This window comes from Salvelinus namaycush, chromosome 29 (genome assembly GCF_016432855.1).
Source record: "Salvelinus namaycush isolate Seneca chromosome 29, SaNama_1.0, whole genome shotgun sequence".
NCBI lineage: Eukaryota > Metazoa > Chordata > Actinopteri > Salmoniformes > Salmonidae > Salvelinus > Salvelinus namaycush.
The window spans coordinates 7,736,864-7,797,811 of record NC_052335.1 but is presented as its reverse complement, the minus strand read 5'-3'; the positions used below and the strand labels follow the sequence as shown (position 1 = coordinate 7,797,811).

Below are 60,948 nucleotides of genomic sequence, written 5' to 3'. Positions count from 1 at the left end.
ATATCTATATATTTGTGCGTGGTGTGAATATGTAGTGAGTGTGTGGTTTGTTTGTATCTTGTGGGGTGTGTGTAGCTCGTTATGTGTGTGTGTATATGTACGTATAAATTGTTCCTAGCAAATAACATTCTCATGCACACAAGTGTTTCAAACATCAAGAAGCGGATCCATTGAAAGGTAGTCCAAGCATATTTTTTTCAGTGGAAATAGCTGCAAACTGAATGGAACATGAATCTTCTGTGCAGTCTGTGGCGGTTCTCAAGCTCCCCTCTCCTCTATTTCTGCAGGTCACACTGCAGGAGTAATACAATGGAAGGGTCGCTCTTTGCTGCCTCTTTGAACTCGTCCAGTGATATCTGGTCGTCGTTGTTCTTGTCCATCTTGCTGAAGATCTTGTCCACTCGCTGCTCGGGCGTCAGGCCGTCCTCATTCATCTTCATCATGATCACAGTCCCCACCATCTTGTAGATGGCCTTCACAGAGGGGGAGAAATTATAGTTCAATCATTGTTTACTAAAGTAGAGACATTTATAGGTCAAACACGTTCTCTGAACAACCCAATCTGACTTGTATTCAAGGCACCTACTGTACGAGGGCATAAAGGGCAAGAGGAGGAAATGTAAAAATTCAGAAGGTAAAGAGTCAAATCTAAAGTGCAGAACAAAAGGCATTTTTTGAGAAAGACCCCGTAACCAAGACTAATATTTCAACACCTTAAACTCATATGACACGAATAGCTGAACCATAGAGATTTGGATGCATCTTAAACGGTACCATATTCCCTATATAGTGAACTACTTTTGACCAGAGCCCTATGGGCCCTGATTTAAAAGTAGTGTACTACGTAGTGAATAAGATGCCATTTGGGACAGGATATGATTCAAGCTTAATCTGTGCGGGCTGAACTCTACCTCAATGATCTCCAGCATCTCCACTCGTGTGATCTTGCCATCTCCATCCAGGTCGTACATGTTGAAGGCCCAATTGAGTTTCTGTTCGAAGCTGCCTCGAGATGTGATAGACAGGGCACAGATGAACTCTCTGAAATCGATGGTGCCGTCCCCGTTCTTATCAAAGGTCCTGAATGCATGCTGGGCAAACTTTGAAGCATCTCCGTAGGGGAAAAACTGAAAGAGAGAAAAAGAACAGAAGAGATCCCATTTGTATTAGTTAGAAGGGGAACCCCAGCCTCACAAGCAGGTTCATCAATCATTCAAGACGATACCACATGTAGCTGTCTATACCTTTTGATATTAGTTCATGGCACATACAGTACTGTACAGTACATGATGTGCCTGATCGCCATCCTACTAAGCTGTGTGTGTGTGTGTGTGTGCATGCATGCATGGGACTCTGGGTAAGTGTATGTCTGACACTCAGCGTGTATGACACCAGCCCCACAGCATATTGTTGAGATCCCGCAGTGGGATGCAATGCGGACCTAAGCTTTATAGTCAGTCTGGGAGAGGAAGTTGGAGAGGAGAGATGCATAGAAAAAAAGGAGGAAAGGAGCGAGAGAAGTGGAGAGGAGCGGGCAGAACGCTCCCTCTGTTCATCAGATGGAAACATCGTGGTGCTTCGACATGATTAAGCTCTCAGAGTGCAGACTTGTCCAGCCATTGACTTTAACAGTGTCTGCCTGCCTACTTTAGAAGCTATGTTGTCTGCAGCTCAAATGGCTCCCCACTAGGTCTGGTCAAAAGTAGTGCACTTTTCGTTGCACCCTGTTCCCCATTAGGGTGCACCCTTGAGTGTTCCTCCCCCCAAACTCACAGCTGCAACAAATGCACCCAGTGATTAACTGCACTGTTTAGTGCAAACCCGAAAGGCTTAATAATATTATTTAGAATTCTGCCTAAATCTTCCACTGCTACTTCCACTATATTCCAAAGACATTTATAATCACATCACAAGGACAGCATTAACAAATCATACATATTTGTTATATTTTTAAGGAGGATGATGTCCTTAGAAGCTCTAAAAAAAAATCATCGTTCTACACAGCTCCTTTTCACCGAAGCTGTTTTTATTGAGTGTTAAATAAACACATATTAGGATTTCTTTCCCAGAAATCCTGGTTGAAGGACTCTGGATTTCCTGCTTATCCCACACTGATTCTGGGAATATTCAAACTGGGATTTCTGTAAAACATTAACATTTTTGTGGAGAATTTTTTTGACACATCCATTTTCCTATTCCTTGACCTACTGTGGTTCAGACAATGCCTCCGTGGACAATACACAGAAGGACAGGGTAGAGGCTAATGGGCTGTGACGAAACACCATGTGAGATATGATGACTTTCTTTTGCTGTATTCTAGTTGGGAGGCTGTGGTTCAGTTGGGTTCTCCAGGGGAAAAGGCAAATTCATTAGAGCAGACCTTCCACTTGCCCTCTCTGATAGCAGGAGTAGAGGTGGTGGAGAATATGAGCTCTGTTCCGCTCTCAAAACACATGCCTTACAATGGGGTGTGCCACTGCCAAAGAAATCCCTACAGATCTAATTGTTTTCAAAGTGTTGCTCTGGTTTGTCCTGTAACCGTTTCTCACACTAAAAACAACAAAAACACTCACTCCTTTGAATATAATGAATGTATGAAATGCATTACGTATGGGTTATGAATGTGTTATGAAGGTACCCTTAAAATAAAAGTTACCTAACACTCACTGCCTGTCTTTGCATAATGACACTTCCAGAACCCACACCCTGTTTGAAATCTGGACAGCACATAGCCCAGAGCACATGGCAAGGCTATAAACTCTAATGGCAGCTAGCAGAAGGCAATAGTCCTGGGGAGTGAATTCTGCAAACTGTCCATCTGCAGAAATGTCCTCCCATAAAAATCTGCTGCAGTGGCAAACTGATCAGACTGCAGTTAAAAGTTAAAGGAAAGAGAGAGGGAGGCGGAAGATGGAGGCAGACGGAGAGACAGAGGAAGATAGAGGGAGATGGCGAGAAGGGGGAGGAAGAGAAAGAGAGACAGATCGAGGGAGAAAGAGAGATGGAGAAAAAATGACACAGGGAGTGAGTACAGTTACATGCACACAATAATACTATTATTGTAAATAGTCAGATTTGTTTGATTGAACTTTTACATGCTTTGCAAGAATAACTATTTCCCTTATAATCCTGTTTAAATGGATACATCTGAAATCAGGCTACCTTATGGGACTTTAGTAAATGCAGAAAATCGTCATTCAAAATAAACGTTCTATATCACAGCGACCATGTTATTTTTGGGAAGCCTATTTGATTCTGGGTTTAGACATACAGTATAGAGTCTGTATGTGAAAACTATTTCTAAGATACATACTTATGCGTACTTCAGTTATGACCTTATGCTGATGAAGATAACCAGAATAAAATGTTAAGATGACTAATGCCATACTCGGCCTACACCCATAATCAGTTTAATATCGAATTATTAGTGTGAATGCAGTCATACTCAGTGAGAAACAGAGAGATAGCGAGAGAATGAAAGTGAGAGAAGAGGGAGAGACAGAGATAGGCGAACCGTGAGCAGTTGTGGGGTCAGCCTTTCTGTTCCCAGAGAGCCTGGGTGTTCTCTGGGTGTTGTGGGTGTACCAGAGCCTTGGGCCAGGCCTGTGTAACCCTGCCAGGATGTAAGGCACACTGTGATACAGCATGCACAAATGCAAATTGACTCCCTCACAGGGCTGGCCCTGCTGCTCCATATGGCCTGGCACTGTCTTGCTGTTCCTGCTCAGTCAGGAGGGACAGGAGAGACGGGAAGAAAAAAACAAACCAAAGGAAAAGTCCTGCAGAAGTGGAGAGGGGTGGGGAGAGTGAGAGACGAGAGGGGGGGTGGAGCGAGAGAGAGAGCGGTGAGAAGAGAGAGAGAGAGTAGTGAGAAGAGAGAGAGAGAGAGAGAAGGGGGTGGGGGGAGAGAGAGAGAGAAAGGTGGGGGAGAGAGAGAACGGTGGGAGAAAGAGCGGGGTGGGGAGAGAGAGGGGGGGGATAGAGAAAGAGTCTGCTGCTGTTCTTCCTCAGCTTGTTCCTCTGTGCGAATCTGTCAGGTTATGAAACACTTAGTTATGTAAAAGCACTAAAGAGAAGAGGGCCAGGATGAAAGGACTGACTGTGAAACTCTTTGATCTTGATGTATCAGTTCCTTGATAAATCAGAGTGATATTATACAGTTGAAGTCGGAAGTTTACATACACCTTAGCCAAATACATTTAAACTCAGTTTTTCACAATTCCTGACATTTAATCCTAGTAAAAATTCCCTGTTTTAGGTCACTTAGGATCACCACTTTATTTTAAGATTGTGAAAATGTCACAATAATAGTAGAGAGAATGATTTATTTCGGATTTTATTTCTTTCATCACATTCCCAGTGGGTCAGAAGTTCACATACACTCAATTAGTATTTGGTAGCATTGCCTTTAAATTGTTTAACTTGGGTCAAACGTGTCGGGTAGACTTCCACAAGCTTCTCACAATAAGTAGGGTGAATTTAGGCCCATTCCGCCTGACAGAACTGGTGTAACTGAGTCATTGTTTGTAGACCTCCTTGCTCGCACACGCTTTTTCAGTCTTGCCCACACATTTTCTATGGGATTGCGGTCAGGGCTTTGTGATGGCCACTCCAATACCTTGACTTTGTTGTCCTTAAGTCATTTTGCCACAACTTTGGAAGTATGCTTGGGGTCATTGTCCATTTGGAAGACCCATTTGCGACCAAGCTTTAACTTCCTGACTGATGTCTTGAGATGTTGCTTCAATATATCCACAATTTTCCATCCTCATGATATCTATTTTATGAAGTGCACCAGTCCCTACTGCAGCAACGCACCCCACCAACATGATGCTGCCACCCCCATGCTTCACGGTTGGGATGGTGTTCTTCAGCTTGCAAGCGTCCCCTATTTTTCTCCAAACATAACGATGGTCATTATGGCCAAACAGTTCTATTTTTGTTCATCAGACAAGAGGATATTTCTCCAAAAAGTACGATCTTTGTTCCCATGTGCCGTTGCAAACCGTAATCTGTTTTTTTTATGGCGGTTTTTGAGCGGTGGCTTCTTCCTTGCTGAGCGACCTTTATGCTTCCTCTTCATCTTCACAAGGTCATTTGCTGTTGTTCTGGCATTGATTTGCACTTTTCGCACCAAAGTACGTTCATGTCTAGGAGACAGAACGTGTCTCCTTCCTGAGCGGTAGGACGGCTGTGTGGTCCCATGGTGTTTATACTTGCGTACTATTGTTAGTACAGATGAACGTGGTACCTTCAGGCGTTTGGAAATTGCTCCCAAGGATGAACCAGACCTGTGGAGGTCTCCAATATTTTTCTGAGGTCTTGGCTGATTTCTTTTGATTTTCCCATGATGTCAAGCAAAGAAGCACTGAGTTTGAAGGTAGGCCTTGAAATACATCCACAGGTACACCTCCAATTGACTCAAATGTTGTCAATTAGCCTATCAGAAGCTTCTAAAGCCATGACATCATTTTCTGGAATTTTCCAAGCTGTTTAAAGGCACAGTCAACTTAGTGCATGTAAACTTCTGACCCACTGAAATTGTGATACAGTGAAATAATCTGTCTGTAAACAATTGTTGGAAAAATGTATTGTGTCATGCACAAAGTAGATGTCCTAACCGACTTGCCAAAACTATAGTTTGTTAACAAGAAATGTGTGGAGTGGTTGAAAAACGAGTTTTAATGACTCCAACCTAAGTGTATGTAAACTTCCGACTTCAACTGTATTTTTGTGCTCATGAACGAGTGCTACAGCAACACGCCCTCCACTCACCTTTTATGGTAACAAAAATGCCCTCATTTGGTGTATGATTTGGAAATGTTGGAACTAGACCATGTCCATTTCTAAAAGAATGTGTAACAGCAAATTTGATCACATTTCTGTAGAGGTGTGGGCAGAATTTTTTAAATCTTTTGTAATGACTTTTTCAAACACAAAATGCTGACTGCCTTAGGGCTGACCCCAATGAGTTGGTCGATTGTTTGGTCGTTAGGGTGTTGTTCGACCGAGATTGTTTTAGTCGAGCAGTAACAAATATATATTTGCACCCATCTCTGTGAAGTAATCCATTCTGGAGGCCTAGACTAAAAGTATATTTATGCTTGATCCGAAATTGTGGTCGGAGGCGTGTAGAGGCCAAAACGAGCTCCACACCGCATCGCCATGTGCCTCCCATTTTTTTAACAATGCGGAGGGCTCTGTATAGCTCCGCATTGACATGATTGATTGACGGTAGGTGGAGACGGTACATCCTGTAGACAACATAAACTCACTACCTTGAAAACAGCTCGGCACTGCTCCAAAATGCGCAAGAATTATGAAAAACCAGACGTCTGCTAAAACTGTATTGATGATTGATGATGCACCCAGATTAGGGTGACCAGACGACCCCGTTTTCCGGGGACAGTCCCCGTTTTTGGTGGCCTGTCCCCGGCTGGAGCTGTCCCCGGAAATGTCCCCGTTTTTAACTGTGCGTTAAAAACAGGCCGCAAAGTGAAATATTTTACTTGGCAAGAAAGACCGGGCAGCAGAGCCTACCGGTTGAGTTTCAATCGCGTTGTGCTTGTTTAGGCCAGCAGAGGGGGCTGCTCGCTATAGCAGCTTCATTCACTCTTCTTCTACTAACTACTTGCTCGCGATAGTTTTAGAGAAAACTGCTGTGGAAAACTCGGCCAGAAGCTAGCAAGTGTCATGTGAATCCAACATCACCACAAATGTATTTTCAAGACAGGTAAGTTACAATCGTTTGAGATACCAGCTAGTGATGTTATAATGTCACAATTTATTATATAGATAGATTATCTGCTCTATAAGGTTTTAAACAGGTTATGCTAGCTAACGTTAGCTATGTAGACTAAATTAGCTAGCTAGGTTAGCTAGCTACTGTAGCTAGGTTAAAAAACGTTCACATGTAAACATGCAGTGGATGGGTTATTTTGAAAATATGATTATATTAAATGAATGCACAATTAATTACGATAATATTTTTTCGAGATTACAATTTTAATGGTTTGACATTATAATAAGTAGTGTGAAAATGTATTTAGAAATGTTCATGGATAACATAGCAGTGGAGAGGAAGGAGAGGAGGAAGACTGGATAGGAAGAAGAGTGAAGGAGACAGAGGTGGAAAGGTAAAGATATGGTTAAAGAGCCTGCCAATTTATTATTCCAAACAATGTTTTTGAGATAAAATACAAAAATGAGGCAAGTAATGGGAATCTGTTAACCAAAATATTTTGGTTATCTAACAGTATGCTATTTATTAATACAGATTGGAGAGGAAGGAGAAGGAAAAATTAAGGGAGTAAGAAGAGTGAAGCAAGGAGAGTGTAGAAGAGTGAGGTGGAAAGGTAAAGAGAAGCAAGACGAGTGAAGAAAAGAGGAGGAGAAAGATTGGAGGGGAAGAGAAAGTTGAGAGTAAGAAGAGTGACACAAGGGGAGTGAAGAAGAGCAGACAGAGGAGATACAATGACTCTTTCCAAGAAACGGAAATGCACTTATGAAAAACATGATGAGAGAATTTCCATTTATACGCTCAGGTCAAGACGATAGAACGGTTCACTGCACCCTTTGTAATTCCTCTCTTTCAATTGGCAGCCGGAGAAGAACGGCAGTTGTAGAACATCAGCAGACGAAAAAGCATAAAGCCTCTCTGATTGCCCGTGTTGGTATGCCCTCTGTCACCACATTCTTCAAGAAGGTAGAAGGTGTCTTTGCATACCACACTATGCGACACAATCATAGTCACAGATCTATGGACTGCACAGCATAACTGACACGAAAGCTTTATGAGCCAATGAGCTTTATGAGTTTACATGTGCTAGGACAAAATGTGACGCCATAGTGAGTAACGTGTTAGCACCATGGGCAACTACTTTGTTAACACAGGACCTAGACCAGGTTGAATGTGTGTCCCTGTCCATTGATGTGTCCAATCATGGACATGTAAAGCTGCTGCCAATAGTAGTCAGATATTGTAAGATATATAATGGCAGCACATCTGTGGAAACAAAACTGCTTGATTTTGTTTAATTGAACGGAGAAACAGCAGAGGAAATTGCAGCTGAGGTCCTGGTGGTCATCCAAAAATGTAACCTGGAAAACATTCTCTGCCAACAAATAAATACCAACTTTGGAGAGGACTGAATAGGCTGGGGAGGGTCAATGTCCATACCAAAGTTAAAAATGCTCTGAAGCGGTAGGTGATTGGCTTAGGTTGTCCTGCCCACATCATTCATAACACGGCCAGAACAGCTTTGGATATGATGTTGAGTACCTGCTCACAAAGATATTTGGATATGTTCATATTTTCACCGTCAGAGTAGAAAGACTGAATGGCTTTTGTGAGTTTGTTGGCCAGGAGTACCATAACATTTTAGGACACAGCCATGCTCGCTGGCTGTCCATGCTCCCTGCTCTAGAAAGAGTGCTGAAAAGGTATGTGCCATTGAAATCCTTTTTTCTTTCTGAAGACAAATGCCCTGTTGTCCTACGAACAATGTTCGAAGATCCACTGACTGAACTTTGGCTGGCCTTTGTCCATGGAAACTTGACCGTATTCAGTGACACGATCAAGATGCTTGGAGGCCAGGACCACTGTGCTGTGGAGTCCGCTGCAATTCTGAGGAACGTTGAGGCAAAATTGACTGCAAGACGTGATGACAACTTCATTCCAGTTTTGGTCAGAGGACTTCTGAGAGAGCTAGAGGAAAATGGAGCCATGTCTAAAGGGAGCTTTCTCAAAACATCCCAATCATTCTTCACTACGGCTGTGAACTACTTGCAAGCATGGGGAAAGCACACAGATAATCTAAAAGATTTACATTGTCTCCTTTTAAAAAGGCAATCTCAGCGTGAAGAGATCCAGAAGGCAGTGGCCACACTGCAGGAAAAATGCCCCAATGTGACCATCAATGAGGAGGCATTATGTGACGAGGTTACTGGCCTGCAAGAGTTCCTAAAGGGGGGATCGCTTGAAGAATGGAAAATGTCTGAGACACCGCTTAGTCAGAGATGGAGCACGGTGGTTACCCACTTCAAAGAGAACGACATCCCACACACTAACCTGGCTAGATTAGCGTCTGTTGTCATGTGCTTACCTGGAAGTAATGCACCAGTCGAGAGAGTGTTCTCCCAAATGAATGATATATGGACAGCAGCAGGAAATAGTTTCACTGTTCCTACCATCAAGGTTATGCTTATTGTGAAGACAAACTTCAACCTCCCCTGCCAGGAGTTCATGGAGAAGCTGGCCAAAGACAGAGCAATCCTGAAGAAAATACATTCTTCTGAGAAATATACAGATTAGGTTGGTATAAGTATATTATGTAGTTACCAATCTCACCATCGTCTTATTTCTTTATTATGTTAAGTATTTCACATTGACTATTGTCTGTTTTTTTTTCAATTTTTCTCATGTTCTCTTCTGCTCGTATTCTACCCAGACTACCAGGACCACTGAATGGCTGTTCAGATCGGACAGTTCTGTCTTGTCTGTAGTGTTTCTGTAATATAGTTGTTTTCTCTGTCTATCACAGTGTGCCTGTTAGACTAAATAGATGAAACCGGAATTGTCCCCCCTTTTTTTTATTTCATATATAATAACATTGGATATTTTAATTATATATTGACCGCCGAACTGGAAATGTCCCCGGTTTTCATTTCAGAAATCTGGTCACCTTAACCCAGATGCCCAATGCACTACTCTCTACAGAATGCACTCTCTCCCGCCAATTTGAGCACATTCATTGTTTCATAACTTCATTGTGTGAATTGTTTGCGTTTGATTGTTAGTGTACATCAATTCCCCGTTACATAAATCACCAGCACTACATTTACATTAATTCCTATCATTTCTAATCTACAATGTTCGTTATTTTGGATATTATAATTTCTGCTAATGCATTCAATATTATTATTCCAGTCTTGTCATTATCATTGTCGGAGTGGACACATTGTTTGCAGAGTGCACAACCTATGCTACACTTGTGAGAAACAAGTTTTGGTTTATTTATTTCCATTTACGAGTTTTGTCAATTTAGTCATTGTCTTCAGAGTTCCTGTCAATGTTGAGTAAGGACACGCACGCATAGAAGTAGGCCTATAGGCTACCTTGCCTGCGCGCAAATGTAGGCATATAAATGTGCCCATCTGGGGATCTGATAGTATTTTTGATTGGCACCAACGTACCACCACTATGATCTGTGGAGCTTCTCAAAGTAATGTTTTCTTCACCTCAAACAGCAAGCAAACAATGTCTGTTTTTACATTCATTGAGAATAACAATAGTTCCTCAATGTATTTAAAAAATCTTCACAGCTCTCTCCCTTTCGATAACCACTCGGCATGAAAGGGAAAAATGTCATGCTCTGATCCAGTGGAAACGTAATAAAATAGGCCTACCTGATTACCTCTTATCAGTGCTTGACTTGCAGTGGAATAGGTTCCGGTACTCATTTTGGGTGCTGGTGCTGTTTATATTTAGGTGCATGAGCTCCATAATACTTTTGAGCTAATATTCTATAAGAAGAACAGGAGCTCAAGCACTGTGAAATGTTGATGTGCCGGTACTCACCTCTTTGTTGCAGACAGGCCATGTGTAGCCCAGTGGTGTAAAGTACTGAAGTAAAAATACTTTTAAGTATTACTTAAGTCGTTTTTTGGGGTATCTGTACTTTACTATAAATATTTTTGACTACTTTCACTTTTACTCCACTACTTTCCTAAAGACAATTATGTACTTTTTACTCCATTCATTTTCCCTGACACCCAAAAGTACTTGTTACATTTTGAATGCTTAGCAGGACAGGAAAATGGTCTAATTTACACACTTGGTCATCCCTGGTTATCCCTATTGCCTCTGATCTGGGGGACTCACAAACACATGCTTCGTTTGCAAATTATGTCTGAGTTGGAGCTTGCCCCTGGCTATCTGTAAATAAATAAATAAAAAAACAGGAAAATGTGACCATCTGCTTTGCTTAACATAAGGACTTTGAAATTATTTATACTTGAAATGTGATGTTTCCTTCCATGAAGACCTGCAAAATTAACTGCTTTAAGTATGCATCAAAGCTCATTGCCAACAGCTGTTTTTCAATCTTTTTTATTTTTATACTCTTGGTACATTTTAGCATTTGCATTTACTTTTGATACTTAAGTACATTTAAAACCAAATACTTTTAGACTTTTACTCAAGTAGTATTTTACTGGGTGACTTTCACTTTTACTTGAGTAACTTTCTATTAAGATATCTTTACCTTATCAAGTTTGACAATTGGGTACTTTTTCCACCGCTGGTGTAGCCAATGTGATTTATAGGATTTTTTTTTTTATCAGGATATTTTCTACCTGTAGGCTGCAATATTTTTACGTAGTTGGCAATGACAATAGAAGTTAGGAAACTTTTTAGGTTAGTATCATTTTCATTTAGATTCGGATGGAATTTTGATTAACCACATGACAACGATTTTGAGATATGAAGACAGATATGAAGTTATTATAAATGAAATGAAAGTGTTTCACGAGAATGTGCATATGAAAACCATAACTGGCACGCAGATCAGTAGAGATGGTAAGATAAATTGTCATTCCACATGAGAAAGGTTGCCGACTCCTTCACTCATGTGGCATATTACCGGCAACTTCAGGAGAATAATGGCAGAATCTGCGAAAGCCAGCAGGAGCGGGAGGAGAATAGTTGGGTCAGGTAAAAAAATATATATTTCTGGTTATTTAGATCTCTGTCGCCATCTTCAGGCATTTGTCTTATTTCATCAAACAGAAAACTTTAAGCATCAGACAAGCTCAATGCACATAGTTGCTTTTATTAAAACATTGGGTGTGACTATAAATGGAAAAATGCAGGTTAAAAAAATTGAACAATCAATTAGCTGAAAGAACAGACAACTTTCGGGTGACCAAGTTTTTTTTTTTAGTTGGGGACAGCCCTATGCTGCCATAGCGTGTGCCAAACACTGGTCGCGCATTGTGCATAATTAATTGTCTATTAAAACCATTTAAAAGTTAATCCTACAGCCAGCCCACATTATGCAAAAGACAAGCTTTTGTCAATAGATGATTGTGTTTCTATCTCCTGTCTTGGAAGAGGCTCAGAGATTATATAGGCTATGATGTTGCGCTCCTATCTAACAGCAATACTGCAGCCTACCCATAATGTCTAGGCAACCGGTCTATTACTTTTGAGTATGCCTGGCTGTTGACTGAGCAATGGACATGCTAACCTCTCACCATTACAATAACAGGGGAGGTTAGCATTTTTGGGGTATTTGTGCGTCTGTAACTTTCTCACTCATCATTATCCGTAATAATGGTAGCATCCAACTTATTGTAGAAGTGTTTATAAACATTTTCTATTCTTATTTACAATAAAAGTGACTCCAAAATGACACAATACATTATTTACCAGCCATTTCTGGATGAAAATACCCTCAAATAATTCAAGCTGTCAGTCTGCACTTCCACCTCAAAGTCATTGTATCATTTCAAATCCAAATTGCTGAAGTACAGAGCCAAAACAACAAAAACACGTTCAGTGTCCCAATACTTTTGGAGCTCACTGTAAGTCCGTTTATGAGGTACAGAAGCTGCCCCACCAGGCAGCAGCCACATCCTAGCAGGGAGGCTGTAATATGTGTGTGTGTATGTGTGCGTCTGTGTATGTGTGTGTGCATGCATGCATGTGTGTGTGTGTGTGTGTGTAGGCCCAGGCAGCCACAGCTGGCCTAATAAACGTTGATGTCTGTCGGGTAGAGAGAGGAACAGAGCAGCGATGACCGATGCTCCAAGCTTAGCCAAGAGCCCTCCAGACACAACCCAAATCACACAGCACTAAGTGGAACATAAAAGCCTCCATAATCAGAGTACAAGCTGTCACCTCCACTCTTTTCTGCTCTGTCCTCGCCCTATCTGAAAGAGAGTGGGAGAGAGAGAGGGATGGGGAGGGAGGGAGAGGAGTTGGATATAAGAGAGGGAGGGTGTTAGATAGATAGAGGAAGCGGTAAAAAGAGAGAGAGAGATGCAGGGACCTTGCTCGCCGTGGCCACATTAGCTATGCAGTCACACTCCTAACGGAGGCCATTTCACATGATCATAACAGCAGTGGCCATGATCAGGCTCTGGATGCAACAAGGCTTATGCAAGCAGAATGACAACAGCCCTACCTGAGGCATATCACCCTACTCTGAGACACACTGTCTCATAACCACGATAAGAAGAGAACGTTCTCAGAGTAAAAGCTTTTGCTGTTGCCTACATAATATGAAACAGTTATGATCTTTTCCAAATGCTATTTTAGTGACATATTAAGTATAAGAGGATCATACTGCCACAACCATTACTAGATATATACTGTAACAACAACAATAACAACAAAACAACAACTAACATTTATGGAGACTTCCTACTTGCTTCTGTACAGACTCCTATGATGACCCAACCCTGGCTGGCACCCTGTCCCACAATCGTCAGTGTCTTTTGACAACCGACAGGACAGGGCTGGACTGCGTATAGGCCCTGATCAAAAGTAATGCACTATATAGGGAATAGGGTACAATTTGGGACGCACACCTATGTTGGGCTGCCCAATGGATGACCTGCCCTCTTTCCAGTCTCTGCCCTAATGGCCAATAATGCCTGGGCTGGACGGGTACCATGGCGACTCTCTCTGTCTCTGTCATACACAACATTTTCCATTGACAGTGTGTCACATGGAGAAATGGAGAGGCAGAGCCTTCTAAAGCTGCATGAATGGGTCAGTGATATACAGTGCATTCGGAAAGTATTCAGATCCCTTGACTTTTTCCACATTTTGTTACATTACAGCCTTATTCTCAAATAGATTTAAATTATATTTTTTCCCTCATCAATCTACACACAATACCTCATAACGACAAAGTGAAAACAGGTTTTTAGAAAATGTTGCGAATTTGTTAAAAAATAAAAAACAGAAATACCTTATTGACATAAGTATTCAGACCCTTTGCTAAGAGACTCTAAGTTGAGCTCAGGTGCATCCCGTTTCCATTGATCATCCTTGAGATGTTTCCAAGACTTGATTGGAGTCCACCTGTGGTACATTTAATTAATTGTACATGATTTGGAAAGGCACACCTGTCTATGGAAGGTCCCACAGTTGACAGTGCATGTCAGAGCAAAAACCAAGCCATGAGGTCAAAGGAATTGTCCGTGGAGCTCCGAGACAGGATTGTGTCGACGCACAAATATGGGGAAGGGTACCAAAACATTTCCGCAGCATTGAAGGTCCTCAAGAACACAGTGGCCTCCAACATTCTTAAATGGAAGAAATTTGGAACCACCAAGACTCTTCCTAGAGCTGGCCGTCAGGCCAAACTGAGCAATCGTAGAAGAAGGGCCCTGGTCCGGGAGCTAACCAAGAACCCGATGGTCACTCTGACAGAGCTAAAGAGTTCCACTGTGGAGATGGGAGAACCTTCCAGAAGGACAACCATCTTTGCAGCACTCCACCAATCAGGCCTTTATGGTCGATTGGCCAGATGGAAGCCACTCCTCAGCAAAAGGCACATGACAGCCCGCTTGGAGTTTGCCAAAAGGCACCTAAAGGACTCAAATCATGAGAAACAAGATCCTCTGGTCTGCATGCCAAGCGTCACGTCTGGAGGAAACCTGGCACCATCCCTATGGTGAAGCATGGTGGTGGCAGCATCATGCTTTGGGGATGTTTTTCAGAAACGGACTGGGAGACTAGTCAGGATCGAGGGAAAGATGAACGGAGCAAAACACAGAGATCCTTGATGAAAACCTGCTCCAGAGTACTCAGGACCTCAGACTGGGGTGAAGGTTCACCTTCCAACAGTACAACGACCCTAAGCTTCACAGCCAAGACAACGCAGGAGTCGCTTTGGGACAATTCTCTGAATATCCTTGAGTGGCGCCAGAGCCTGGACTTGAACCCGATCGAACATCTCAGGAAAGACCTGAAAATAGCTGTGCAGCGACGCTCTCCATCCAACCTAACAGAGCTTAAGAGGATCTGCAGAGAAGAATGGGAGAAACTCCCCAAATACAGGTGTGCCAAGCTTGTAGCGTCATACCCAATAAGACTCGAGGCTGTAATCGCTGCCAAAGGTGCTTCAACAAAGTACTGAGTAAAGGGTCTGAATACTTATGTACATGTAATATTTCAATGTCTAAAAACCTGTTTTTGCTTTGTCATTATGGGGTATTGTGTGTAGATTGAGGAAAAACTATTTAATCTATTTTCGAATGAGTCTGTAACGTAACAAAATGTGGGAAAAGTCAAGGGTTCTGAATACTTTCCGAATGCATTGTATGGGCTAGGCTAAATGAATGTAGCTGTCACCTGCATTTCAACATCACTTATTAGTATTAGTAGGAAGTTATTGGTTTCTCGCAGTCATAGACTGAATTGTACACCTATTTACAATCATATCAATCAAACAGTATATAATTATCAAATAGTAAAATCGTAAACTAGCAAAACACTTAATATAATACATGTTAAAATATGCAATATATACAAACCAACAATACCACAACAAGGTTTGGGTATCCGGTTTAGAAACTCCATCTTTAGAGTTCTTAGGAAGGCCTTTCTAAGTCCCCTGGGCTATATGGTGTGTGCATTGATCAGTTTAGTGAAGTATGTAATAGGATAGTTCTGATTAGCTGCCTGTGCGTGTCATGGGAGTTTTCAGTTTGTGGCTGTTCCGGGTTGCCCGTCCAGTAATCTGCTGTCTGTTCAGGGGTAGCCAGTCTGCAAACTGGGAATTCTGCAGGGATTTATTGATAATTTCTTGATCAGTAACTGTCAAATAAAATCCTCACATTGAGACTACAGGGAAGAGTATGCAAGTCGAGATTGTCATAAAACAAAGCCTTCTGTTTAGAATAAATGAATACACAATGTGTAAAAACCAGCTCCTCCCTCGCCAGGGACTGATCATCTTGAAAACTAAAGCAGATACAGTGCTTCGGCCTATCACCTATCACCTTTCAAATCACATTTTATTTGTCACAATACAACAGATGTAGCCCTTACAATGAAATGCTTACGTACAAGCCCTTAACCAACAATGCAATTATAAGAAAAATAGCCCCCAAAATAAAAATAACATAGTTAAAGAGCAGCAGTAAAATAGCAGTAGCGAGGCTATATACAGGGGGGTACCGGTACAGAGTCAATGTGCGGGGCACCAGTTAGTCGAGGTAATTGAGGTAATATGTACATGTAGGTAGAGTAAAAAAATAAAAATAGGCAAGCCAGTTAAGAACAAATTCTTATTTTCAATGCAAATAGTCTGGGTAGCCATTTGATTAGCTCATTTGATTAGTTCAGGAGTCTTATGGCTTGGGGGTAGAAGCTGTTAAGAAGCCTTTAGGACCTAGACTTGGTGCTACGGTACCACTTGCCGTGCGGTAGAAGAGAGAGCAGTCTATAACTAGGGTGGCTGGAGTCTTTGACAATTTTTTAGGCCTTCCTCTGACACCGCCTGGTATAGAGGTCCTGGATGGCAGGAAGTTTGGCCCCAGTGATGTACTGGGGCGTACGCATTACACTCTGTAGTGCCTTGCGGTCGGAGGCCGAACAGTTGCCATACCAGGCAGTGATGCAACCAATCAGGATGCTCTCCAATGGTGCAGCTGTAGACCATTTTGAGGATATGAGGACCCATGCCAAATCAGCATTTTCACGTAGGTATTCCTTTTGTCCAGGCGGGAAAGGGTAGTGTGGAGTGCAATAGAGATTGCATCATATGTGGATCTGTTGGGGTGGTACGCAAATTGGAGTGGGTCTAGGGTTTCTGCGATACAGGTGTTGATGTGAGCCATGACCAGCCTTTCAAAGCATTTCATGGCTACAGACGTGAGTGCTACTGTTCAATAGTCATTTAGGCAGGTTGCCTTGGTGTTCTTGGGCACAGGGACTATGGTGGTCTGCTTGAAACATGTTGGTATTACAGACTCCGTCAAGGACAGGTCTGCTTGAAACATGTTGGTATTACAGACTCAGTCAGGGACAGGTTGAAAATGTCAGTGAAGACACTTTCCAGTTGGTCAGCGCATGCTCAGAGTACACGTCCTGGTAATCCATCTGGCCCCGTGGCCTTGTGAATGTTGACCTGTTTAAAAGTCTTACATTGGCTACGGAGAGCGTGATCACACAGTCGTCCGGAACAGCTGATGCTCTCATGCGTGCTTCAGTGTTGCTTGCCTCGAAGCGAACATATAAGTCATTTAGCTTGTCTGGTAGGATCGTGTCACTGGGCAGCTCACAGCTGTGCTTCCCATTGTAGTCTGTTATAGTTTGCAAGCCCTACCACATCCGAATAGCGTCGGAGCCGGTGTAGTACAATTTAATCTTAGCCCTGTACTAATGCTTTTCCTGTTTGATGGTTCGTCTGAGTGCATAGCGGGATTTCTTATAAGCGTTCGGGTTAGTGTCCTGCTCCTTGAAAATGGCAGCTCTATCCTTTAGCTCAGTGCGGATGTTGCCTGTAATCCATGGCTTCTGGTTGGGGTATGTACGTACGGTCACTGTGGGGACGATGTCATCGATGCACTTATTGATGAAGCCAGTGACCTGATGTGGTGTACTCCTCAATGCCATCGGAAGAATCCCGGAACATATTCCAGTCTGTGCTAACAAAACAGTCCAGTGGCTTAGCATCTGCATCCTCTGACCACTTCTTTATTGACCGAGTCACTGGTGCTTCCTGCTTTAGTTTTTGCTTGTAAGCAGGAATCTGGAGGATAGAATTATGGTCAGATTTGCCAGGTAGAGGTAGCGCGAGGGAGAGCTTTGTACACATCTCTGTGTGTGGAGTAAAGGTGGTCTAGAGTTTTTATCCCTCTGGTTGCACATTTAACATGCTGTAGAAATGAGGTAAAATGGATTTAAGTTTCCCTGCATTAAAGTCCCCGGCCACTTGGAGCGCTGCCTCTGGATGAGCGGTTTCCTGTTTGCTTATGGCCGTATACAGCTCATTGAGTGCGGACTTAGTGCCAGCATCGGTTTTTGGTGGTAAATAAGACAGTTACGAAAAATATAGATGAAAACTCTTGGTAAATAGTGTGGTCTACAGCTTATCATGAGATACTCTACCTCAGCCGTTCAAAACCTAGAGACTTCCTTAATATTAGATTTTGTGCACCAGCTGTTGTTTACAAATATACACAGACCGCACCCACTTGTCTTACCGGAGGCAGCTGTTCTGTCTTGCCCCGCAAGCTGTATTTTATCCATGTTGTCATTTCGCCACGAATTGGTGAAACATAAGATATTACAGTTTTTAATGTCTTGTTGGTAGGATATTCGTTATAGTAGCTTGTCTATTTTGTTATCCAATGATTGTACGTTGGCTAATAGGACTGATGGTAGAGGCAGGTTACCCACTCGCCTTCGGATCCGTGCAAGGCGCCCCGACCTTCATCCCCGATATCTCCGTCTCTTTCTCCTGCGAATGACGGGGATGAGGGCCTTGTCGGGTGGCTGAAGTAAATCCTTCATGTCCGACTCGTTAAAGAAAAAATCGTCGTCCAGTACAACGTGAGTAATTGCTGTCCTGATATCCAGAAGCTCTTTTCGATCATAAGAGACAGTGGCCGAAATATTATGTACAAAATAACGCAAAAAAACACACACAATAGCACAATTGGTTAAGAGCCTGTAAAACAGCAGCCATCTCCTCCGGCGCTAGGTCATCTGATGCAGCACTCCATCACTCTTCTTCTTGGTCAAATAGCCCTTACATAGCCTGGAGGTGTGTTGGGTCATTGTCCTGTTGAAAAACAAATGATAGTCCCATTAAGCGTAAACCAGATGGGATCGCTGCAGAATGCTGTAGTAGCCATGCTGGTTAAGTACGCCTTGAATTCTAAATAAATCACTGACAATGTCACCACCAAAGCACCCCCACACCATCACACCTCCTCCATGCTTCACGGTGGGAAACACACATGTGGAGATCCACACGTGGAGATCATCCGTTCACCTACTCTGCGTCTCACAAAGAAACGGCAGTTGAAACTAAAATCTCAAATTTGGACTCATCAGACCAAAGGACAGATTTCCACCGGTCTAATGTCCATTGCTCGTGTTTCTTGGCCCAAGCAAGTCTCTTCTTATTATTGATGTCCTTTAGTAGTGGTTTCTTTGTAGCAATTCGACCATGAAGGCCTGATTCACGCAGTCTCCTCTGAACAGTTAATATTTAGATGTGTCTGTTACTTGAACTCTGTGAAGCTTTTATTTGAGCTGCAATTTCCGAGGCTGGTAACTCTAACGAATGTATCCTCTGCAACAGATGTAACTCTGGGTCTTCCTTTCCTGTGAAGGTCCTTATGAGAGCCGGTTTCATCATAGCGCTTGATGGTTTTTGCGACTGACCTTCATGTCTTAAAGTAATGATGGACTGTTGTTTCTCTTTGCTTATTTGAGCTGTTCTTGCCATAATATGGACTTGGTCTTTCACCAAATAGGGCTACCTTTTGTATACCACTCCTACCTTGTCACAACACAACCGATTGGCTCAAACACATTAAGAAATAAAGAAATTCCTCAAATTAACTTAACAAGGCACACCTGTTAATTGAAATGCATTCCAGGTGACTACCTCATGAAGCTGGTTGAGAGAATGCCTATGTAGATATTCCATAAAAATAGTCATTTGCAACATTAACGATGTCTGCACTGTATTTCTGATCAATTTGATGTTATTTTAATGGACAAAAGATGTGCTTTTCTTTCAAAAACAAGGACATTTCTAAATGACCCCAAACTTTTGAACGTTAGTGTATATATATATACATATATGTGTGTGTGATGGGATGTATAGACGTTATGGACAGTATGTGAACAGAATTTGTAGTATATCTGAAGAATATGTAGGATATAATAGTATATGTACAGAAATAGTTAAATAGGATGGCCTCGTCGAGAATACAGTATATACATATGAAATTGATAAAACTATGTGTAAACATTATTAAAGTGACCAGTGTTCCATGTTTATGTACATAGGGCAGCAGCCGCTAAGGTGCAGGGTTGATTAGTTAACCAGGTGGCTAGTGACAGAGACTAAGTTCATGGATGAATAAGGCTTTCTGTTTTATGCAACCTCTCCAACAACAAATGTAGTTGGCCTATTTTAAGAGCCTTACAGTACAGAGATGGCAGGGAAAGGGAGCTGTTACCATATCTCTGTCCCAAATGGCACCCTATTCTCTATACAGTGCATTACATTTGACTAGAGCCCTACAGGCCCTAGAGAAGGAATAGGGTGCCCTTTCAGATGCAACCTCTTGTCCCGAGAGAGCATCACTCACACACAGATGCTGGCTTGTTCAGCGAGCAGAAAGAGAGAGAGAGAGAGCTGCTGAGTGCATGTATAATCCAGCATTTGGATGTTTCAAGTTTTGTGCAACCGCCCGACCAACAGGGTCTCTAAGACGCTTTCTGCACTCTTACGTAACACCTCAGTGACATGCAAGGCAGAGAGGGGAGAGAGCCAAACTCAGGCACCCTCCGGGGCCACTGTCCCAGCTATAAAACTCACACACAAACACACTGAGCGGCCGCAACGTGTCTCTCCCCAACCATTCAGCTTTGCAAATAGCTTTTTTTTATCATTTACTAATTACCCTGGGAAGGGATAAACAGCATATGCTTACCATGCCAAATGTCAAATTAAAACGTCTTTACTGGTCCCCGCAGGACTAGGGAGCGAGAGAGGCTGAAGGGAAAGAGAGGGATAGCGAGAAAGAGAGAGGGAGAGAGAGAGAGAGAGAGAGAAGGGTACAGGGAAAGATTGCACAGCAGCATGCCCACTCCCAAGTAGCCACCATGACTGTATCATGAGAAAAAAACAAGTTAATTATGACAGATTATACAAAAGGCTGTACACTGCAGGTATCCTCCAAAACAGCAGGGAGGATGGCAATGAGAGGTTGGATTTAAACCACATTATGGGGTCAACAAATTGACTAAGGCTGCATCCCAAATGGCACGCTATTCCCTATACAGTTCACTACTTTTCTTCAGTGCTCTGGCTAGGATTGGGGAACGAGATAACTGATCATAGATCTCTACCTAGGGGAAACTTCACCCCGGAGCATCATCTTGCCACAATACTGTCAGTCTGTTTATCAACCAGCAGAGGGAGTCAGTGAGAGAGGACGCAGAGGGAGCAGGGCCATTGAAAATGCCAGCCTCCCTCCCTCTGACTCAGCTTTTAGTGGCTGCCAGGTAAGCCCGGGGACAGCCCTAGTCTCCCTTATCTGTTCAGGAGAGCTGATCTAGAATCAGGTCACCCCTGTCCATGTAATCTTATTCAATATGATCTAAAAGGATAAACTGATCCTAGATCAGCACTCCTATTCTGAAATTATTTATTCATGCGGGCCCTGGGGTTGCCCCTAGTCTACTAGCCTAGACTTAATGTGCTCAGATCACCAATGCTCCTCCATATTCTGTGACCCTGTTCGCGCTGCACTACTCACCACAGTCCAGTCCTCCTCCTACAGTATACCAGATCATGGACTCAAAATAACAGCGATGGGGATGTCTGTGCGTGTGTAAAGGCTACACTGCTCGATTAGTGAGTACCGCTTCCCCCTGACTGAGCTTATACTGAGGCCCAGACTCAGGACCCTTGCCTCGCAAACACACCTGCCCGACCTCCTGAAGAGCCTTCTTCAATTGCACAAGGGGCGACACTTCAGGCTGAGTGAGTTTCACAGTTCCCCATCTGGTAGATGTATCTTTCAGCCAAAATATAGACTTTACTTATAAGCCACAAATTATTCCGCTTCCCCCTCAGCATGGTGGTGTGGTGGTTGAAGATATCCCTCTGGTGGTGTGGGGGCTGTGCTTTGGCAAAGTGGTTGGGGTTATATCCTGCCTGTCCGGGGGTATCATCGGACGGGGCCACAGTGTCTCCTGACCCCTCCTGTCTCAGCCTCCAGTATTTATGCTGCAGTAGTTTGTGTCGGGGGGCTAGGGTCAGTGTTATATCTGGTATTTCTCCTGTCTTATCCGGTGTCCTGTTTTGAATTTAAGTATGCTCTCTCTAATTCTCTCTTTCTTTCTCTCTCTCGGAGGACCTGAGCCCTAGGACCATGCCTACCTGGCATGATGACTCCTTGTTGTCCCCAGTCCACCTGGCCGTGCTGCTGCTCCAGTTTAAACTGTTCTGCCTGCGGCTATGGAACCCCGACCTGTTCACTGTGATTACTATTATTTGACCATGCTGGTCATTTATGAACATTTGAACATCTTGGCCATGTTCTGTTATCTCCACCCGGCACAGCCAGAAGAGGACTGGCCACCCCTCATAGCCTGGTTCCTCTCTAGGTTTCTTCCTTGGTTTTGGCCTTTCTAGGTAGTTTTTCCTAGCCACCGTGCTTCTACACCTGCATTGCTTGCTGTTTGGGGTTTTAGGCTGGGTTTCTGTACAGCACTTTGATATATCAGCTGATGTAAGAAGGGCTATATAAATACATTTGATTTGATATACCGAAACTTCTCTACTTTTCCATACGAGAACATGAAAAACAATATTAGATTTTTTTTTACTTCCGGTACTTCTGTCAAATGTGTTTCACATCATATACGGATTGAGAGGTTTGAGTCTGTGTAATCATTTGTCTGAATCTCCTCAAAGGGGCAGTAGTAAGCTAGCCAATCTACTTGTGCTTGCGCATGCAGCTGAAACAGTGCAAGCAACTTTTGCGAAGCAAGCAAGAGAGAGAAAATGCTGACGCCTGGCTTCTTCTTACGAAAGCATAATACTTCCATGCCCGCAGCTTGTTGGCAAAACTGGCTCCAGAAGGGAAATATGGGAAAAGTTGCTTACAGAGCAGATGAGGGCCAGCCCACTGAAACAGCTATGCAAAAGGGGTTACAAAGCAGTGCAGTGCAGACATAGAAACAATTTTACACATGACATTTGCATTGTAATAATATTCTACTAGCAACTAAATTCAAATTGTTTCTGAGTGACAATGACGTGAACATATATTCAGCATGACATTCATGTAAGCATTATAATATGATTACAACGCAAAAGTAATGTGAAATTCACTGCTAACTTAACCATGACAGCAATATATTTAGATTATTTCGCATTTGTCTGGGCTTGCTAGCAGTAGCCACTAGCCAGCCAGCAGCCCTGGGCGGAGCGTTGCACCCTGGGAGTTGAAATGCACTCTGGGAATCGTATTATGCGGTGTAAAATCCATCATAAGGTGTGTAGACTATTGCAATATACACTCAGGGTCCAGTTTATTAGGTACACCATCCGTTCACAAAAATGGATCACTCCTACAGACAGTGGGTCACGTGGCCGTGGCTTGCTATAGAAAGCAGGCAGACAGGCGTCGAGGCATTCAGTTAGTGTTTGATTGAACCTTAGAATGGGCAAAACGAGTGACCTAAGCGACTTTGAGCTTGGTATGATCGTCGGTGCCAGGCACGCTGGTTCCACTATCTTAGAAACAGCCGGCCTCCTGGGCTTTTCACACACAGCAGTGTCTAAAGTTTACGGAGAATGGTGCGACAAACAAAACACATCGAGTCCGTAGGCAAAAGTAGCTCGCTGATGAGAGGTGGAAGGAGAATGGCAAGAATTGTGCAAGCTAACAAGCGGGCCAGTACAACAGTGGTGCGCAGTATGGCATCTCGAAACGCACAACTCGTCGGTCCTTGTCACGGATGGGCTATTGCTGCAGACGACCACACTGGGTTCGACACCTATCAGCTAAATACAAGAATAAGCGGCTCCAGTGGCGATGCAATCACTAACACCGGAAAATTGAGGAGTGGAAAAACATTGCCTGGTCTGACGAATCCCAGTTCCTGTTGTGTCATGCTGATGGCAGAGTCAGGATTTGGCGTAAGCAGCATGAGTCGATGGTCCCATCCTGGGGCGATCCTGGTGTCAATGGTACAGGCTGGTGGCGGTGGTGTAACGGTGTGGGGAATGTTTTCCTGGCCACGTTAGGTCCTTTGACCTTGTTTTTTTTACCAAATGAGCAACATGTCCATGCCCCGAAGAATTCAGGCTGTTCTGGAGGCAAAGGGGGTCTAGATGGGTGTACCTAATAAACTGGCCACCGAGTGTAGAAGCTTCAGAAATTAGCTTCAACGTGTTGTTTATGTCGTTTTGGAACTAAACTATTAGTTGTGATTAATAATTAATCATAGGTCTAAGGAATGTCATTTGACCCAATATTATGGGCATAGATTAACAAATTAACACTGATATGTATCAAATAAAATTTTGAAACAGTTTAGATGTAATTGTAATATGATTTTGTTTGCTGAGAGTCTCAGATAGGGTTTTGCATAAGGATCATTTAAGATATTCTTGTTATTTAATATAGTGTTTTATTTTAGAAAGAAATTTAATATAGAATACATACTATTTGTTAATTTGGTTTACCAGTTATCAACATTGTTCAATGTAAAAAAAAAAAAAAAAAAAAAAAATGTAAAAAAAGAAGGTTATTCTGTGATTTTAGCTAATACGCTTAATTATTTTGTCGTCTTATCATTTTAGTATCGAGTATCGTTTAGGTATCAAGTATTGTGATACTAAACCTGGTATCGGTATCAAAGCCAAAATTCTAGTATCTTGACAACACTAATGTAGAATAACACTGAATTTTTGTCTCCTTACATAATACTGAACCATGTCTCCTTACCATTGCTAAAAACAGACCATAGGGAGCACTAATTAAGAGAACATTCACTTTGTTATGCAGTGAATTAAAAAGAGTTCAGTTCACACCATCATCCTATTTAGTGTAGCATCTCTCTCTCACACTTTCTCGCTTTCCCATCCTCTCAACCTCCCTCCCCTCTCTCTCTCTTGTTCTCTCTCTCCCTCACCCCCTTCTCTCCCTCGCTGCAGCCAGAGTCAGAGGAGCAGTGGACGGGCATGTTGCCCTTTCTCTAGTGATTGAATTAGATGGGCAGTTGGCCTGCGGGATAACAGGGCTTGGCTGGCACAACACAACACAACCCCCCTCTACTCTGCTGCTCTGCTACAGTCCCAGTCCAGCACACACAAACTAGAGCTAGGACGATAAGATGAAAATGATCGACACAGACAATACCGATCACTTATCGCAGGCATTTGGCTGATATCATTCATTACGATGTACTAGAGAAATTAGAAGTTTGAAATGAAATGTTTGCTAATATGGGTGATTGTTAATGGGACAATTGATGGCTACAATCAAATAGTAGTTTTAAAGAATAATAAAAAAAACTAACTGTTTTTAATGTTATAAAGGAATCATTCTATTTATCGTTATCGCATCAAGTTAGGCAAATTATCGCAATATGGATTTTTGTTTATATCGCCGAGCCCTAACATGCTTGCGCGCAAACACGCACACATACACACACACACACACACACAGTCCCAGGCACGGTTAGACCTACAGTATATAAAAGCTTTTTAACACCTCTAAAGTGGCAGTAGCTGAACAAACTTTGGCAGGCAAAATAAATTAATACTTTAATGATTTTATAAATTTTTCATGGTCGGAAAAGTCATTGATGATTCCTAGATCGTTAAAGCACATCGTTCTTAGATTAATTTAATTGATTTAAACGAAGTGCCAATGTTTGATCATAAACTCTCTGGCTTGATTTTTACTTGATTGTTACTGTCTAAAACTGGGAGGGAAGTATTGTATATTGGGTCAATGAATGCAGCTAGTCACAATGCAGTCAGTCTAATAATCACACATTTCCTGCATTGGGGGATGAGTTTATAATTAACAACATGAACATAACCACAAGTTATTTGCACAATTCAACAATGAAAATGTTAATGAATTTTCTTTAACGGCTCAAATCTAATAACGAGAACTATAAAGCCAAGTGAACCATGCAGTGAAGCAGTTGTATTGCTGCTCTTCTGTGAGAAAAGGACATCACTGAGAAATCTAGGGTGGGGCTCTATCCCTAAGTAGTCTCTGGTAAATGTGACGTTTCTCACAGTCTGATGTATGACGCAGGCTCTCAGCCCCAGCTTAGCTCCAGCCCTGTCCCCAGCCCCTAGCTCCAGCCCCAGCCTTAGCTCCAGCCCTGTCCCCAGCCCCTAGCTCCAGCCCCAGCCTTAGCTCCAGCCAGTTCCCCAGCCCCTAGCTCCATCCCCAGCCTTAGCTCCAGCCAGTTCCCCATCCCCTAGCTGCAGCCCCAGCCTTAGCTCCAGCCAGTTCCCCAGCCCCTAGCTCCAGCCCCAACTCCACTCCCATCCTCCATGTCCATTCCTGAGCCCCATCCCTAGACCCAGCCTCTCTCCCAACACCATCCTCCATCCCCAGCCCCAGCAGCAATAGATCACAGCCACTAGTGTTGGGGTGGGGTGGGGAAGACTGACTGGGCTGGTGGGAGACCTTAGGGTGACAGAAAGAGTAGGCCAGGGGAGGATGTGCCAACTGTAGTTTAAGTGGTGTAAGGTAAGCCTGAACTGCACTTCATCCCAAAATTGCCAACTGTAATTTAGAGAGGGAATCTGAGATTGGTACATCTATATTTCAACTTTTAACTTAATGACATGTAGCCATTGATTCTTGAAGACTTTAAAACTCTCTTTATCCATGTCTTCATTCCACCATATGGGTTTCCTATTGATTAGGGAAGCAAGGCCAATTTATGTCCTTTAGAAAAAATTATAAAACCTTGTTTGGCTTTGACTTTCTGTCTTTACTCTGCAACGCTGCTGCAACAGCTATTCTTTAACCAATAGATAGTTCAATTCAGTTAGGGAGCTCAGCTAAGCCACAGAGGTCAGGAAGGAAGTTCCCTCTTGCCAATAGGTTTAAATTAAACATGATATACAGTATGTATCTAATCTGCTTTGCATTAGCTAATTAGGCATTAAAAGTCTAAACATGGATTCACCAATCCCATATTCCCCCTTTAAATTAAAGTTGCCAATTTTCTGTGGTCTACCCCTTCACCAAGACGCTTCCACTAGCTTCCATGGAAGCTTGTGTCACACACAGACAAGCCAATATCAAGATACATTTCAATCTCATCTAATCATAACTGGAAAAAATATGTAACATACTGATGTTACCTCTGCTGATGCTGCCTCTATATTTATGCATCACTTCACACGAACATTTCCACTGCTGTACGAAATACTGATAAATGACTCCAGTTCAGACAGAATGAAGTGAACAATATACTACTCTTTTCAATTCTCCCTCTGTTGTGACAGTGATGGAGCATGGCGTGTGAGCGCTTCAAATGACAGCTGCTATTTTTAGACCACCATCACTACAGACATACTTAGGCAGAGGGGGAGAGAGAGAGAGACTCCAGGTTTGTTGTGGGACAAGTATGAAAAATGTATGAGTGCATACATTCAGCATACATTCAGTATGTCGCTCTGGATAAGAGTGTCTGCTAAATGACAAAATATATACAGCGCTTTCGGAAAGTATTCAGACCCCTTGACTTTTTTTCACATTTTGTTACATTAGAGCCGTATTCTAAAACTGATTTAATTGTTTTTTTCCCTCATCAATACCCCATAACGACTAAGCAAAAACAGGTCTTGCAAATTTATTACAAATAAAAAACTGAAATATCACATTTACATAAGTATTCAGACCCTTTTAATCAGTACTTTGTTGAAGCACCTTTGGCAGCGATTACAGCCTTGAGTCTTCTTCGGTATGATGCTACAAGCTTGGCACACCTGTATTTGGGGAGTTTCTCCCATTCTTCTCTGCAGATCCTCTTAGGCTCTGTCAGGTTGGATGGGTAGCATCACTGCACTGCTATTTTCAGGTCTCGCCAGAGATGTTAGATTGGGTTCAAGTCCGGGCTCTGGCTGGGCCACTCAAGGACATTCAGAGACTTGTCCCGAAGTCACTCCTGCATTGTCTTGGTTAAGGTTCTTGTCCTGTCGGAAGGTGAACCTTCGCCCCAGTCTGAAGTCCTGAGCGCTCTGAAGCAGGTTTTCATCAAGGATCTCTCTGTACTTTGCTCCGTTCAAATCCCCACAGCATTATGCTGCCACCACCATGCTTCACCGTAGGGATGGTGCCAGGTTTCCTCCAGACGTGACGCTTGGCATTCAGGCCAAAGAGTTCAATCTTGGTTTCATCAGACCAAAGAATCTCTCATGGTCTGAGCGTCTTTAGGTGCCTTTCGGCAAACTACAAGCGGGCTGTCGTGTGCCCTTTACTTAATAGTGGATTCTGTCTGCCCACTCTACCATAAAGGCCTGATTGGTAGAGTGCTGAGAAATGATTGTCCTTCTGGAAGGTTCTCCCATCTCCACAAAGGAACTCTGCAGCTCTGTCAGAGTGACCATCAGGTTCTTGGTCACCTCCTGGACCAAGGCCCTTCTCCCCCGATTGCTCAGTTTGGCCGGGCGGCCAGCTCTAGGCAGAGTCTTGGTGGTTCCAAACTTCTTCCATTTAAGAATGATGGAGGCCACTTTCTTGGGGACCTTCAATGCTGCAGACATTTTTTGGTACCCTTCCCCAGATCTGTGCCTGGACACAATCCGGTCTCGGAGCTCTACGGACAATTCCTTCGGCCTCATGGCTTGGTTTTAGCTCTGACATGCACTGTCAACTGCAGGATCTTATATAGACAGGTGTGTGCCTTTCCAAATCATGCTCAATCAATTGTATTTACCATAGATGGACTCCAAGTTGTAGAAACATCTCAAGGATGATCAACGGAAACAGGATGCACCTGAGCTCAATTCCGAGTCTCATAGCAAAGGGTCTGATTACTTATGTCAATAAGGTATTTCAGGTTTTTAATTTTAGTAAATTAGCAAACATTTCTAAAAACCTGTTTTGACTTTGTCATTATGGGGTATTGTGTGTAGATTGATGAGGGAATAAAACTATTGAATCCATTTTAGAGTAAGGCTATACCATAATAAAATGTGGAAAAAGGGAAGGGGCCTGAATACTTTCCGAATGCACTGTATATTCTGGGCTATAAAGAGGTAAGACAGTTATATTATACTAAGCTCATTAGGTATTATGTTATATTATATTTGTGACTAGGGTGGGCATTCTAGTTTCTTTATTTCTATGTTTTCCATTTCTTTGTGTTTGGCCGGGTGTGGTTCTCAATCAGAGGCAGCTGTCTATCGTTGTCTCTGATTGAGAACCATACTTAGGTAGCCCTTTTTTCCACATGTCTTTGTGGGAAGTTGACTTTGTTTAGGGCACATAGCCTTTGAGCTTCACGGTTTGTTTTTTGTAGTGTTTATTGTTTTGTTCGGCGTCATTTTTATTAAATAAAAGAAAATGTACACTCACCACGCTGCACCTTGGTCCTCCTCCTTCAACAGCCGTGACAAGAATCAATGGGTATACATCATTAATTGAATATCAATAAATATTTCAGATTGCACTTCTAAGAGTCTACGCTCCATTTTTTTCCTTCATTTTCTTCATTTAGCAGACACTCGTATCCAGATCGACTTACAACTAGGTCATTCATTTGAACCCTTTGTATGTTTTTCATGTTTTGAACAGCTATTTTGATTAATTTCATCCATAGCCACTTATGAAAGTTGTCATTCATTCAAAGTGTTCTGTTTCTGTGATACTCAGAGGCTGAGAAATTGATCATTGGGCTAATCTGATATACCGGTAGGACCTACTGTAAGATGGCCACCGATATGGGTGTAATAGGCGATATGGGCTCCGGTGCCATCAGACGTTTGTTTGTCTCTAACTTTGGAACGCTACGGGCTATCAACTCAGTTCCAATTGTATCTGAAAGGTGAGACTCTCAACTTGGTATGGAGACATTGACTGGAATGTATTTACATTTTTCAGTTATTTTTGGGGTTATAGTGTCTGACACGCCCCCCAGGGGCCAAATCTGGGGTGGGTCCATATCTATATCTTTTCAGTGTACATACAACTACCTTTGTGCTTTTATCACAACATTTACTATTATGTCCACATTTTTCAACTACGTCGTAAACCACTAGTATACAAAAGAGCGATTATTTTTCATTTCTCCATATTAACACAGAACCCTTGGGGTCAAAATTGACCCCTGTTGGGGCTTTTATGGTTAAGATATCTAGGTGAGATAACCACATATCTTAGTAAGTACATTTTCCCTCAGTGCTAGTAGGAAAAGACAGGTGCAGGTCATTTTTTGGGGACCGGGGGTGCTGTGTTTTTTTTTTAAAGATACTGTACTCTTGGAAGAGGTATGGTTTCAGAAGATTTTCGGAAGATGGGAAGGGGCTCCGCTGTCCTGACGTTAGGGGGAAGCTTTTTCCGCCATTGAGTTGCCGGGACAGAGAAGAGCTTTGATTGGGCTGAGCGAGAGCTGCTTGTCATATTATTGATTGCTGCTGGCCTCGTCTCTCTCTGTCACTGATCATATGACTGTTTCCATTTGTGGAAATAAAAGCACTGACAACGTCATTCATTCTAAACTTGTGACAGTAATACTCCGAATGTCTGGGAGGAGGGGGGGTCACACACACACACACACTCATGCCCCCTCTGCATCAAACACCCTACAGCAACGGAAGTGAGAAGCACCAAACCAGAATCTATCTATCCATCCCATCAATCCAGGTCAGTTTACTGTTCTGTGTCTCCTGGTGTTGTGCAGTGTGAGGGCTGGGTTGGGTTTCCATCAGTGTGTGTGTGTGTGTGCGTGTGTGTGTGTGTGTGTGCGTGTGTGTGTGTGTGTGTGTGTGTGTGTGTGTGTGTGTGTGTGTGTGCGTGCGTGCGTGTGCGTGCCTCTGTGTGCGTGTGCGTGCATGCGTGTTAGGCTGAGTTGGATTGGGTTTCGATCAGCGTGATCCCCTGCTGTGTAGAGAGACCAAGGTCCTGCAGACTACTGCATGGTGCTCTGTGGGGTGGCGGGTGATGTCACTGCGAGTCTTTCATTAGAAACCAAGGCCGGTTACCAATGCACATTGCCATTTATCTCTTTTCAGTTACAGTATTGTGATGTACTGCACTGTGTATTGTATGCTAGTGATGTACCGAGTTTCAGATGTACTCATGTGTAAACTTTTTATACTGAAAAGATTGACAGTGTTGACCAAATCCTCCTCCTCATCTTCCTCCTCCCCAGCAGCATACCACCCTGCACCCCACTGCTGGCTTGCCTCTGAAGCTAAGCAGGGTTGGTTCTGGTTGGTCCTTGGATAGGAGACCAGATGCTGCTGGAAGTGGTGTTGGAGGCACTCTTTCCTCTGGTCTGAAAAAATTATAACATCCCAGTGCCCCAGGGCAGTGATTGGGGACATTGCCCTGTATGGGTTCTGTCTTTCGGATGGGACGTTAAACGGGTGTCCTTACTCTCTGTGGTCACTGAAGATCCCATGGTACTTATTATAAGAGTAGCGGTGCTAACCCCGGTGTCCTGGCTAACTTCCCAATCTGGCCCTCATACTATCATGGCCACCTAATCCTCCCAAGGTTCAAATTGGCTCATTCATCTCCCCTGTAACTATTCCCCAGGTTGTTGCTGTAAATGAGAATATGTTCTCAGTCAGCTTACCTCGTAAAATAAGTGTAAAAAAAAAAATCCTCATCATTAGAATACAGCACCACGTGCACATTTGCTCCCCCCTTCTCCCCCAGTGCATATGCTCCCCTTAGGCTAATTACAGTGTGAAGGCTGCATTCAGCAGGAACCATACATTAAGTCCATTACTCTGCTGTTCATCACTGATGACCCGGCAACATCTACATCGTCACAGCAAGACCAAACACACACGGGCAACCCAGTCACTTACCTGACACCACTGTCATTACCCCGGAACCTAGATAGAGTACCGCAGTATGAGTCAAAATACCCATAAAACCTAGTATTCAAACAAGGAAATGGTTCCAATCGTTTTTTAGAAACACTTAAAATAAGGGCTGTGTTTCGTGTAGGCTTACCCTGGTGTGACGTTTTGATAACCGTGTAAATCTCTCTTGGACAAGGTGACTTTTATCTATTTATTTAGCTAAAATGCTAAAATTATGCACAATATGACTTGAATATATCTAGCTACAACCAGGCCTGCCCTGAGAATAGTCTTGGTTTCCACTAATGCAATTCTTCATGCAGAGTGGGGGACAGAGAGACTAGCAATTAATGGAGGAAGTTATTTCTGATTTCTGCACGTAAAAATTAGCACGGGACGGGAGTGATTTTTATCAGGATCGGACAGGATAAATCCGGGGTTATAAAAAACTGTTGCGTGAGTCGGAAAATACGGGAAAAATTTGACAGAACAAGACGGGACAGGAATTAATTTTCACTCCTTGGTCAACCTCTGGTGAGGAGCGTCACACAATGTAGTAAGAAAATGCATTACATATTCTGCTATTCTTTCGGTTGTGCTGAAAGAATAGCATGTCAGAGGGAAAAAAACAGTGTTTGTTGTTTGCAGTAACTTTTTAGCTTTTGTAATATCGCAAACAAATGCAAGCTTCGCCATTAATAAGGATTCCATCTTTAACATGCGATGACAATACAACAGAACAGAATAACAGGAATGACATTTACTGTCTCTTGTGGCCAAAAACAAGTATCTGAAAGCCACGCTCCGACTAAACCACGCCTGCAGTTTTCTGATCTGATCCTCTGCGTCATATCTTAATAACCCAACATCAATAACCCAGCATCAACAACCCTACCCGGCTCTTTTTAAGGAAACAACCCAACTAAGTGACCCAATGCCTGCAACCCAGCAGTTGGGTCATCCAAACAACCCATAATTTTCGAGGGTGTAGGCTAGGTTGAAGATACTGTAGTTAGCTAGCGACCTAAGCCAACAACTAATAATTATCATCATAAACAAATGTCATTACATCACAAAAACTTTTCAGAATTGAAATAGGAGGCTACAGTAATATAAGATTCTGTAATTGGCTTGACAGCCAATATTGTATTATTCAACATTGCTATTAAAATACTGTGCATTCGAAAAGTATTCAGACCCCTTCTCTTTCTCCACATTTTGTTACGTTACAGCCTAATTCTAAAATGGATTAAATAAAAAAAATCCTATGATGACCCTATGATGACAAAGCAAAAAACGTTTTTTTGACATTTTTGCAAATAAAAAAATAAACAAAACAGAAATACTTTATTTACATAAGTAATCAGACCCTTCGCTATGAGACTCGGAATTGAGCTCAGGTGCATCCTGTTTCCATTGATCATTCTTGAAATGTTTCTACAACTTGATTGGAGTCCACCTGTGGTAAATTCAATTGATTGGACATGATTTGGAAAGGCACCCAACTGTCTATATAAGGTCCCACAGTTGACAGTGCATGTCAGAGCTAAAACCAAGCCATGTGGTCGAAGGAATTGTCTGTAGAGCTCCGAGACAGGATTGTGTCGACGCACAGATCTTGGGAAGGGTACCAAAACATGCAGCATTGAAGGTCCCCAAGAACACAGTGGCCTCCATCATTCTTAAATGGAAGAAGTTTGGAACCACCAAGACTTTTCCTAGAGCTGGCCAAACTGAGCAACCGGGGGACAAGGGCCTTGGTCAGGGAGGTGACCAAGAACCCGATGTTCAATCTGACAGAGCTCCAGAGTTCCTCGGGAGAATCTTCCAGAAGGACAACCATCTCTGCAGTACTCCACCAATAAGGCTTTTACTGTAGAGTGACCAGACGGAAGCCACTCCTCAGTAAAGGGCACATGACAGCCCGCTTGGAGTTTGCCAAAATGCACCTAAAACACTATCAGACCATGAGAAACAAGATTCTCGGGTCTGATGAAACTTGGCCTGAATGCCAAGCGTCACGTCTGGAGGAAACCTGGCACCATCCCTACGGTGAAGCATGGTGGTGGCAGCATCATGCTGTGGGGATGTATATCAGAGGCAGGGATTGGGAGACTAGAAGGATTGAGGGAAAGACGAACAAAGGAAAGTACAGAGAGATCCTTGATGAAAACCTGCTCCAGAGCTCTAAGGACATCAGGCTGGGGCGAAGGTTCACCTTACAACAGGACAACGACCCTAAGTACACAGCCAAGACAACACAGAAATGGCTTCGGGACAAGTCTTTTGAATGTCCTTGAGTGGGCCAGTCAGAGCCCGCACTTGAACCTCATCGAACATCTCAGGCGAGACCTGAAAATAGCTGTGCAGCGACGCTCCACATAAACCTGACAGAGCTTGAGAGGATCTGCAGAGAAGAATGGGAGAAACTCCCCAAATACAAGTGTGCCAAGCTTGTAGCATCATACCCAAGAAGATTTGAGGCTGTACTCGCTGCCAAAGGTGAGTAAAGGGTCTGAATACTTATGTAAATGTGATATTTATGTAGTTTTTTAAATACATTTGCTAAAAAATCTAAAAACCTGTTTTTGTTTTGTCATTATGGGGTATTGTGTGTAGATTGATGTGAGAAAAAACAATTAAATCAATTTTAGAATAAGGATGTAACATAAAAAAAATGTGGGAAAAATCACTAGCTTAAGTTGAAAACAAACATGCTAGCAGTTCATTGTGCTCACGATGACGCATCTCAATCTTTACAGCTGATCGATTTCTGAGTTCGGTCTGGAAAACTATTACTGGAAATCATTGGTACGCAGCTGCGCATGCAATCAGAGACAACAGAGAGGATCAAAATAGAATCTACCACCACAGAGGCAAAAAAGAAAAACACCAAAGCTATGCCTTCAGCATGCACTGATATTGCGCTCACCCCAAAAAAAAGGTTTACTCCCCTTGATTCCTACAAAAGGATTGCCACTACAAATACAGTTGAAATGAAAAAGGAGTGATTGAAAAGAAAGATTGAATGTAGTTTTAACGTAGCCTATTTGAGCACACTGGGACTCTAGAGAGTTGACAATAGAAGTCGAGAGACTTCAGTATTTAGCACGGTGACAGAAATGGCATCTGGACAGTTGTCTCAGGTGGATGGTTTGTGAACCATTCAAAAGCATTATGTCATGGCCGACTGTTCTCTCATCCCCCCCTCTCTCACGATCACTGAACATACACTCCCCTACATATTTAGTTGGACGGTGCTGCTAAAATGTGTACATCTGGCTCTATACGTCAGCATTTCATGAGGCGACAGAACAGAATGTCACCTTTTTATTTTAGGTTATTTTCATACCTACAGTGCGGTCCAAAATGATTGGATCCCTTGATGAAGATGAGCAAAAAAGACCGTATAAAATAAATAACACAAATACTGTGGTGTATTGTATGCTCAAAATGTTTATTTTTAAAATATTATTTTATACTAATACAATTGCTCAGAGAAAGAGATGTTGCTTTACAAGTTAATTCTTTATTATTGGATCCCCTGTTTTCAGTACTCCAGCACCCTCCCCTTGTGAGGATAACAACACTGAGCCTTTTACTAAAACGTTTTATGAGATCATATAACACATGGGAGGGATCTTATACTGTTCCCACTGGGCACAGACATCAATTCAACGTCTATTCCACGTTGGTTCAACGTTGATTCAACCAGTCTGTGCCCATTTCCTGATCCTTGATATCCTTTGTCTGTGCTTCTGGACTGCCCTCTTCAATTCAAACCACGGGTTTTCAATGAGGTTCACGTCCGGAGACTGAGATGGCCATTGCAATATGTTGATTTTGAGGTCAATTAACCATTTCTTTGAGGATTTTGATGTGTGATTGGGGCTATTGTCTTGCTGGAAAATTCACTTGAAGCCAAGTTTTAGCCCCCTGGCAGAGGCAAGCATATTTTTGACTAAAATGGCCTTATGCTGTTCATGAAACTGTTGACCTTAACAAGGGCTTCAGGACCAATGGAAGAAGAATAGCCAGATAACATCAAAGAACCAACACCATATCTTACAGTAGGGATGAGATGTTTTCTACATATGCATTGTTCCTTCGAAGGCCAAACCCACCGCTGTTGTGAGTGGCCAAAGACCGCTATTTTCGTATCATATGATAATACTTATGCATAATCAGTTACAGACGAACGAAGATCATACCAACCACAAAATGCCAATACCTCCCTTGTTATTGGTAATGGTGAGAGGTTAGAATGTTTTGGGGGCATGATCTTTGTGCATCTGTAACATTAATGTAGAAGTGTTCAAAAACATATTATATTATTCATTATAATAAAAGTGACTCCAAAATGACACAATACATTATTTTCCATTCATTTCTATTGGGCACAACATAATCGAAACACAACCAAAACGAAACACAAATGCATCCAACAAGTGTGTTGCGTCACAAGCTAGATGTAGTCATTGTGTGCTAGGAATATGGGACCAAATAATAAACTTTTGACAAAATCTAATGTAATTTCCTCAGCAATCCACACAGAATACCCCATCATGACAAAGCAAAAACCGATTTTTAGAAAATTTAGCAAATTTATTCAAAACAAAAAATAGAAACACATTTATATAAGTATTCAGACCCTTTGCTATGAGACTCGAAATTGAACTCAGGTGCATCCTGTTTCCATTGATCATCCTTGACACGTTTCTACAACTTGATTGGAGTCCACCTGTGGTAAATTCAATTGATTGGACATGATTGGAAAGGCACACACCTGTCTATATAAGGTCCCACAGTTGACAGTGCATGTCAGAACAAATACCAAGCCATGAGGTCAAAGCAATTGTCTGTAGAGCTCAGAGACAGGATTGTGTTGAGGCACAGATCGGGGGCAGGGCACAAAAACATTTCTGCAGCATTGAAGAACACATTGGCCTCCATCCATCTTAAATTTGGAACCACCAAGATTCTTCCTAAAGCTGGCCACCCAGCCAAACTGTGCAATCGGGGGAGAAGGGCCTTGGTCAGAGAGGTGACCAAGAACCCTGTGGTCACTCTGACAGAGCTCCAGAGTTCCTCTGTGGAGATGGGAGAACCTTCCAGAAGGACAACCATCTCTGCAGCACTCCATCAATCAGGCCTTTATGGTAGAGTGGACAGACAGAATCCACTCCTCAGTAAAAGGCACATGACAGCCTGCTATGAGTTTGCCAAAAGGCACCTAAAGACTCTCAGACCATGGGAAACAAGATTTGCTGGTCTGATGAAACCAAGATTGAACTCTTTGGCCTGAATGCCAAGCGTCACGTCTGGAGGAAACCTGGCACCATCCTTACGGTGAAGCATGGTGGTGGCAACATCATGCTGTGGGGATGTTTTTCAGAAGCAGGGACTGGGAGACTAGTCAGGATCAAGGCAAAGATGAACGGAGCAAAGCACAGAGAGATCCTTGATGCAAACCTGCTCCAGAGTGCTCAGGAGGGGCTCAGCCCGGACTTGAACCCAATCGAACATCTCTGGAGAAACCTGAAAATAGCTGTGCAGCAACGTTCCCCATCCAACCTGACAGAGCCTGAGAGAATCTGCAGAAAAGAATGGGAGAAACTCCCCAAATACAGATGTGCCAAACTTGTAGCGTCATACCCAAGAGGACTCGAAACTGTAATCGCTGCCAAAGGTGCTTCAAAAAAGTACTGAGTAAAGGGTCTGCATACTTATGTAAATGTTTTATTTCATTTTTTTATCTTTATAATTTAGCAACATTTCTAGAAAACAGTTTTTGCTTTGTCATTATGGGGTATTGTGTGTAGATTGATGAAGGAAAAAAAACGATTTAATTAATTTTAGAAAAAGGCTGTAACCTAACAAAATATGGAAAAAGTCAAGGGGTCTGAATACTTTTTGAAAGCACTGTATGTATGCAAAAGGTGACATTGTACTTTCTCCTCATATAAAACATTCAATCTAAAATCCAAAATGGAAGAGTGTAGAGCCAAATTAAATGTTTTTGCTTATCTGTCCAAATATATACGTAGGGGAGTGTATGTAAGTCACATCGAACATACCTTCAAACACACACACACGTGAGCACTCCCACGCATTTGCACAAACACACCGTTCCTTTTAACAGGAACAGTCTGTCCAGCTGATGTGACATCATCCATTTTCTCACTATCTGAGCCTTTGGATTGAAATTAAAACCTTATCACTGATATCCTGTTGCCTGGAAACCAAATAGAATGCCACAATAAAAGGTTAACATGTCAGCAGCCATCAGCCTTTAAAACCTCTGTGGAACGCCACTCTGTAGTCTGTATGGTACATAATGTTCACCCACAGTGCACTCAATGCATTGACTGTGTATTACAGTAAAATGTTCTCCAAAGTGTCGGAGTACAAAAGCCTCTCAGCCAGTCACACAGAACCCCAATTGGGGACGAGAGGGTGTACATGTAGGCCGCCTGCATTTCCAATTGAAGTCGGAAGTTTACATCCACTTAGGTTGGAGTCATTCTAACTTGTTTTTCAACCACTCCACAAATTTCTTGTTAGCAAACTATAGTTTTGGCAAGTCGGTTAGGACATCTACTTTCTGCATGACACAAGTAATTTTTCCAACAATTGTTTACAGACAGATTATTTCACGTATAATTCACTGTATCACAATTCAAGTGGGTCAGAAGTTTACATACACTAAGTTGACTGTGCCTTTAAACAGGTTGAAAAATTCCAGAAAATGATGTCATGGCTTTAGAAGCTTCTGATAGGCTAATTGACATCATTTGATAATTGGAGGTGTGCTTGTGGATGTATTTTAAGGCCTACCTTCAAACTCAGTGCCTCTTTGCTTGACTTCATGGGAAAATCAAAAGAAATCAGCCAAGAACTCAGAAAATAAATTGTAGATCTCCACAAGTCTGGTTCATACTTGGGAGCAATTTCCAAACGCCTGAAGGTATCATGTTCATCTGTACAAACAATAGCAAGTATAAACACCATGGGACCATGCGGCCGTCATACCGCTCAGGAAGGAGACGTGTTCTGTCTCCTAGAGATGAATGTACTTTGGTGCGAAAAGTGCAAATCAATCCCAGAACAACCACAAACGACCTTGTGAAGATGCTGGAGGAAACAGGTACAAAAGTATCTATATCCACAGTAATACGAGTCCTATATCGACATACCCTGAAAGGCCGCTCAGCAAGGAAGAAGCCACTGCTCCAAAACCGCCATAAAAAAGCCAGACTACAGTTTGCAACGGCACATGGGGACAAAGATTGTACTTTTTGGAGAAATATCCTCTGGTCTGATGAAACAAAAATATAACTTTTTGGCCATAATGACCATTTATGTTATGTTTGGATGAAACAGGGGGAGGCTTGCAAGCTGAAGAACACCATCCCAACCGTGAATCACGGGGGTGGCAGCATCATGTTGTGGGGGTGCTTTGCTGCAGGAGGGACTGGTGCACTTCACAAAATAGATGGCATCATGAGGGTGGAAAATTATGTGGATATATTGAAGTAACATCTCAAGATATCAGTCAGGAAGTTAAAGCTTGGTCGCAAATGGGTCTTCCAAATGGACAATGGCCACAAGCATACTTCCAAAATTGTGGAAAAATGGCTGAAGGACAACAAAGTCAAGGTATTGGAGTGGCCATCACAAAGCCCTGACTTCTATCCTATAGAACATTTGTGGGCAGAACTGAAAAAGCGTGTGGGAGCAAGGAGGCCTACAAACCCGACTCAGTTACACCAGCTTTGTCAGGAGGAATGGGCCAAAATTCACCCAACTTATTGTGGGAAGCTTGTGGAAGGCTACCCGAAACGTTAAACAATTTAAAGGCAATGCTACCAAATACTAATTGAGTGTATGTAAACTTCTGACCCACTGGGAATGTGATGAAAGAAATAAAAGCTGAAATAAATCATTCTCTCTACTATTATTCTGACATTTCACATTCTTAAAATAAAGTGGGGATCCTAACTGACCTAACTGACCTAAGACAGGGAACTGACCTAAGACAGGGAATTTGAACAAGGATTAAATGTCAGGAATTGTGAAAAACTGAGTTTAAATGTATTTGGCTAAGGTGTATGTAAACTTCCGACTTCAACTGTATATTTGAATGTGTGTTTATGTATAGTAGCGGGTTCTAAAGCCTCCACTAAAGCAAACTATGGGTGCATCCCTATTTCCTTTATAGTGCATTACTTTTGACCTGGACCCATAGGGCTCTGGTTAAAAGTAGTGCACTATCTAGGGAATTGGCTGCCATTCCGGAAACAATCTTGAGCAGCGTTGGTATTTCGAGCCGTGCCATTAGAACTCTGTAACATGGCTAATGTAATGGTCTTTCATTACGTGGCATTTCCTGAGAGGACTGACCAAGGTAATGATGTAAGTGGTTATATATCCACTAATCATAAATCTACCCTCCAGTACACATGACACTGTACATATGGTCAATATTCATACAGCATAGGATACAAAGTGGTCTAAGGGTACAAGACCTTAATGTTCTTGTTTTCGATTCATTAAATAGAAGATTATAAAGATTGAACATCGTTTTAATGAAATGTTAGCTATCTAATGTATTTAGAACTAAAACATTTATAATTCATGGGTTCTAATTGAATTAATTTCCTTTTTTGAAGACTTTTCCCTGAGTAATAATATTAAAGGAGATTTTAATCAAAGTGCTCCGTTTCCTGCCCAGATACAAGAGGGAACGAATAACATAACAGATACAGCTGAGGGAATAGGAGAGGAGTATGATATCGCGTTCTGTAATGTTCCTGTTACTCATTACAGTACTTTCATTGAGCTTGCCATAGTATCGTGTTGGTTCGATTGCTCTGCCACTGCGATGACATTTGCATTTCTGCTAGTTCTTAAAATGTCTGTAGAGTATTGAGTTGTATGGTTTTAGAAGACTTGGACTAGTGAGGAAATTGAAGCCATGTAGCACTGTGCTTCTCTTCTCCACTCTACCATATAGAGACATTGCTGATAAAAGTGTCTGTGTCTATGCAGATGTTGGCAAAGTGACAGTGTTAGGGTGCATCCCAAATGGCACCCTTATGCCCTATATAGTGCACTACCTTTGACCAGAGCCTGATGGGATCTCGTGAAAAGTTGTGCACTTTATAGGTAATAGTGTGCAGTCAGATGAGGGCAGAGTGACAGTGTTCTGTAGCTACCTTCACGTAGAGTTGTTGGAACTCGTCTAGATTGAGTCGTCCACTGGGGCAGTCTTTCAGGAAGCCTTTGTACCACTGTTTCAGCTCGTGCTCATTAAATTCCGTGCTCTTCACCAGATCCTCCATCACCTCCGGGGTCAGCTTGCTGTTTTTCGCTCCCATTTTGTCTGGAAAAAAATGTCAGAATAATTATTTTAGAATGTCAGCGGGGGGAAAAGTATGGGACGGTCACGGTGTTCTTTTCGAATGTCTGGATGGAAAGAATGACGCTGAACTATTTTGGAAAGTCTGCAAAGAATGAATTACACATATTTTTCTTTCCGTTGCGTTTCTACCAGACCAGGTTAAATACCTGGGACAGTCTGGACAAACAATGACAGAAATCAGCAGTGTTATCAATCAGGCCTGCTTTGAACGAGGGAGAATATTCTAGAGTGGCAAATTCTATTTTACACACCTACTCCACATCTCTGTGGCTAAAATGGCTGTAATGTGTCCACAACACCTGTGAAACTAAAATATCACCCCAGTCCAATACATTATGTGATATTTAGGGCAACGTAATGATGTTGAACACTGTGTGTATTTATATACCACGTCTATATTTAACTGCACCAGGGACAATAAAACACAGATGATCAATGGACCAAAGCATATTCTTGGATAGCTTCGATGATTGTCTTATTTTTAACCCAACAGGTTTGATACATTGGTAGAGTTTAGGCCTGCATACACTAGGGAGTAGCCTACCTCCCCGTAGCTGGCTACTACATTGCAAACAACAATGCAATCCATCACTTCTGCTCTGCCTAAGTACCTAAAATCACTCAACAACACACATGCACCAGGTCAGACCACTGGAGATTGGAGCAAATTAGTCTGTATCCAACAGCAATCCCTTGAGATTATCAGGCTGAGTGAACCCGAGTCGCTCGTTTTAATGTGATGCCATAATTGTGACTTGGTTCATATTTTTGCTGTGTCTAATTTCCCCATTGGCCCACGCTGCTTAGCCTTAGCCCTATCTCCACAGCCTGCAGCTGTTTGCACCTCAGTCTCTGTATCAGCCCAGCTCACACTGCCTGACACACACACACACACACACACACACACACACACACACACACACACACACACACACACACACACACACACACACACACACACACACACACTCACACAGCGCATCACACTGATCCTAATTCAGCCAGATTAGTTAATTAAGCACCATGTACTTAGCATAATTAGCAAATACATTTTAAAGTAAAACATCTGAGTCTCAGCATCAGGGTTGGGCTCAATTAGAATTGAAGGCAATCAATTCAGGAAAGTAATTTGAATTGAGAATTCTGAAATCTTTAACTTTTGAAATAAATAGCTTCTACTTTTCAGTTTATGGAAAAGTCATTGAAAATAAATGTTATTTTTTCGATTATTGTAGTGAAATTTTTGTTTACTTCCTGAATTGACTGCCTTCAATTTGAACATAAGCCCAACCCTGCTCAGCATCACTCTGTTAGCGTGGAAGTGCCCAGATGTTATTGTTGTGTAATGGTTGTGTAATTCTTAGTGCGCTAGATTAATGGAAAATGGGGAAAGTACTCAATGTCGCAATTGCATAAAACAATGAGAAATTATAGGATAAAGGCCATATCAATTAATTAATTTCCTCCTGTAGCAAACAAAGAGCAGCACTTTAAAGGATAAATTATATTATTTCTGATTGAATTATCACAGATATGACAAAGAGTATTCTCTAGAAGATAACAAATTGCAAATTATGATTTAATTACATGCAGTATTTTAACATTGCCTCTGCTAAGGGGTTAAACAACCACATAAAAAGTGATTATTCATCCAACACCAACCGAATACTAATAACACAAGGAATTCAGAACTAAAAAAAATAATTATTTCATTTCATGGCTTAGAGGTGAAACCGAATGCATGACAAGCGGGACTCACAATCAAATTGGCGTGCCAAAAAACAATTAATAGGGATTGTGAGCTAGCCACAGAACAGAACTGAATAACAATGGCAAGACATCACCAATAGAATACCTAACCTAAAGCAAGGCAAGGCCTCAGATTACCTGATAAATTAACTGGATGTAAGCCTCTCTGATCTATGGAGTGAAGTGGATAGATGCTCTCTGTCCTTAGTGATTACCACAGTTTAGAATGGCCTATTCCCCTGAGACAGAGTGTACTGTACACTCACTATCATCTGCGCCTTAGCTCGCACTTCAGGCTAGGGCAAAACAACCCTGATGTCAAGTCTCAAATCCTTTCATTGTACTGAGGTAGCAGCATGAGCCAACAAAGTCTCCTTCTTGACACAGAGTGTTTCTTGATATCTCAGAATGAGACAGCTGTTGATGTACAGTGCCTTCGGAAAGTACTCAGTCCCCTTCACTTTTTCCACATTTTGTTACGCTAAAGCTTTATTCGAAAATGTATTGGAAAAAAATTGAAAATCTCATAAATCTACACACAATACCCCATAATGACAAAGCAAAGCATGTTTGTAGAAATTTGTGCTAAATTAAAATAAAAAAAAAACAAATGAAATATCACATTTACATAAGTATTCAGACCCTTTACTCAGTACTTTGTAGAAGCACCTTTGGAAACGATTAAAGCATCTTCTTGGGTATGATGCTACTGTCACGGCCGTTGAAAGAATTTGACCAAAGCGCAGCGTGGTGAGCGTACATATTCCCTTTTATTAGGTGATGACGCCGACAAAACAATAAACAATACCAAACAACCGTGAAGCTAAAGGCTAAGTGCCACAAACAAAGTTAGCTTACCACCTAGACAGGTGGGAAAAAGGGATACCTAAGTATGGTTCTCAATCAGAGACAACGATAGACAGCTGTCCCTGATTGAGAACCCTACCTGGCCAAAACATAGAAATTCAAATAATAGAACATAGAATACCCACCCCAAATCACACCCTGATGGATGGATGGGGCTGTATTGTCGAAGCAAGCAGTACGTTCTGACACAAATTTAAGGGAGACCCCAATGAAGTAGACCCCAAAACAACAGCAGCAGCACCAGACCGATCTGTCTCATTAGAGCAATGATGAGCATACATCTTCCACTACCCATCCACTCTGAGAGGTGTGACACTTTAAAAGCTCCTCCATTCACACCCTGCGAGCACAGCAAGTTTGAGAATGGGTACATTCTTTGCAATGCTCTCAAACACAGCACCGTTGCCAAGAGCCGTAGGCGGCGAACTAGGCTATCCGCTGATGATGAAACTGTACATATTTCTGAAGTACAAGTTCAGTTCAGAGCATCAGCATCAGCTATTCACAGTGAGTGACTAGATGTGACATGCAGGGATGTAGTGCTGCCGTAGCACGGGGGAGCGGCGCTCCCTCACCCTTTTCAATTTGAGAATACATGGCAGTGGCGGGCGGTGAAGTTTAAGATGAGGGAGGGCGATTCTTTTTTTGATGAGCATTGCTAGGGTTGTGGCGGTCATGACATTTTGTCAGCCGGTGATTGTCAAGCAAATAACTGCCGGTCTCACAGTAATTGACCGTTAATTAACATAAACACATTTAGCATCTACTGGCTTCACGCATAGCCTACAAGCCACTGATGCAGACCTTTGGAACATCTACATTTTAAAAAGTCTAATAAATCCATTTAATATAGACTACACCATCACAATAAATCCATTATTTATTTTAGACACGTCTAAAGAAACATGATATAAAGAAAATGTAGTCTACTTCAGAAGAACAGAATACCATACTCTGCGTTGTCCATATTTTAGGCCCTGATCTGGCTATACCATATCATATGAATGTGGGATATACTAGTTCATTTAGCAGACAATGTTTGCTTAGAATACCGTGGCATTATTTTATAGTATGAAGAATGCAATAGCTGAATAAAATCGAAAGGATATTTTCTCCAAATGATTTGAGGGAGTGAGCAAATGCGGCTATTCTGTGTTGAACGGTTAAGAAACAAGTACTCCTATTTGCTTAATTTAGAGTTATTTATGTAACTTCAGTTGTGATACAAACGTTGGGCTTCATGTTTTGATTTTTAATACATTCTAAGGCTGAGTGATGCGACTCTAATGAGCTCTAAAGTCGCTTGAAAGGCATGAGCTCTGCTTAGTTATTTTGAGCAGGCTGTACACACTTCATTAGTCTCTCATTCACAATTTGACAAGCACTTGATAATGCCTTGAATTTCCCGGTGGCATCCCCTTTGTGTGGCCCTATAAAAAAATCTATGCCTTTTGCGGCCTGGCCGTTGTGCCCTTGGGCTGAATATATCATCATAATTCCCTTCTCTCAGCTACATGCTCCAAAGCACTTCTCACTCACATGGCACTTGGTCACCTGATCCAGTCATTCTCACAGGCTACAGGTGAAGACAGACACATCGGGACACAACTGCGCGCGTCCTTATCCAATTCCGAGGTCCATATTGAAGATATTGGAAGAACTGTCCACATTTACTTTTCGTCAGCCAACAAGATGAGTATGTCTAACGAACAGCAAAAGCACTAGCCTATGTCAATGTACTATCCCCCAGAGTACAAATGTTGACCTATTCTATTCTGTGCAAGAAATAAATATTCCAAACATAGTCTGGGACAGTTGTGGGATGCGATAGATCCCAAATTAATACAACCACTGGCATCAAAAAAAGGTTTTTAAGTAATGTGGCAGACGCAACAGATCAGAACGTTTAGCTTAAAATGTTGATAAGCTATTAGGCTATTTCTTCACATTATAAGCGCAGCAATGCCCACACGGCAGTAGGCTACAAGCGCGAATGTTCAATTAGCAGGAAAACACCATTCTCAAAAGTGACTGCAAATGTGATTATGCATGTATTGCTTTTATTAGAAAGGTGCAGTTTTATGTTGAAAATTATATTCCACAAATTTGAAACTCAAGCGCTGTACATGTATGCCAGTTAGGCTCTACACCTGCTGTAATGTGGATTAATGTGCTTAATTGTAAGTTATTAAGTTAAGTTATTTGGCCACTTTAGTTGTGATACAAACCTTATCAAAACATATAGGCCTATGGGCTAGGCTACATTAGGTGTGCGACTATAATTTGAAAAAGTCGCAAAAAAAGCTTGCTCTGTTTCTTTCCTTAAGCTGGGAATCATTCAGAAGTGATACACAAGTGATCAGACACACCCATCAGACTATTCCTGATTTAATCTTGTCTTTACATATACTAAATATTACATGTGAAATTTGTTTGGATTTAGAATGGACCATTATCATGCACCTGTCTCAAAACAGGGGCAGGGGGAAAAATACATGTCATCTATGCACTTAAATGGCGAATGGAGGACGCTATTCCCGTGGTTCCTTTTCATGCTAGCCAGGGAGGCTATACACCTGTTGTAAAGAGAAGCAATGTGCTTAAACTTAGGAAAGTTGAGAAATAAATATAGTTGGCCTAGCCTATAGAAAGCTGATGAGAACCTCCTCTTTTTAATAGAGGCCATCACTCTGTTTTCTCACACAATTGCATAGCCTATAGCAATGCTGTGCAACATGAGCTCATGGGCTCTCGTGAAGTGTTTGATTTGATTTTTGATTGTATTTATATTGATGTCAGAGTGATTAGAGGGACAATAGAGCCCTGAGTACCAGGCAGTTATCAAGTTTGGTAGGCTACTAATGACCATCAGCAGCATCAGAACTTGGACAAACCTAATTACCGTGACTAAACGGTCATGTGGAATTTGACTGCCGTTTCTATTACAACATATTGAATGACTGTCATTCATATTTCATTCACGCAGCTCAATGTAACATTGATAGGCTTAGGCTACTACATGATACTCACATTTTCCCTGTACCCATCATGTGGTTGCTACAACCTAGCCTATGAATGAAAGTTTACAATGTAGATGCACAGGTCGAGAGAAATTTGAGTATTCAAGGTGACAGACAGTGACACATTCAATACCGCCTTTTACACGCTTGCCTGCATCTAGCTGATCTAGGGTGTAACATAGATCCCTCTCTGTTTGAGCTTGGTGTTTGAGTAGGCTAAACTAGTTAGCGGCATTGGCTAGCTAAGTAAGTGAAAATATATATTTTTTTTATATAGCTAGCTCTCTCTCTCTCTCGCTTCTCCTTCTCCTTGTTCAAAACTGTTCAACTATTGTCTTTCTCTCTTTTTGAGTCAACTACTCACCACATTTTATGCACTGCAGTGCTAGCTAGCTGTACCTTATGCTTTCAGTACTCGATTAATTAGTTGTTCCTTTGAACAACATGTCAGTTCATGTTGCAAGCGCTTTGATAGGTTGGAGGACGTCCTCCGGAAGTTGTCATAATTACAGTGTAAGTCTATGGAAGGGGGTGAGAACCACGAGCCTCCTAGGTTTGTATTGAAGTCAATGTATCCAGTGGAGGACAGAAACTAGCTGACCTCCAGCTTTACCATGGTGTCACCCTACAGAGTGCTGTTAAGGCTACCTTAGACCTTCATTGCATAACAGTGTGTTTTAATCAATTATTTGGTGAAATGTGAATATATTTAGTATAGTTTTATCTAAATAGTTTTCACTATTTATTTGTATGAAATTCTCTGAGGAGGATGGTCCTCCCCTTCCTCCTCTGAGGAGCCTCTGCTGATACACCCAGTCACTACAAAGATACAGATATCCTTCCTAACTCAGTTGCCGGAGAGGAAAGAAACTGCTCAGGGATTTCACCATGAGGCCAAAGTAATACTGCAAAAAATATGGCAAAAAAATGTACCTTAAGTTCTGAATAAAAATCCTTATCTTTGTGGAAAATCCAACACAACACATCACTGAGTACCATTCTACATATTTTTAAGCATGTTATGGGTATGCTTGTCATTGGCAAGGACTAGGAAGTTTTTTAGGATAAGAAAAAACAGAATAGAGCTAAGCACAGGCAAAATCCTAGAAGAAAACCTGGTTCAGTCTGCTTTCCAAAAGACACTGGGAGAGAAATTCACCTTTCAGCAGAACAATAACCTAAAACACAAGGCCATATACACACTTGAGTTGCTAACCAAGACGACATTGAATGTTCATGAGAGGCCTAGTTACAGTTTTGACTTAAATCGGCTTGAAGATCTATGGCAAGACTTGAAAAATGGCTGTCTAGCAATGATCAGCAACAAACTTGACAGAGCATGACAAATTTAAAAAAGAAAAATTTGCAAATATTGTACAATCCATGTGTGCAGCCAAAGACAGAAAACTCTACCAGAGGTTGCTAAAACGTCTTTCCTCAAAACATTTTGTGATGGACTTGGGGCTCATGTACACACACTTGAACTCGCTCTCCTGCCCCGGTGCTTATTGCGTATGCAGACAAACTGATCCACCGCATGAACCTCATCATCACTCCAACGAGATCTAGGATCCAAATTCACAGTGTGTCTGCCTTGATGTTCATAAATCACTTGGTTAGGGTGCTGTCCTTTCAGCAACACGATTCGAAGTGCGCTCAAATTGCTTAAAATAACCCTCATCAAGATCTGCTGCCTACACCTAATAGTCATACTCATCACTTATTATTATCATTATTACAAATACAAGATTATCACTTCTCACAATGGTGCTTGTTTAGTAAAGTTAGGTCAAAGCTGAATCAATGTCTTGCAAGATCACATAATTATTAATTTGTATTTTACATAACAGAACCAAATAATAGCATATACATAGCATAGTAGGCCTATAATATGTTACACCAAAAACACCTCCTCAGCAGGGCCGATCCATGCTGTTCTGCCGTCCTAGTTGGTTCTGAATGAAAGTTGAAAATAAGTCATTTATAAACCTCTATGTTTGGACCAAATCAAGGCTGGTCCAGACCGGACAAAATCTGAACCAAACATAGAAGTCTATGATTGGTTCAAATTTGGTCCGGATCGGACCAAAAATCAATGTCCGTGGACGTTGAAATCAAGGCCTGTCTGGACCGCACCAAATCTGAACCAAACATGACATACAGTTACAGTCAAAGGTTTGGACACACCTACTCATTGAAGGGTTTTTTATTTATTTGTACTGTTTTCTACATTGTAGAATAATGTAGAAGTCATCAACACTATGAAATAACACCTAAAGGCAAAGGGCTGCTACTTTGAAGAATATAAAATATATTTTGAAATACTGTATAAATCTAAAATACACTTTTTTGGTTCCGTCATTATTCCATATACTGTATGTTATTTAATAGTTTTGATGTCTTCACTATTATTCTACAATGTAGAAAATAGCAAAAAAAATAAAGAAAAACCCTTGATTGAGTAGGTGTGTCCAAACTTTTGACTGGTACTGTATATGATTGGTTCAGAGATGGTCCGAACCAGACCAAATACCAATGTCAGTGGATGTGGAAACCAAGGTTCAGTCTGTACTGCACCAAAAAATGAAGTCCAAAAGGCGTTGCCGTCAGTCTGAGCTTACAGAGGTGTAGCCTACGGCGTTACCTGAAATTTTACCTAACCTCGCTTAGGGCCACCAAAAGGCTAGAGGTGGCCACTGGAGGGAGGAGAAAAGAAGTTTCAAACTGAACTTTCCAACCTGGAAGGCATCTAACAAACGTATTAGCCAATGCTTTAACTTCATCGTGACTTGTTCCAGTTTATCAAATAATTCCCTGAAATCATTGACTGAATCTACTGCTGTAGATTTAGTCGTGTTATTACAAAAGACCCAGATAGTGCAACTCTGCCACATGAGGTCTGTCTGCAGGTCACTGCAGAGAGAGAAGCATGTTGACTTATTAAAACCTATTGTCAGTACACTGGGGCAGTGCCGAATTGCATATAGTACGTTTCTAAGGATCTGGGGCAGCCTATTAGTAAAGAATAGTCATTGGCTGATTCTCTTACAGTATATGAACGAGCAGACCTCTCTCTGTACATTGGCCAGGCACATTATGTAACAGCATGTCCCTTTTCCATAATTTTCCAATAGGGAATGACCTTGAGTTAAAACCCAGGACAATATCAATAGCCATATATACATGAATAAATGCTTAGTAGCTGTACTATAGGCCTACATAAAATCACTATCTATGACATGTGTCACATGCACTGCAGGTCTTGCAATCATGACCTCTTAGCACCACCACAAACAAGAGCATGGCTTCAAGAAAATATATCCGTTTCAGATGTTTAAACAACATAATATGATATAAACACATTGTACAAAAAATATCTCAATTAAAAAAAACGGTTTTCATTGTTTTGGATTGTTTCTATCGTTATTTCACTACACATGCTTTGTTTCTAAACTATTATCATCGGCCAAATGGTTCCCTGCGTGCAGCCCAGCAAGCGCAAGCGCATACCGACCTGCCAGTCGCAGGGCAGCATCTCCTCAACACATCAGAACCACAGTGGAGGAAAGCTGAGAGGAAAATGCCATATTACAGCTGCATTTAAAAATGTAATATATTGCATTTGACAAATGAATGAAAACTACACCACACACACCTCTAACTGGATACTATTGACATGTAGCCTTTTTCTTGTTGGACTCCTGATACTTTTGTTTTTGAAATATCCACCAGTGGACTAAGCTAACCCACTCCCTCCCCATACAGTACCAGGCTATTTGTTTGGGTCACAAAGTGCCCTAACTGACGTAATTGTTTTCTATAGCCTAAATGACAAAATTAAGATTTGTAGTCATACTGATGATCCATTATGATTTAGCATCTTCAGAAGATGGGGCATGCTTCCCCGATGTTAATGCTGCAAAGGTCTTTATTTATTTCCAACTTTTTTAAAGACAACTAACCTAACTGTTAAATACATTATACTGCATACTATGCAGTTGTATCTAGCAATGAATGACGTATCTATACAAATCATAATGGAATAGAGGAAGGGTTTCCCTAATGCATTTGACTATTATCCACAATAAAGAAAACATATTTACCTTGAAAGAGTGCGAAGTTAATGGGGCTTTGCGCTCTTCTTCAGAGTGGGTTATGTGCGGACAGAGACGCTATCAGTCAAACGTTTACTTTTCTTTTCTGTCGACCCCTGTGGCGAGGTTTTCTTGGGAAGAAATGAGCCTAGTCGAAATTCACTGATGCAGTTCCGAGGATGCTACAAGCCAGCAGGACCGTCTACACACACTAATACACTCGCTGAGGATACAATGAAGTGCAGCGTCAGAGCGTGTGCATCACGACTCTCTCTTTCCCTCTCTTTCTCTCTCTCTCTCTCTCTCTCTCTCTCTGTCTCTCTCTCTCTCTCTCTCTCTCTCTCTCTCTCTCTCTCTGTCTGTCTCCCTCACACAGAGTGGTTGATGCATGCAAAAGACTACTGTTTTGGTGGGGTGCTTTTTGAGTTTGCGCAAGATGAGGAAAGAAACAAGCCTTCTGCTGCACCTATGTTATGCAGAACTATGAAGTAGAATGAGAAGGTGGATTTTGATGTGGATTAAATGTGCAGTCTCACGAGGGTCATTGTCAACAGATATAGGCTATGCTGTGAAAATAAAATGCCTACGGCATGCAATCAATCTGCTAACATATAGTGATTATATATCTGCCAGCAATTGCTATCCAACCAGTCCTACTTTCAACAGAAACAACAGCAATTGATTTGAAAGGGAAAGTGGGATACCTAATCAGTTGTACAACTGAATGCCTGAATCAGAGAGGTGAATCAGAGAGGTGCGGGAAGCTGCCTTAATCGTCATCCACGTCTTCGGCGCCTGGGGAACAGTGGGTTAACTGCCTTGCTCAGGGGCAGAACGACTGATTTTTACCTTGGAACAAGTGATAATGTAACTAAGCATTTCTTTATGCTTTTCTTTTTTAAAGGCTACCAAAATTTGGGCTGCTTATCTATCCTATTCTCATAGCATATCTGGTGTAACCAAGGGCCTAGTTTCACTCACCGATGCTTGTTTCGCGCCAAACAGCTGGTGGCAGCAGCATCAGCACTACACAAACAGTGTTCAGTAACTATTTGTTGGCCTATTTGGTGAAGCTAGCTGAAGTTAGCTTGCTAGGCTAGCTAGTACTTTCTCAAAGTTGTCTGAGAAGCCAAGTGACCTTGCTAGCGAATCTGTCTAAAACGGCTCATAAATGTGGCACCATCCCAGCTAACAACAACCATTCCCACAATTTTTGAGAACACTCCCTTAAAAGGTTTAATAGGAATGTTCCCGTGATGTGCAAGAAATGTTTCCAAGAGACCATTTCCTTATGTCAAATAGAACTTACCCAGAACATGGTAACCATGTTCCCAGAACTAACGATATTATTGTCCTAGTCACGTTTCATGGGAACGTTGCAAGAACATTAATGTGTCCAGTTTTCTGTGGCTTAGGAGAATATTCCAGCAACGTCCCACCAAACATACACAGAACAATTGATGTTACTATCAATGTTCCTGAACAGATTTCACTTGGTTTCCCAAACTAAACACTGGGTAGCTGCAGGAATAAGGTTGGAGAGCCCATGGCATACAGAGTTTGGGTGGAACATCACCTGTCGGGCAGCGAGAGCATGCTCCTTAAACAGTGTTTTATGAGTGAAGTGAAATAAGTGTTGTTATATTTATTTCTCAGCTGCTCATAAACCCGATGTAGCCTACAATAGAAGTTCAATGTCTTACCTGTGTTGAAATGTTTTCCAAACACATAGCTTTGTCTAGCCTACTTGGGCACCGCATCCCAACATTTCCCACTCTCCCACAACAAATAGCCTGAAGCCACAGGGCTGTTCTCGCAGGCTTTAATTCCCTATGTGGGAGCATTGCGAACCATAAGTCAGGATTTTTAACCTGGCTACATTACATTGAATAACACAGCAGCTTTTTGGCATGTTTTGTTATTTTGGTTATACAACGAAGTTGCCTCTTTTACAATGGGGGTCAATAGGAAAGAATGTTGGTTTTCCACAATTTGTGGGCGTGGTCGAGGGCAATTTATTATTATTATTATTACGTGAATATTGACTGGGACTATGTTCTGAGTAAGTTCTGTCTGACATCAAGGGAATGGTCTCTTGGAAACAGTCTTTGCACATCGCTGGAACATTCCTGTTATGCTGATGAATGAGGACCCAAAAGCGACGTAATAGTAACAGAGTCTTTATTCCAGTAATAAACAAATAATGATTCTCCTGGATATTATCAATGGTCAAATCCTCTCGTCAATAGAGAGGAACGACTGGAGACGCGACCACAGACTGCAGGTCGCTTCAGGAAGGCACTGGCCGTAGCTGACATAGACACCTGCTCACACGCAGCATCTGAAGAAGGCAAAGAACACGACAGGGCGGAACAAGGACACAGGAACAGCAAACATCAAACAAGAATCCGACCAGGCAGAAGCGGAAAACAGAGGGAGAAATAGGGACTCTAATCAGAGGGCAAAATAGGGGACAGGTGTGAAAGAGTAAATAAGGTCGTTAGGAGAATGAGAAACAGCTGGGAGCAGGAACGGAACGATAGAGAGAGAAAGAGGGAAAGAACCTAATAAGACCAGCAGAGGGAAGCACAGGGACAAGACATGAAGATCAAAGACAAAACATGACAGTACCCCCCCACTCACCGAGCGCCTCCTGGCGCACTCGAGGAGGAACCCTGGCGGCAACGAAGGAAATCATCAATCAACGAACGGTCCAGCACGTCCCGAGATGGAACCCAACTCCTCTCCTCAGGACCGTAACCCTCCCAATCCACTAAGTACTGGTGACCACGTCCCCGAGAACGCATGTCCATGATCTTTCGTACCTTGTAAATAGGAGCGCCCTCGACAAGGACGGGGGGGGGGGAGGGAAGACGAACGGGGGCGCGAAGAAAAGGCTTGACACAAGAGACATGGAAGACAGGGTGGACGCGACGAAGATGTCGCGGAAGAAGCAGTCGCACAGCGACAGGATTGACGACCTGAGAGACACGGAACGGACCAATGAACCGCGGAGTCAACTTGCGAGAAGCTGTCGTAAGGGGAAGGTTACGAGTGGAAAGCCACACTCTCTGACCGCGACAATACCTAGGACTCCTAATCCTACGTCTATTGGCGGCTCTCACAGTCTGCGCCCTGTAACGGCAAAGTGCAGACCTGACCCTCCTCCAGGTGCGCTCACAACGTTGGACAAAAGCCTGAGCGGAGGGAACGCTGGACTCGGCGAGCTGGGACGAGAACAGAGGAGGCTGGTACCCAAGACTACTCTGAAACGGAGATAGCCCGGTAGCAGACGAAGGAAGCGAGTTGTGAGCGTACTCAGCCCAGGGGAGCTGTTCTGCCCAAGACGCAGGGTTTCGAAACGAAAGGCTGCGTAATATGCGACCAATCGACTGATTGGCCCTTTCTGCTTGACCGTTAGACTGGGGATGAAACCCGGAAGAGAGACTGACAGAAGCACCAATCAAACGACAGAACTCCCTCCAAAACTGTGACGTGAATTGCGGACCTCTGTCTGAAACGGCGTCTAACGGGAGGCCATGAATTCTGAACACATTCTCAATGATGATTTGTGCCGTCTCCTTAGCGGAAGGAAGCTTAGCGAGGGGAATGAAATGTGCCGCCTTAGAGAACCTATCGATAACCGTAAGAATCACAGTCTTCCCCGCAGACGAAGGCAGACCGGTAATAAAGTCTAAGGCGATGTGAGACCATGGTCGAGAAGGAATGGGAAGCGGTCTGAGACGACCGGCAGGAGGAGAGTTACCTGACTTAGTCTGCGCGCAGTCCGAACAAGCAGCCACGAAACGGCGCGTGTCCCGCTCCTGAGTAGGCCACCAAAACCGCTGGCGAATAGAAGCAAGCGTACCCCGAACGCCGGGATGGCCAGCTAACTTGGCAGAGTGAGCCCACTGAAGAACAGCCAGACGAGTAGAGACAGGAACGAACAGAAGGTTACTAGGACAAGCGCGCGGCGACGCAGTGTGAGTGAGTGCTTGCTTTACCTGTCTCTCAATTCCCCAGACAGTCAACCCGACAACACGCCCTTCAGGGAGAATCCCCTCGGGGTCGGTAGAAGCCACAGAAGAACTAAAGAGACGGGATAAGGCATCAGGCTTGGTGTTCTTATTTCCCGGACGATAGGAAATCACGAACTCGAAACGAGCGAAAAACAACGCCCAACGAGCCTGACGTGCATTAAGTCGTTTGGCAGAACGGATGTACTCAAGGTTCTTATGGTCAGTCCAAACGACAAAAGGAACGGTCGCCCCCTCCAACCACTGTCGCCATTCGCCTATGGCTAAGCGGATGGCGAGCAGTTCGCGGTTACCCACATCATAGTTGCGTTCCGATGGCGACAGGCGATGAGAAAAGTAAGCGCAAGGATGGACCTTATCGTCAGACTGGAAGCGCTGAGACAGAATGGCTCCCACGCCCACCTCTGAAGCGTCAACCTCGACAATGAATTGTTTAGTGACGTCAGGAGTAACAAGGATAGGGGCGGACGTAAAACGCTTCTTGAGGAGATCAAAAGCTCCCTGGGCGGAACCGGACCACTTAAAGCAAGTCTTGACAGAAGTCAGAGCTGTGAGAGGGGCAGCCACTTGACCGAAATTACGAATGAAACGCCGATAGAAATTAGCGAAACCAAGAAAGCGCTGCAACTCGACACGTGACTTAGGAACGGGCCAATCGCTGACTGCCTGGACCTTAGCGGGATCCATCTGAATGCCTTCAGCGGAAATAACAGAACCGAGAAATGTGACAGAGGAGACATGAAAGGCGCACTTCTCAGCCTTCACGTAGAGACAATTCTCTAAAAGGCGCTGGAGTACACGTCGAACGTGCTGAACATGAATCTCGAGTGACGGTGAAAAAAATCAGGATATCGTCAAGGTAAACGAAAACAAAAATGTTCAGCATGTCTCTCAGTACATCATTAACTAATGCCTGAAAGACAGCTGGAGCATTAGCGAGACCAAACGGCAGAACCCGGTATTCAAAATGCCCTAACGGAGTGTTAAACGCCGTTTTCCACTCGTCCCCCTCTCTGATGCGTACGAGATGGTAAGCGTTACGAAGGTCCAACTTAGTAAAGAACCTGGCTCCCTGCAAAATCTCGAAGGCTGACGACATAAGGGGAAGCGGATAACGATTCTTAACCGTTATGTCATTCAGCCCTCGATAATCCACGCAGGGGCGCAGAGTACCGTCCTTCTTCTTAACAAAGAAAAATCCCGCTCCGGCGGGAGAGGAAGAAGGCACCACGGTACCGGCGTTGAGAGAAACAGACAGATAATCCTCGAGAGCCTTACGTTCGGGAGCCGACAGAGAGTATAGTCTACCCCGAGGGGGAGTGGTCCCCGGAAGGAGATCAATACAACAATCATACGACCGGTGAGGAGGAAGGGAGCTGGCTCTGGACCGACTGAAGACCGTGCGCAGATCATGATATTCCTCCGGCACTCCTGTCAAATCACCAGGTTCCTCCTGAGTAGAGGGGACAGAAGACACAGGAGGGATAGCAGACATTAAACACTTCACATGACAAGAAACGTTCCAGGATAGGATAGAATTACTAGACCAATCAATAGAAGGATTATGACATACTAGCCAGGGATGACCCAAAACAACAGGTGTAAAAGGTGAACGAAAAATCAAAAAGGAAATGGTCTCACTGTGGTTACCAGATACTGTGAGGGTTAAAGGTAGTGTCTCACATCTGATACTGGGGAGAAGACTACCATCTAAGGCGAACATGGGCGTGGGCTTCCCTAACTGTCTGAGAGGAATGTCATGTTTCCGAGCCCATGCTTCGTCCATAAAACAACCCTCAGCCCCAGAGTCTATCAAGGCACTGCAGGAAGCAGCTGAACCGGTCCAGCGTAGATGGACCGACAAGGTAGTACAGGATCTTGATGGAGAGACAGGAGTAGTAGCGCTCACCAGTAGCCCTCCGCTTACTGATGAGCTCTGGCTTTTACTGGACATGACATGACAAAATGTCCCGCAGAACCGCAATAGAGGCAAAGGCGGTTGGTGATTCTCCGTTCCCTCTCCTTAGTCGAGATGCGAATACCTCCCAGCTGCATGGGCTCAGTCTCTGAGCCGGTGGGAGGAGATGGTTGAGATGCGGAGAGGGGAAACACCGTTAACGCGAGCTCTCTTCCACGAGCTCGGTGACGAAGATCTACCCGTCGTTCTATGCGGATGGCGAGTGCAATCAAAGAGTCCACGCTGGAAGGAACCTCCCGGGAGAGAATCTCATCCTTAACCTCAGCGTGAAGTCCCTCCAGAAAACGAGCGAGCAACGCCGGCTCGTTCCAGTCACTGGAGGCAGCAAGAGTGCGAAACTCTATAGAGTAATCCGTTATGGATCGATCACCTTGACATAGGGAAGCCAGGGCCCTGGAAGCCTCCTTCCCAAAAACTGAACGATCAAAAACCCGTATCATCTCCTCTTTAAAGTTCTGATAATCGTTAGAACACTCAGCCCTTGCCTCCCAGATAGCTGTGCCCCACTCCCGAGCCCGACCAGTAAGGAGTGATATGACGTAAGCGATCCGAGCTCTCTCTCTTGAGTACGTGTTGGGCTGGAGAGAGAACACAATATCACACTGGGTGAGAAAGGAGCGACACTCAGTGGGCTGCCCAGAGTAACATGGTGGGTTATTAACCCTAGGTTCCGGAGACTCGGAAGACCAGGAAGTAGCTGGTGGCACGAGATGAAGACTCTGAAACTGTCCAGAGAGATCGGAGACCTGAGCGGCCAGGGTCTCAACGGCATGACGAGCAGCAAACAATTCCTGCTCGTGTCTGCCGAGCATTGCTCCCTGGAACTCGACGGCAGTGTTGAGAGAATCCATAGTCGCTGGGTCCATCTTGGTCGGATTCTTCTGTTATGCTGATGAATGAGGACCCAAAAGCGACGTAATAGTAACAGAGTCTTTATTCCAGTAATAAACAAATAATGATTCTCCTGGATATTATCAATGGTCAAATCCTCTCGTCAATAGAGAGGAACGACTGGAGACGCGACCACAGACTGCAGGTCGCTTCAGGAAGGCACTGGCCGTAGCTGACATAGACACCTGCTCACACGCAGCATCTGAAGAAGGCAAAGAACACGACAGGGCGGAACAAGGACACAGGAACAGCAAACATCAAACAAGAATCCGACCAGGCAGAAGCGGAAAACAGAGGGAGAAATAGGGACTCTAATCAGAGGGCAAAATAGGGGACAGGTGTGAAAGAGTAAATAAGGTCGTTAGGAGAATGAGAAACAGCTGGGAGCAGGAACGGAACGATAGAGAGAGAAAGAGGGAAAGAACCTAATAAGACCAGCAGAGGGAAGCACAGGGACAAGACATGAAGATCAAAGACAAAACATGACACATTCCTATGAAAACACTAGGTAATGACATAAAGAGACTCTTAAGGGAACGTTCTCTAAATTTGTGTGAACGTTTGTTGTTAGCTGGGTATATCTTTGGTTCTATACTATTAGCTATCTCCTAGCAACACTGAACAAAAATATATATTCTACATGCAACAATTTCAAAGATTTTACTGAGTTACAGTTCATATAAAGAAATTAGTCAATTGAAATAAATTCATTAGGCCCTAATTTATGGATTTCACATGACTGAGAATACAGATATGTATCTGTTGTCTACCGAACTTGTGGCATACTAACTATGTATATCCATACTATGAACAATAAGCATAATATATACTCAATTTACATCACAAATAGTACGGTTAGTGCGGTTAGTATGAGTATTCAAACACAACCTATATGTATATCATCAACGATATTAAAATAAGAAGCTACAAAATATTCCCTTTGCTTTTAAATCATTAAATCATGTGAAATGTATCTTTGATATGCCACACACTCTTTATAGACAACATGTCTTATTCAATGTGTGTTCTCAGAATAAAAACATGGGTTGACAGTAAATCTGTCTTCGCTTTAGGTTTAGTGGATGATAAAGGAATGGATAAACACACACAAGATAGGTGTTTTCCTTTTGAGGGAGATGATGCTCCTTTGTCTTCTAAATGACCACGGACAGATTGCACAATAACAAACAAACATAGTGGCAAACCCCATTTCGACTTCGCACAACTGTTGAGTTTCCGGAGCATTGCCAGTTTCACGTCACTTCAGAATAGACCTTTTCTTCAGGACGATAAAACATATGGAGTTGAATTTGTCAAACACACAGATATGTCAAATACACATTGACAGGATTTAATTGTGAGGAAATGGGAACAGGGGAGAGTAAAGCTCTCAGAGATAATCAGGCAAGTGCAGGATTGTGTGTAGTCAGTCCTTACATTACAGAAGTAGACGCTCAAGGCCTACGTCAAGGGGAAGATGAGAGCAGCATCCATTTAGTCAAACAGGCACGTCTTCCTACAGCGTTCACCCTAGAGATGAAGCAGGGTGTGCGTCAGAAAAGTCTCACACTTCTGATGACACATCAACTGATACATCCTCAAGTCATGGTTTCAATCAGTCTGGGAAATCACTTGAATGGACTCTCACCGGTACTAGTCCCTCAGCAGATAAAGCAGCAGTGACAGAACAAAATGGTGACAGCCACAACCCAGTAACCGACCACAGCTCAAGTGTGAGTGACGGCTCTGAAGAACCTGATTACACCTGTGAAAGCCTGCCTCTAAATTCAGCCATTTACAGCATAGCTTCAGTATAGTCTCTGCTGAAGGTGAAAACAATCATCAGATTCAGAATGAGGAAGAACATGGATTTAATCAAAGTATCAGCAATGAGAAAGATGCCGGGAATTACTCATTACCCAGTGATTACAGAGACGTCTTTACAGGAGGGGGGGATGAGGGAAATGTAGCCAGATTGGAGAAGTGATAGAAAATGCAAATGTTTGTGATAGAGAAGGAAACGCCCAAGTTAACAAGGAGGACTTCATGCATAATGACAGCTCTGCCACAGCTGAGACAGTAGTTGAATCTGTAGATGGCTCCGTCGTCACTTGTTATGCGGTATTAGACAGTACTATGCTGAGTGATGGGGCTGCGATCAATATGCTTCTGAAGCACAATGATCTCTGTGAAGCGATGTGGGGGCACGCTGTTGGCACGGTGACAGCTGAAACTTTGTGTGAACTGGGTGATTATTACAACACAACACAGAAACTGCCAGTGTCAACTGTCCTCAGTCAAGAGCCAGCTGATGTTGATCGCAACGAGTTTAGCTGAACATGCAGTTTGCTGTGACGTTGACAGAGTGTCATTAGAAACCTCTGATAGGACTGCAGATATTGGATCATCTCAACCAGTTGAAGAAAGTACGTCTCCTTGAGGACCGCGGAATATGTCAGGAATGCTACGTTGGAGCTCGTCGTTGTGATGCTCAACATGGAACCTAACTCAAATGTGAATATGAGGACACCTGTCAGTTATCGGTGGAACAGCTAGGGGGATCCATTATTGAGAGACACCTCTCAGCAGCACTCCTGGCCCTGAAGAGAGTTCTGATGCTGAAGAGGGAAGTGAAACTAGTTCTGACACAGCAAAACACATGTGTGAGGAATGGGACCCGGCTGGCCAGGTTCCTACCAATCAAGACTACCTAAAGACACATGAGACTGTTCTTTTTCCATCTGAGTGCGCAGTTCTGGATGGAATAACGGTGGAAAATAGTGACAATGTTACAGAAACTGACCTGCATGTTGATTCAGTGGACCAGGAATGATACCTAGAAGTCACATGGTTAACACAGGTATCATAGGAGCAATGACTGGTGAGTGGATCAACAACTGGGCTGAAAGAGAACTCTGCAAAATTGACAACCTACCAACACTCCACCTTCCTGTAGAAGCTACACCTGTAACTGTTATCTTGCAGGCTGCCAAGGAGGGTCCTGCGTTTGGTCACAATGACAGAACAGAAGCACTACTCAAGATTGAAAACCATCATGCTGTCCCTTTCACCTCAGTACCCAACAATGC

The 60,948-nt window shown here is 42.8% G+C and overlaps 1 protein-coding gene across 2 annotated transcripts; it reads right to left on the bottom strand.

Moving 5' to 3' along the window:
• Positions 1 to 275: 275 nt before the first annotated feature.
• On the bottom strand, positions 276 to 41,179 carry LOC120024493 (visinin-like protein 1). Of its 2 annotated transcripts, XM_038968751.1 has the most exons (3): positions 41,018 to 41,179; positions 912 to 1,127; positions 276 to 473 (listed from the first exon to the last, which is right to left on the bottom strand). In XM_038968751.1, exons 1-3 carry the CDS (start codon positions 41,177 to 41,179, stop codon positions 276 to 278), a joined length of 576 nt encoding a protein of 191 aa, XP_038824679.1. The 2 variants fall into 2 exon arrangements, with proteins under 2 accessions (XP_038824679.1, XP_038824680.1); XM_038968752.1 differs by lacking the exon at positions 912 to 1,127.
• Positions 41,180 to 60,948: the final 19,769 nt, after the last annotated feature.

Bases quoted from the DNA above. Each gene is read 5' to 3' on its own strand.
- LOC120024493 (XM_038968751.1), bottom strand. From the start codon at position 41,179: ATGGGAGCGAAAAACAGCAAGCTGACCCCGGAGGTGATGGAGGATCTG. The intron at 1,128-41,017 runs GTAGCTACAGAA...TCTCTCTTTCAG, and splicing joins TCCAACAACTCTACGTGAAG to TTTTTCCCCTACGGAGATGC. The intron at 474-911 runs GTAGAGTTCAGC...CCCTCTGTGAAG, and splicing joins AGATGCTGGAGATCATTGAG to GCCATCTACAAGATGGTGGG.